The sequence below is a fragment of the Cebus imitator genome, unplaced genomic scaffold (genome assembly GCF_001604975.1).
Source record: "Cebus imitator isolate Cc_AM_T3 unplaced genomic scaffold, Cebus_imitator-1.0 Scaffold88, whole genome shotgun sequence".
Taxonomy (NCBI): domain Eukaryota; kingdom Metazoa; phylum Chordata; class Mammalia; order Primates; family Cebidae; genus Cebus; species Cebus imitator.
The window spans coordinates 6,863,464-6,935,552 of NW_016107403.1; the positions used below are offsets into that span (position 1 = coordinate 6,863,464).

The following is a 72,089-nucleotide window of genomic DNA, read 5'->3' on the forward strand; positions in this document are numbered from 1 at the left end:
TGGGCAGGAGACACAAAGGTGTTTTTGCTGGGCATGTTTGGCAGGATCACACCCTCCATACCATAATCTAGACCCTTGGCTCTCTCCTCCCCCATGAACTTCGACTGAGGGGAGGAGCTGGGGACTAGAGGGCCAAGGAGTCTCCCTGGGGAGGTGAGGTTGCAGATGATCCGGGTAGGAAGAAAGAAGAGTTTCTCCCACGCATTTTAATCTCATGGCTGGTTAGAGGGGTGAGCACCCCGCTCCTGGGAGCCATTTTACTTTGAATACTTTATTTGCTTCTGGTTAGAAGAGTCTCCAGGAGTGTGGGCTCTCGTAAGAAGGCCCTGCTTCCCCTGTCTTACACAACCAGGTCTGCTTCTTGTCTGTGCTTTGCTATCATGACACTTTCACAATTTTTCTTCTCCATTACCTAAGGTACCTGATGAATATTCAACGTGTTTATGAAGTCCAAAGCACCAACTGTGTTGAAAATGAACAATTTTAATCAATGGTGAACCTACCATTTTATTTATTTTTTTAAAAAAAGGAAATTGCTGCATAGTGGAGCTTCACAAACAGTGCTTTATTTAGTCATAGGAGCCATGGTCTGGTACTAGGATGGGAGGACTTTATTGGCTGCTAATCTAATATCTAAGATTGTGTTTGTCTGCCCTTCTTCTTGCCATTTATGGTGAAAAATCTGCCGGAACGCCACAAGTGTTTTGTTTCTTGTTTCTAGTCCTGTTCCAATTTAATTTTCATGCAATGGGAGTCAGGTTTGGAAGATAATTACCAATTACCTTCTCCTACTTTTAACAATGCCCCTGCTTACTGTACAAAGTTGTGTCTGAATATTACTGCTTATTCTGAAAAACGCAATATGTAATTTTTAATGTCGTTTCAAGCTTTCTGAAGTTTCATCTGTTTCTGGGCATTGCTATTGGTTTACCTTAGAATGCAGAAAGAACTTACAAAGGAGACTTCAGGAGAAAATCATAATCTCCTCAATGAAATCATGTCACTAAGATGCTATTGTTAAGAGTGCGGGGTGTGAAGCAGAGGAAAGACCAGACAGTGACTTAGAAACATGAGCATTTGGTGTCAAAGGCATTACTGTCTTGAAGCCTTCTGTCCTATGGGATGAATGGAAACATGTCAGTCATTGAGAGTTTTATATTAATCTCCTGTACCATCTAATTTGCTTGATTCAAAATTAGGTATGATTGCAACAGTTGCATGTACTCTTCTGGCACTAGGGCCAACAATAACCTTCATTATATCTTCTGGCGAAGGCCACATTTGCTCTCAAATTTCTTAGAAAAGCTCATCACTGCTTCACTGCCCTTTTTTTTTTTTTTTTTTTTTTTTTTGTCCCAGGCAAAATTATGCATTACGTGAACACACTCTTCATGCTTTTCCTGGTCTGTCTTGCTCCCTTGCCCCAGGCCAGTTGCTAGAGACTTGTGCTCCCACAGGGGGCATCTGATGAGTGAGTTCACATTCGTTGTTGGTGGCCTGCAGATGCTGTTACTCCTGGAATTATTCTAGGGGGACTCCATGCCTAATAGGAAGCCTCACCCAAACAAGAACCCATCTCCAAAGGTGGATTTTCCAGCCCTGGGGAAGATGAGTGTAGAAGAAATTGTTTTGAGCAGTACTGTTTTTCTATGGCCATGCAGGTTCTGCCTATTTCACTTGTAACAAAGCTGGCCATGGGTATGAGAATGACATCCTTTGGAGTTTTAATGCACAGTTCCTGGGACTTAAAGATGGGAATTTTCTTTATTGTACTTTAAGTTCTGGGGTACATGTGCAGAACATGCAGGTTTGTTACATAGGTATACACGTGCCATGGTGGTTGGCTGCATCCATCACCCTGTTATCTACATTAGGTATTTCTCTTAATGCTATCCCTTCCCTAGCCCCCCACCCCCTGGCAGTCCCCGGTGTGTGATGTTCCCCTCCCTGTGTCCATATGTTCTCAGTGTTCAACTCCCACTTATAAGTAAGAACATGCAGTATTTGGTTTTCTGTTCTTGTGTTAGTTTCTTGAGAATGATGGTTTCCAGCTTCATCCATGTCCCTACAAAGGACATGAACTCATCCTTTTTTATGGCTGCATAGTATTCCATGGTGTATATGTGCCACATTTTCTTTATCCAATCTGTCATTGATGGGCATTTGGGTTGGTTCCAAGTCTTTGCTATTGTGAACAGTGCTGCAATAAACATACGTGTGCATGTGTCTTTATAATAGAATGATTTATAATTCTTTGGGTATATACCCAGTAATGGGATTGCTGGGTCAAATGATATTTCTAGTTCTACATCCTTGAGGAATCGCCACACTGTCTTCCACAATAGCTGAACCAATTTACACTCAAAGATGGGAATTTTCTATGGAAGCAGTACCTCAAAGGGTTTCTTTGTTGGGATTTTCAAGACCCAAATGTAATGGAAGAATCTTTTCACTACAGATGATCCTTGAGTTATGATGGGGGCTACATCCCAATAAACCCATTGTAAGTTGAAAAATATCATAAGTAGAAAATGTGTTTTCAATGTAGAACCATCCTAAGTTGGGAACCATCTGTATTTTGGTGGGTATTTGTGGTGCCAAACGTTGGGGACTTTGTGCTATGCTAATTAGACCATCTTGCTGACATGCCTAATAGGGTAAGGACTCAACGTGGGATTGAATGTGAGCTTCCCTGAGGGGTAGACAGTCCAGATATCACCTCTCTGAGGCAGGTCCTCAGAAGTCTGGGGCTTCTGCTCCTCTCTGAGCCTCAGTTTCCTGAGTATGGACTTCAAGGAGTTTGAGAGAACTTCGGGGCTGTTTGTTTCTACTCAATTGAATTTTTTCCTACGTTATATGCCAGAATTGGCCCTCTTGGGTTCTAATGACCCAGGAGACACTTTAATGACATTTGGATTTTCCTGTTTCCTGGGGAGCTTTCTTCCTTAATCCTGGGGACACTCAAAGTATAAGCCAGCCTAGGAAAATATGGGTTGAAAGAAGTTCTTGGGGCCAGGCACAGTGGCTCATGCCTATAATCCCAGCATTTTGGGAGGCCAAGTTGGATCATTTGAGGTCAGGAGTTTGAGAGCAGCCTGGCCAACATGGTGAATTCCTGCCTCTACTAAAAATACAAAAATTAGCCAGGCATGGTGATGGGCACCTGTAGTCCCAGCTGCTCAGGAAGCTGAGGCAGGAGAATCACTGGAACCCAGGAGGCAGAGGTTGCAGTGAGCCGTGATTGTGCTACTGCACTCCAGCCTGGTGACAGTGAGACCCGTCTCAAAAAAAAGTTTCTGGGGATACTGCTGGTGGGATAGCTATCCAGTGTGTTCAGCCCAGGGACTGTTAATGCCAACCTGCTTCATCTGGAGCTGTTTCAGAGACACTTAGCCCCTCTCAGTTCCTTCATCTTCCTAAATGACTTTCCCTGAGCACCTCACATCAGCCTCACTATTGTGGTGTCCCTACTCTTGCCTTCAGGTCTCTGAATGGGCACTATAGACTGGGCATGAGCTTTCACAAAATGCTGGCTAATTTTATACAAACATCTACCCTGGGAACCACTTGTTCAGCAGTCTGATTCCAGAATCTTTTCTTCTTCCACTGGAGTCTTCTTAGAAATGGGTCCCAATCTTTCAGACCTAGATGTGGGCATTTTTTTACTCCAATCCTATTCCTGGACTGTTTTGAGTAGAAACAATACTAGGATGTGAGTCTATCCTTTGATTTGCTCATAATACTCTTTTCCTTCCAAGAATGTCCACTCTCCCTAAAATGATCACAGCAGCCCCTCAAGGTACCTTTTGGGTCCTTCTCTTCCATGAAACTGCTTAATGTTTCTCCCTCCCAACTCAAAGCTCTTTTTCCCCAATCCTTTTGGCAATGAATCATGTGCATACTTTGTGACATACTCCAATAATCACTTTATGGTGAGCATAATATCCACTTCACTTACTCAGCTTTGCTCATTTTGATGTATGGCAGACATCTCTGTCTGCATGATGAGTCTCTGGAATATTAACTATATTCTGCACAACGGCTTTGGTTTGGGCAGATGCTTTTATCTATCACCCGTGTCGATCTGCTTTCCATGAAAGAAATTTGGCTAACCTTCAGAGAGTGGATTTACTGACCTCCATTGGAAGCCAATGGAAGTGACATCATTAATGAATTTTTTTAAAGCAAAAATGGAAGATAATTAAATGCAGCACAGTAGTTGTAAAACAGATTTCATTGTGTTATACATCACTTCATAAAGTAAGCATAGTTTCCATTCTTCCACATTTTTTGCAGCATTTTACCACAGAATAATGACTCCCTAACAACTCAGCTGAAAAATATTTAGATCTACTTGCTCTAAGAATAAGGTCAACGTTAAACATTCTCAGATGAAAAGCTTGCTGGATGAAATAGTGCACCATCAGAATAAAGCATGCAATATATTTACAGTCAGATGAAACAAGCGTGTCCATAAATCTACCAGAAAGATCATCTCTTTTTTAGGAAATACATGTATTGCTTAGCCAGTACCAGTAAGTTAACGTGTGTGAATAATTTGGGGTATTCTGGACTTCTTGAATCTCATACAGCCAAATCAACCAGAAGGTTTCCCCTCCGGGTTGATAGTGTTGAAGCTTCCATTTGGCATCTGGAAGCTTCCCTAATTTTTCTAGATAGGGCTCTGTAGTGGGTGGGGACACAGGGCAGCACCCAATAACCCTGATTCTATGATGTATTGACTTGTCTAAGAAAAAATAGGTCAATCATTCAAATTAATCTGGGAGGCTAATTCTAAAATCGGATTTTGTTTATGAGAATTGCTAGATTTGGGGCTAGGTTGTTAACCTAATTTCCAAAAGCAAAACTCTTACTGGAGTGAAAACCACGTTAGCTCATCCTATTGTGTTTATACATTTCATGGTAAAATGATTGTCTCACCAGGTTTCATATTAAGAGGAGGATTAGAGCTGTATCATTCAGTATTTTCTTTTGTCTATTCTAAAATATTTATCAATTCATGGACTTAGGGATTTTTTCCATTCCAGGACTTCATTTGCAGAGAACCTTTAGAAAAAACAGGTCACTTGCAGTAATACAGAAGGACTAAACTGTGGTTCTGGAGACCCGGGTTCTCTTTGCTGTTCAACCAGTGTAGTCTTTTGTGTGTGCTGTTAACAATGATTTCTGACTCACTGAAATGTATGAATGACTTCATGTTTGTGAAGAGCTAAGTATCCTGATATATTAATCTTTTTAAGCAGATAATTTCAGGTAGAAATAATACAGCTTGTCCTTTGTTAGGTCTCACTAAGGGGAAAAGAAAATCAACCACAAGAGCCTTGACTTCCCCAACAAGAAGGGTCTCTGTTTATACAAATGGCATGGTTTCTTTTCCGGTTATTGGGTCACAGGTGGCTTGCCATTTGCTTTCAGTTTGCAAATCAAGTACATCTTGGGTTTCCTTTTCTTTAAACAAGTAAATATAAATTACGTTAAAGTGGGAGAAGGTTCACAGGATGAGAACATCAATTCAGCTCACAGCAGGTGTGAGTCTAAAGTGCCTCTTTGCAGGAAAGAAAGGCACCACCAGCTGTCCATTTGCTCTCTGGGGAAGGGACCAGGCACTGGAAAGGCTGCCTTGGGAGAAGTGACTCAACAAAATCATTTGTAGGCCGGATGTAGCTTTGTTTCCTCTTTCTAATGGGGCATATTTATTGCCATCTCAGTTACACCTAATTCAATTAATAGAAAAAAATATATGAAAGGACTTCCAGAAACTAAAATGGCTAACTGTAAGTAGGATGTTCAATTACTTAGACTCCATCAAACAAACCCAGTACTGGCAGGGCTGTTCTCTCCCCAGTACTTACCAGAGAGGGAGAAGAGCTAATGCACAGCCACGCTCTTCCTCCTCTCACGAAATAACATTTACCTTGAGGTCATGCTACAGATGAAGAGCAAAATGAAAGACTGAATATGGTCAATACTAATTAAAATGGGGGGAGATACTGAAAAAGTCTAAAATTGGCTACAAATAATGAGATACATTGGATTCTTCCTCATTAACAAGATTTAGAATAGACTGGGAAGTTTCTATTTGGAACTGTGAACTGTGATGGGTGTGGTCCAACAGAAAAAACACTGCAGAGTCATGGATAATGAAATACAACTGGGAAGTTAAGGAAGGCACGCTATGCCCAACCTGTGGCCCATAGGAAGCCTAACACAAATTTTTAAGCTTTCTTAAAACATTGTTTTTTTTTGCAGTTTTATTTTTTTAAGGTCATCAACTATGGTTAGTGTTAGCGTATTTTACATGTGGCCCAAGAAAATTCTTCCACTGTGGCCCAGGGAACCCAAAATACTGGACACCCCTGCCTAGGGGAACTCGTTCTGTCTACCGGGTTAGTAATCCTAATTGCATTTCACCTGCAGTCCAAAGGTTATTTTAGACGATAGAATTGCTAGAACCCCAAACCCAAAGAAAGAATTGTTGAAGTGGTTGGGAGGAGGTCATTTCTAAGATACATTTCAAGGAGAAATATACGTTTAAGAGAAGTTGCTGGCAGTTATTGGGTGCAAGTGTTTTTCTTCGAGGGGGAAGGAGTGGTTGGCAAAGGAACAGGAATCTGTGTGTACATTTTCTGCTCCTGTTTCCTTAACCAACATCCTCAGGGCAACTCTGGCACCTTGGGGTGGGGTAACTGCTCTCTACTGCCCCTGCTTTAGCTGCCTTAATCTTGTCTACATGGCATTTGCTGCATGAACAGACGTTTGTCTTACAGGGATGAAACTGGACTTGCAAGAGTTTGCTGTAGGTGTTCAAGTTCGGAAGATACTCAGAAATGAGCACTGAGAGGGTGGATCAGTATTGACATTAAAAAGAAAAAAATCTGATATGTTCATTTATCCTAAAGTAGAGAGGCCCAGTTTCTAGCCTCTCAAGCCATAAGGAAGTAATCAAAATTAGAATAGAGGGAAATCATTTCTTATTTGAAAGGCTCATGTACATTTCAGAGAAGCAATTTCTCTAGCTAGACTTAGACTCTTATGGTCTTGTTTATTACTGTAAACAAGCAAGTTCACTTTATCATTTACTCTTTATTGTGTTGCTTGAAGTACCTATGTAATGCAAGTATGTACTGTACTAATATACCTATATTTCCAAATAACATTATGTGGTGTAGCCCACAGTCTCTGCAGAAGCATCATGAATAACCTGTGCCTTTATACTTTACAATCCATTATTGGTTGCTGTTAAAAGTATGATAACATAAAGAAAAAACTAAGTATGAATACACTTTTCCAAACACACACATACACAGCTTACAATGGAATCCCAATGGAAACAAGTCAAGTGACAACATCTGATGTGGGATCTATAAAATGTAGACTCTGCAATAAAAAGCCAAAGGCACGTAAAAATATATTTTAACTTTAAAAATAACTTAGTTACAGTAATACTTCGCCTGTGTCTTACCAACAAGTAGCTGACAGTCAAAATTTGCAATATAGATATAATATATAGGGATATATAAGAACTACAAGAAAATCCCCAAAACCCATAAAGTTCAAATGTGAAAACAGAAAAGTTTTTAACACTGGAGAATTCGCTATGGTGAGCCCAAGCAATATATAGAAAAGAGTCTAGAAAAAAGGCTTAGGTGTTAAATAAATTTTGACTTCCTTTTTGCTCAGAAGATGTAGGAGTGCTGTAAAGTTCCTTAATGTGACTCGCCCAGCCCTTCATAGCTAGTGCCAATCCTGGCCAAGCCAGATTTCTTGTGTGTCTGCAAACAATACATGAGCCGAATATCACCAATGCCTGCTGAAAGTGGGCTCTGATTTGCCAACACAGGTTTTGCTTTGTTATTTTTTTCCTAAATTGTTTTTGCAAACAGAGCATAACAGGTAGAAAAATACTTTGTAAGAATATTATTTTAGAAAACCCATCACAAAACTGCAGATACAGCTCCGGAAGCCCTTCTCTTCAACTGCGGTTTATTTTTTGTACCTTTTACCCCAGAGGAAAAAAGTTGGCATCCTATTACTTATTTTTATCCATGACATTCAGCACCTCATCCAAAAGTGAGGGCCCAAGATCAAGCTGCAGGGAGAGGAGGGAACCTGTAAGGTCAGAGAGGGACTCTTCTGACTTAGTCTTTCCCTTGATGAGCTCACAGGGGGCAGGATGGTCAAACATGTCCTCGGCCGGCCAGTCGGGGTACTGTTCGGACAGGCTCGAGGAGTGGCTGTCCCTGCCCTGGCTGGACTGAGAGGCAGAACCGCTGGAGCCCCATGAGGTGTCTCCCTGGTGGACTGTCCCGTTCTCCAACAGGCTGCTTTTCTCCTGAGCTTTTTCCTCCATGACGGGCTCACAGCTAAGCCTGGGCAGCTTTGCTGGCCCAAAGGACTCCTGTTTGGAATTAAATGTCACTGGTGACAACAAGGGCAACATGAGAGCTTGGGACCCTCCAATTGTTGGGAGGGAGATGGCATTTTTGAGCACTGGGGAGGGTGTTTCTGTGAACACAGAGTCTGAGGTGCTATTGGCCCGGAAGAACTCGTTATGCCCAGGGAACTGTCCCAGGTGTGCTTTCTCCTGGTTTCCAGGTAAAAGCTCATAGTTCCCTTGAAGAAAGGAAATATCTCCAAAGACGTCGTGCTGGCCCTCTTTGCCGATGTGGATGGTGTGGCGAAAGTCTCCAAGCGGTGGACTGATCATATCAGGAGACAGAATGTCCCTCAGTTTAAATTTCTTTCCTTTCTTGTTATTGGCTGCTTTCAGGTAAATTGGGGTCTTGGCTGGCATTTTGGAATTTGAGGATGTCTATTTTGCAAGCAGGGAAAAAGGGCCACTTTCTTCTCAGATGGTATATATTTCTGAAATATCCTTTTTGATAGGAACTGTCACATCATTTTTCTCAAGTGGCTTCAGAAGTCACTATGAATTGAGATGGGGTCAAAGAGAACCTTCCAGAGGCTACGGCCAAGTGAGACTTCCTAGAGAGCCAGTTACATCATCCAGTCTTCACCACCACCAGGAAAAACCTGGAGAAGAAACCAAAGCAGGTTATAATCTGAAGACCCTAGGGCCTCCCTTTTTTACAAGAACCTGTAAATAATGGCAGGACCGGTTCCAGCTAAACCCAAACTTACCTTATTGTTTCCCCTCAATAACTGGATAAAAATTTTCATCTTAGTCTTATTTAAGGAGAAAGAAAACGACTTAAAAATCCCAAATCTTTGACACCAGTACCGTTTAGATATGGCCATGAACACGTCTAAGGTTTTAGTCCTTTTCCTTTATTCTAAGAATTCCTGTAAGCATAGAATCAGTGATTTCAGCTCCCTAAATATAGCTGGGTTTGTTTTAAAATACATTTTCCTTTTGCTTTGATGTGTACACTGGCAAGATTAATGATATTTCATTGTTGGATTCCATATGTACATAAGTTAATGCAATAAAATGAACAGTCCTACAAGGAAAGGTGCTGGAATTATTTAGTAAGTGACAACTATTATATGCTACCATCCTGCAAAATCTTAGTGGAATACATTCTTACAGATAAGAAAATAGAGATTCAGGATAAGCGCTTCCCCCAGAAAGTCACCTTTTCTCAATAACATATAGCCAATAATCAAGAGAGCTAGAGTTGGAATCAGGTTGTGGCAGAGAGTACTGGGCTGTCGAGGATGTTGGGATTTGAAGGCATCCTGAGATGGGAGGAAAAGAACAAAACTGCTTGTGAGTAACCCCCAACATGGGCACCGAGGAAGGAGAGGTATGCAGACCCCAGGCACAATTATTGCCTGAAGTATAGCTTATTGCTTACTTATATCTAGCTTATATATATAATCATAACGGATTGTAGTTGGAGCTGTACAGACATTTAGTGCTATTTATATAATCCTTATATATAACCATATAGTACTTTGTAGTAGGAAGAATGCCTATAGCAGTCACAGAGCAGAAGCAAGTACATGGGAAAAACAGCCAGACCAGAACCAATGACCCAGGACGTAGCGCCCCTGCCTGAAAGGGCAGACGCTATATGGCAGGTCAGGGCCTAGACGGCAGTGCTCAGTACCTGCAGCATTGCCGGCTTGGAGCAAGAGTTATTCCTCCTGAAAAGTAGTTGCAGTACCTTGCATCCAGTTCTTGTGGAAAGTAGGCCTCAGGCCTGAGATCCCACAAACAACTGAGGGAGAAGAACCCCTCTGGTGTAATTGTACCACGGCAGCTGTATACCCTGTCAGCTTTTCTCACTACTGTGCTGGCTAATCATCCTCCTATAAAATACCTTAGAGGAGCACACTCTCAGCTCCCACTGCATTGGTTTACAGCATCCTTCTATAGGAATCCTTTGAAGTCTCCAGCCCCCAGATAAGAGGTGTTGTGCATGGCACTTGTTGCACACAGCTCACCTCCTTGCCTTGGTGACCTAAGGGGGGTGGACCCCCCTTTTTTGTGCACAGCCCCCACTACTGCACATGGCCCACCTCTCTGACTAGGTGACCTAATGGGGTGATCCCCTCGTTTGCTACTCACATGATTACGTATGCATGTATGCCCTATCATCCTAGATGATCTCACTCACTCTGTGGCTAGAACCTGTGACTGGCTTCTAACCAAGGGAGTATGGGAAAGGTGATAGGTCACTCCCTGATTAGGTTACATTATAGCAGATTCCATCTGACAAGGGAAAGATTCCCTTTGCTGGCTGTGGAGAGGTGAGCAGTTACAATATGAAGGGCCTATGGAGATTAAATCTGCCAACAATGTTAGGGAGCTTGGAAGTGGATCTTTCCCCAGTTGAGCCTCTGATGAGACCACCACCCTGGCCCACACTGAATCACAACTCAGTGGGATCCTGGAACTCAGCCCTGCCCAGATTCCTGACCCACAGAACCTGTGAGATGGTAAATGTTGTTGTAAACGCTCAAGTTTATGGTGGTTTGTTACCACTGTGGAAAGCTAACACATCCTCCCTGCACATACTATATGATAAGATTAGGAGGGATGAACTGTAAGAAGGCACTGGGGATGTCAGGTCCTTTTACCCATGAGATGTTTTTATCTTTTGAAAATAATCCTTTACCTCTGATGCTGACATAGAGAAACTAAACCCTTCCCCACGGCAGGAACTCCCCAAATGGCTCTGCCATGACCTCTTCCCTCAGGAGCCTCTCCCCCTGGCTGCAGAGACTGCAAATAAATACTCCAAAGGCTTGGGTGGGTTAGCTGATGTTTTGAAGGGAGTCACATTTGCTTTGTAGCAGCTGGAGGCTGTCTGCATCTGCCCCATATTTCTTTCCTTTCAGCAAGAGTTTTAAATTCATTTACCAGTGGCAGGTGACAAGGACTGTGCTCCACTGCCCACTGGCTTGGTAACAGCTAACTCAGTTTGGGAAGCAGCTAGCTCAGTGTGTCAGCATTCTGGCCAGCAACCCAGGGCTAAGAAGGCTGAAAACAATAATCTGGAGAGTGCCAGCCTCATTCTGGCTCTGGGTGTGGGGAGGCCGCAGAAAAGTGTGAGGAGGTTTATACTCATGCAGAGTAGGCTGACCTTGGGGCTGCCAACAGTGACATGATCATGGGTCCTGACACTCTCTCTCATGGTTTTCTAATTTAGGTCTTGTCTTGGTAACTAAAGTTGAAGCCCAGGTTCTTCCTGCGTAAACATCAGAACTTCCTTCCTGTATGAGTGTACAATGCCTAGTCCTGGCCTAGGGCCCCTGCTGTTCAGAGGTGGCCTTCCTGCCCTCTGGTCACAATGTGGCTGGCTGACTGCCTGCAGAAGCAGCTGGGTGGCGTGAGGAACAGTTGCCCACAGGAGTGGTGTCCTCAGCGCACATGGCCAGGAAGGCAGCTGCCATGGAAAGATAGTGTGTCCACCACAACTCACGGCATGCCAGGGCTGCCTGGGGTCAGCTGATGGATGCAGGGTTATGCAAGGCCAGGTCCCAGAGTAGGGTGTTGCAATTATTTAAAAAAAAGAAAAATGTTAATCACTTAAGGCCTGGAATTTGCAGTCAGCCTGGGCAACACAGCAAGACCCCGTCTCTATGAAAAAAAAATTTAGCTGGGCATGGGGGCTCCCGCTGATAGTCCAGCTACTCAGGAGGCTGAGACAGGAACATCATCTGGGCAGCCGAGTTTCTACAAAAACTTTTTTCTAAAAAGACTAGCTAAGTGTGGTAGCGCACACCTGTAGCTACTTGGGAGGCTAAGGTGGGAGGATTGGTTGAGTCCAGGCATTCAAGGGCTTCCCTATGTACCAAGCGCTGTTCCAGCCCTTGACATGGACTACCTGAAGGAGCCATGAGGCTATTACTATCCTCATTTTACAAATAGAATACTACTGCAGAGCTGATGTCCAGCCACTCTGCCAAGGCTGCATGGCTATCAAGCACGAAGCCAGGTGGCTGGGCTCAGAGCTTTGAGGTCTTGACATGACATTTGATGAGCACCCTCCCTGGGAATTCTTTCTGCTCTCAAATTATGAAAGGGGTGCATCCCAAAGCCTGTTTAAAACACAAACGTGTGGCAATGTGCTGGGCTGATGAGGATTAGAAACAGGCCCCACACATCCACTGATAGTCGAAATAGGAACAGGTCCAAACTCAGGCAGTTGGGCAGTATCTATCAAAACTAAATCATATGCCCTTTGACCTTAGATTGCACTTACAGGGATTTACCCAATCGTATATATGAGAAATAACAAGGCTGTTGAAACCAGCACAGTTTATAACAGTTAAGAGATGGAAACAACCTAATTGTCTACCTATAGAGGACTGGTTCAAAAAATTAAAGTGCATCCATACAAATTAATACTATTCAGATCTAACAAAGGATGAAGAAGCATTTAATATGCTCATTCGAGAAGAGCCCTTAATATGCTCATCCGAGAAGAGCCCAAGGATGTATATCATATCAAAGGAAAAAAAGGTGCAAAAGTGTATATCTGTACTGGCTTATCTATAAAATATTTCTGGAAACACATAAGAAATGTATAATAGTGACTGCCCACAGAGAGGGGAAGTGGATGGACGGGGGAACAGGGTGGAAAAGAAATTTTTCACTATATATCCTTTTATGATTTTGGATTTTCAAACCATGTGAATGAAATGCATCATGTGAATGAATGCATACGTAGGGCTCAGATCATGCTTTCTTGGAAAGTCAATTTTGAACATGGCTGTTAGGTCCTGAAAAGCCTTCTGAATCTATGAGTTACTGATCATAACACAAACATCAGGAAAATGTGTCCAAAGGCAGCATCTGCGATGGCAGTGTGCAGATATATGAAGACTTCACAAAAGGCCTGAACTGCGTCTCCCTGAGCTTGGCTATGGGACAGATCACTTTTTCCTTCTGTGATCAGGTCTTCACCAAAAAGGCAGCATGGATCTCTACTTTGCAAAAGGGAAGAAATTTCAGAAGAGAAACTTTTGTAGTTGGAAGGGAAAGAGAAAATTCAACAGGCGGGAGAGCACAAGGATGCAGGAGGAGCTCCAGCCAGGGCATGAGTGAGGAGGGAAGTACAGGCAAGTGGAGTCGCCTGGGCCCGTGAGGACAGCTCCTTGAGCAGGGGTGACTAGTGACACACACACATAACCTCTCATGATAGAATGGCCCTACATGCCATGATATGAAATCCTATCCCCCTTCATCATTTTAAGACGACACCTGGGTTCTATGAGACCGGTGGTAGATGACCAATGCATCAGAACAGTCAGCGTGAGTCAGGGGAACCCCAGGGCTTTGTGTTCTGCCCAGAAGGAAGAAGAACCTGCTTGGAGGAAGGGATGTTAGGAAGAAAGAAAAGGAAGAGCTAAACAGGAAGCACTTACAGGCCGGAAGCGAACCACCAGATACAACTAGGGAATGACCCCTCCTGGGTGTTCCACAACCCAGATGAGAGAATTGTAGCTTTATGTTTCTCAGCAGTCAAGACTCTAACACTGGTATTAACCTGTGGGCACTGAACCAACCGAGGGTGCTAGGCACTCTCACTTGGGCCTCTCTTTTCCTCATCTTGAACCCCTTTCTTGAAACCAAGGGCTCACTTTGTCACCCCAGCTGGAGTGCAGTGGCATGATCACAGCTCAATGCAGCATTGAACCTTTGGGATCAAGCCATCCTCCTGCGCCAGCATCCTGAGTAGCCTGGACTACAAGTGTACAACACTATTCCCAGTTAATTAAAAAAACTTTTTAGGGACAGGGTCCTGCTATGTTGCCCAGGCTGCTTTTGAACCTCAAGTGATCCTCCTGCCTCAGCCTCCTGAGTAGCTAGAATTACAGATGAGTCACACCATGCCTGGCTCTCTAGTTTTCTTGCATTTCTTTCCCAAGTCTTAAAAGACAAATAGAAAAGTTCTTATACATAGCCCTTTCTCAAAAACCTTCCCTTGACCCTGAAATTTGAACTTTCCATGAACGTTCCTGGTTTCTTTTTAGTTCCACAAACTTTCTCCTAGTTCTTGGATCGTGGTTTGCTCCTCTTTCCCCTCTTAGATGACGCTGGAGATACTATTCGTCTCTGAAATTAGTTTCCTTTAAAAACAAATGTTCTAGTTCCTAAGGCAATAGAGAGAAAAGATTCAACAAAAGGGTCCAGCTTGCCAGTCAGCCTCTTGACCCTCTATCAAGGTCAGAGAGAACATGTGGCAGGCAGACAGGTGGGCACAGTGCTGCCGAGAATGGACATGCTTCCTTACAGGTTTTGTGAGAAATCCAAGGGCTTCAATACACAGAAGGACCTGACAGGAAGCTACAGCCATCGTTTTGATAAGGAAGGGAGTCAGGCTGTATGAGGCTAGATAATTCTAGTTTCTTGTGACTGACTGAAGCGCAAATGACAGTGATAATAATAGAAATAATCACAGCAGTAATAAGTAATTAAGAAAAAAAAAAAAACTGAAGCACTGCTTTGCTTCATTTCTTCCCATCCTTTTGGCAAACAGAATGATGCTGAAAATGCCAAAATGGGGCAGCAGCCAGGAGGAGCGGAAAATCAAGGGGTTATTAAAAAAATGACAGAAAACTCAGTTCCTGAATTACTCAGAGTTGATGCATTGGCAACTCACAGGACTCTGAAAAGAACAAAGGAGTTGGAATATTTTAAAAATTCCATTTAAAGATAGAAATGTTTGGTCTGCCTAATTGTTTTTAAATGAATTCTTAGACGAGAGAAAGGGTAAAAAAAATCATTTGCATCCTGCAAAACAGGTTGCAGTGTTAATTTAAAACACGCACGTATAAAAACGGGAAGGTGGGGTGAAGGGTGCTACTGTCCCCGGGGACCTGCAGCTCTGTTCTTTTCTCCTCCTTGCAGGAAGTGAGCCTGCATCCGACTTCCCATTTCTGGCTTAGTTGTCACATCCTTCAAGGACATTCCAGCTTGTGATCACTTTTCGCTTTGCCTCAGCACAGTCGCATCCATGCAGCCAGACATAGCACCACTGCACCATCTGAGCCCTATGCCAGAGTATCCAGTGACGATGCCTGCATGTTGGAACCAACAGTCCTAGGGGAGGAGGATGACTCGGCCAAGTACCCTCCACCACCTCCCTACCCCCAACCGTCTGTGGGCTATGTCTCTCTGCAGCCAACCAGGAGAAGATAATCATTCCACTGTGCCAAGCACCCGGAACTTGACACTGGGCTCCACATTTAGAAGGGATAAAGGCTACCTGGAACATGTCCCTGCATGCTCAGAGCGGCGCAAATGGGAGGAGGTGAAGGAGCTTGATTGGCACGTGAGAAGAGGCTGAAGGAATAGAGCAGCTTAAAGAAAACTCATAGAAAGGGAAAACTAATCTTAAGGGATCTGAAGGATTCATTTGATTGTAATGAAAAAGGAATTAACTTGTTCTGGGAGACCCTAGAGCTACCAAGCAGAAACTACAAAAAAAAACAGATTTTGGCTTCTCCAAATAAGAACTCAGGTTTCTCAAAAGATGGAATGGGCTGGCGTGAGGAGGGGACAGCAAGCATGGCCATGGGATGAGGATCTCACAGAGGAGAAGGTGGTCACTCTGCGCCTCCCCAACAGTGTATGAAGGGAGGTGTTCACATTTCCTATATAGAAACCGATCACTGACAATTTCCTTATGGTCCCAAGTCACTTTCCCATAGAAAAACAAATAGAGACTTTCCCTCGAAGAGGCATTGTTTGAACATGGCAGTCTTCTTACTAACACAGAAATGGCCAGCCAATCTTTGGGATCAGAAACACTAAAATATTACTAAAATGTGGGCACTCATATAAATCCTTTTACAAACCTCTGTAGGAGTGCTTCTCCAAATCAAATAATTTTGAAATTCAAGGGGATAATAACCCACAGTATTAGATTTTCATTTAAGTTCAATGCTCAATTTCTAAGACAGAAATCAGTGTAACCAGAAGCACCCAGTAACCAGCATCCTAAAGAAGATGCTTTTCATATTTTCAGTCTGTCTAACTCCACCCATTTGAGAAGATAAGAAGATGCCTTTTCTATTTTTAGATTCTTATCCTCTCCCCATATCATCTAAACTGAGGACATAGCTCTAAGCTTCAAGACTATGAAACTCTTAGCTGGCTTCCCAGCTGCTGAGCTCTGTCATGCAAATGAATTTAGCCTGAATGAGCAGGCGGTATTTTACAGACCCACTCAGAAAGTCTGATACATCTCACCTTCCATTATAAAGGAACTTCACGTTTGTGGTTCAGCTACAGCTTGAATTTACTATTCTTTTACAAGCCTAATTATATAAAGACCCACAAATACTATATGGGAGACTCAGTGCTAATTTGTGTACATATCTCACTTTTATAGGATCTAATTTGAAAGATCTTTTAGAAGCAACATTGGAAGACAGAAGGCCCACTTCACATAGTACCAAGTCTGCACTTTTGAAAAGAGGCCATTAGGGCCTTTTTCCCTATAAAAATGAGTTACTGGGGAAGACTCAATGTGGACATTGATCTCTGGCAGTTACAACAAGGCAGGAGGAGGGCAAGTCCTCTCATGCCTGGTTATTTATCAAAACCAGTTTTACATGACACTGAGCCTGAGCTGGTCAGAAGCACCCAGGCAGGCACTCTGGTGTTGTGGATGTGAATCTCTGATAAGGCCATTGCTGTGAATTGCTCATATGCTTCCTTAACTAATGGATCTGACTTGGTCTGTGATGCTGCAAGGTCAGTATCAATACAGGAAGAGAACTTGAAGTTTTCAGCAATATTCAGCCAGGATATTCATTCTCATCTCTGTTCAAAAGCAAGGAACTTGCTTAGTTGCTCACAAAGTAACTGTTAAGCCAGCAATTATTCTAAGCAGTTCTCCAGTTCTGGTAATGGTCATTTCAAATGTTCCCAATTACTAAGCTGACAACGTCCAGAAATTCAGATTATGATCACTTGACCCATGCTACTCTGGAGAGCAAAGTTCCTAGTCATTTGCCTTTATGCCACATTCTCAAATGGAGGGCCCTTGAATATTCTAGTTCTCTGATGGGGTAAAGGGACAAGTACAGGATTTTCATGCTGTTCTGCCACCCTGCTAGGGCCCTCTACAATGATCCATGTTCCTTGGATGGGGTGAAACATGGCTTTTCTGTATCATACCAGCACTGGCTATATTTGCAATCTGGTGGTCATCATTCTACTCTCGATCTACTTCCACTGCAAACATCCCTGTGTTATTTGTATACATGTTAGTACACATTTATTTGTTGAATGCATGATTTCCCTCTAGGCTGAAAGCTCTTCTGTGAGCATGAGCTTATTCATCTTTTGCCTCCCACAACACATGGCCCACAGTGAACTTCAAATTCACAAGTGTTAAATCCATAACCCCTGCAAGACCTTCCATCATGAGAGCCAGGTTGATTTGCTCTTAGAGGCCAAACCCTAGAGCAAATCTACAGAGGGTCTCTGGAAAGTGACAAATCTGAAATGCTTTGTTCTCAAAAGACTAATAGCTAGCACGAGTGCTTTCTGTGGGCCAGGCGTGTAATAACTGCTTCCTAAGAGGTATGCTCAATGTCTGTGGCCAATCACCCAAAATGTGGAGGAGCTAGGATTCCAGCCATACCTGCATTCTTTAACCACTGCCGACATGAAGACTGTGTATCTTGAGGTCTGATAGCACCAAGAGCTCAACATTGATGAGAAGTGGGGATGCTAACCTGACCTTGTCAGAAACCAAGAACGAACAGAAAGGGTCCTAGGCACTGGTCCCTCCATCTCTAACTCACTAGGACTTTTCAGTATTTTTGCTATTGTCAAAAATAATCCCAAATGGGGTTTGACTTTGTGGTAAAAGTCAAAAGATTAGAATTGCAAAGTAACAAAGTCTCCGTGATCCTCGAGGAGAAAAAACAAACATCCTGTTCTTAGAAAATAGTGTTAAATGTTGTTCATTCTTTTCCCAGAAGTAGATCACTGCATGCGACCATGAACAATCCCACAGCTTTCACTGGGGACAATAGCTCCCTAGCTTCCTAACAAACACCTCATTTCCCTCCTAACCTGAAACTGAGAACCTTGTGTTCCCGACATGGAGAGCTCTCCCACCTTCTTACCATCAGCCTTTATTCACAACATCCTCTGAGACCTGCTCCAGACTCACTTCCTTCCTGAAGGAAGTCTACTCGAATGCACCTCACATAATCCAGCCTTGCTTCTGCTTTGCTTAGGGGTTTTCTTAAGGGTTGTGGACGGCCTGTATTACGTGATTTGTTATTTTCCTGTTTTCTGGTTTTGTGGTTTTAATGCCAGATATTTCCAGGTGGGTGGTGAGCTCAGAATAAGGTAAGCAAAAGGGCTATAAATGAGCGCTACTGTTGAGAAAACTCTCCTCTTTATGCTGAATCGCTTACAGAGCCTTCTCTTGAGCTGGGGACACAGAAGGCTCTCAAATTTTACTGAATAAACTCTTCTGACCATCCCTTAAGTCAAGGGTCTACAAGCTACAGTAGGTGGGCCAAATCCGGCCCCCTGCCTGTTTTTATAGATAAAGTTTTATTAGAACACACCTATGCCTATTCATTTATGTATTGTCTACAGCTCAGTGGGGTTCTCAACTGGGGGTGATTTTTGGTCCCTAGGTGATATTTCGCAATGTCTGGGAGTACTGTGGATTTTCATCACTGGGGGTGGTATGCTCCTGGCATCTAGTGGGTAGAAGCCAGGAATGCTGCTAAAGAATTATCTGGCTTCAAATCTCAGTAGTGTCGAAGTTGCAAAATCCCTGTAAAGGTGCTTTTGCTCTATCAGGTCAGAGTTGAGTAGTTTGTGACAGATACTGTATCTAGCTCTCAAAGCCCAAAATATTAACTGAGCCCTTACGGAAGAAGTTTGAACCCGTCTTAAATGTTGGCATTTCCATAGGGTTGGATGGCGGCTGCCCATCCCCTCCTCCTCAACAATGCCCCAGCAATCACGTACCACCTCTAGGGATAACTTCCAAATCAGTACCTTCAACCCACATGCAGCTACTTAAGTCTAGAACAGTGCTACTCAAAGTGGATTCATGCAGTCCATGATGAGATATAAGTATAGAAGTTAAAAGCAAGCTCTCTTTGACATTGCCATAACATCAAGCATGTGACCAGGTTTTTTTCTCACTGAACAGGCTACTGAAAAGTTTGGGAGCTGTATGTTGCTGAGCTTGCATGGGGGTTGTGTGTGGCCCAAGCTGCATATTCTTAATGCACAGTAGCATGTATAATGGATTGGAAATGGAAACAAAAAGACCGTGGCTCTTCCTTGAGAGTTTTGAGAAGCACTGGCCTTTTCCTTCCCCTACATTCCAGACTTCTTTACTTTTCTTCTCTCAGATACTCATAAACCTTGTCCCAGATGTGATTTCCCCATCTTTCTTCTTCCTGCCTGCCCTAGGCATCTGCCTCCCACACTGTGTTTTCTTGGTAAATGGTAGAAGTTACTCAATTCCAAAACCTAGTTATTATCCCAACCCTTCTACCTGCCTCCCTCTCTACATCAAGTCCTGTAGTCCTGTCAGTCTGTCTGGACTGTCTCTCCTTATTCAACTCTGCTCCATCAGATCTTTCTCCTGCACAAGGACATTTACCCCTCACCTGCTTCCCTCCCTCCCTCCCTCCCCTATCCCTCCACCTTATCTTCCAATCTACACCACAGTGAGTTACGTAGAATCCTCCTGTAACCCCTATCACTCTTTGCTTTAAACCCCTTTCAAGGGTTTTAAGGGCAGGCCTTCCCCTACAGCCTGGAGATAAGATAAAATAGCTGTGAAACTCACCTCAGCAATCTGGGGGGCCTGCCCACACTTGCAGCTGGATCTCCTGCCAGTTCCCCATAGCCTCCTAAGGTCCCATAGTATCTTGTGTACACCTCAAACCTACCAACTATCACACTGGATTGTTATCACTACTTATTTAACTCTTCCCCCAACAGGCTGTCATCTGGGAGAAAGAAGGAGATCTTATTCATAGCAGGTACTAAAAAAAAGTTGTTGAATGGATAAACAAATGAAAAAGATTGAAAGAGACTGCTGTGCCTCTTCCTCTTCAACCCTGCCTGCTCTGCTGAAAATGCAAGACGGAATCTTTTTATGACTTTTACAGAACAAAAAACATGCAACAAGAGGCTGTCTCCTCTCTTCTGTGGCAAAGGCTATCTTTCATTTTTCTATGTGTAAAGCATTTTACCCTTCCCGTATCCATGTAGGGTAATAATTTAACAGTGTATCAATTCAGGCTGGAATAATTCTACAGGACCATACGGATCTTTGGGATTAAGGCAAATATTTGTGGACATCCTGGACTCCTATCCCTGAATGCAATGTGTAAATAGTGTCTTAGAGAGGTAAGACTCAAGGAAAGTTTGACAATACAGTCCCCTGAATTCAAACTCATTTGCTCTACTTAAAGAATGAGGCCCTGGAGAAACAAACTTGCTCTCCTCTCTTTTCAAAAGATGTGTTAAGGGAGAACTTGGCTCATTTGGCCTAAAATGTACAAGGGAGCCTCAAGAAACTATAATGGACAGCTGACAGAAAAGGGTCATTTGGAAGATCAATGTGTGACTAGCACAGATCAGATACGTAGAGGGGGAAAAAAAGCTATCAAAACATTTGCCAAACCAAACGAAACACCAATTGTATGAGCCAACCGAACAGCTATCTCACTGCTGTTCCTGGCCTTAGTGGGGAAAGAACTGGGCCAAAACTATGAGCCAGCCCTGTAAGAAGCCCCAATATACTGGGTGCCAGTTACCTTCATGTAAACTGGAGATAATCATCCCAAACTTTATAATAACCACAGGTTATCAGAGTGGAGTGTGAAATCTACAGTGCTATGGAAACATGGGCATTATCTTTTCCCCAAATGAGAAACCAGATTACTGAAATATAGGGTGGAGGGGAAACTAATCCAATTGCCCAAATAACCACTTTTGTTTTCTCCTTAAATTTTGCCTGTTATCACTCATCAATAAAATTGTTGCAGATAAAGCTAAAATGCTTCCTATCTATCCTGAGAACAGCCTCCACAATTGGAAGGGATTCCTATCACCAGTTTGATCAGAGGTTAATTACCCTGTCAATGGGGCATAGGGCTGGGGCTATCTTCTCATTCACATGTACATGCATCTGTTATCTCCCCTTGTGGCTCTTCCAGCCTTGGGAACAAATGAGAAGTCCCCGAGTAAGGAAAATTACAACTGCTATATAAGTTAGATAAAAGTGGTATTTTAATACCAACTTGGGATATCTTATAGTAGCCCCCGACCTTAAGACATAAATACAATCTAACATTTTTTTCTCCTAAATTCTCTGGTGACCTACTTACTTTACCTTATGCATGATTTTAAGGGGAAAATCCTTTCACTTCCATTTAAAGTTCACTCTAAGTTCATTTGGTTTTACCTTTTATGGAAAAGAAAGCTGAGACCAAAGAGGACTTTTACCTTCTCTTATTCAACTTCAATTTTGTTTCTACCTTAAGGTTTAAAAAAAAAAAAAAAGAGTAAATGGAATGAACCTCAAAGTGGCAGACCTGGAAGTGATGGGATCTGGAGGGTGTAGGGTTATCTGGAGGGTGCAGGGTTAGGGAGTGGGCACAGCTAACCCTGTCAAAGGGAAACGGAAGGCTAGGGTGGAGCAGTAATCATCGGAAAGGACTTCATACTGCCTGGGAGTCCAGATTTCCAGGCTTGCTGAGTAAGGAACAGCCTAAGGTCCTAAAAATCAATCACTTATCTCCTTCTGATCATGAAACCATTTACGAGAACCTCTGAAGAAACGACAGGGAGTAATTAATACGCACACATGCATGCTTGCAAATGAAATTTGATTTTCCAAAAAGAAGAGACAATTACTTGGTAACTACTATCATATCTATCTTCAGTAAACGTCTGGGTTTTGAACACTTAGGCGATATATGCTCAGTAGGCACTGATAAAAAGTCCACTGGGACCTCACTCTGCTTACATACATGACACAGCTGATAGATGGGTCGATTACTTGTCATAGGCCGATTTTAGCCAAGACTTAAAGGAATATTATTGATAGGGCAAGTGACTTTGAAGACACAGGAGATGCACTTATCAAATCTATAGATTAACAGGAGACCCACAATTACCTGAACCCAGAGCTGGGGCCGGATGAAACCCACAGGAATGAACTGAATGATAAATAGAAAGTCCTGCTTTGGTGTTAAAATTATTATATATTAATATAATTATTATGTAATCGTATTTGCATAGAATGGAGCAGGCTCTGGCTGGTGGTGCTTATAAACTGGACCGCAAGCCTACTGTGAGCTGACAGCACGAGGTGGCTGAAAAGTCACAGCCATGTGAAGGTCTCTGGACAGGCCCCGCCAGAATTGGTGATGTGTAAGAGAAGAGAAAAAACAAAAGGACATATTGTTATTTTCTTTAAATATTTGATAAGTAGGGCCAATCTCTCCTTTTAACCAAAGAAATTATGTTATTATCTGCTTATATATCAGGCTCTTTTCCTTGGCTTAAAAAAGTTTGGCAGAGAGCTGGGCCAAGGAGGAAGATTCATACTCTGTGTCACTTAAGCACTTAAGGCCTCGGTTTTATCATGTCAGAATGAGACTGGGGCTGAGATAAGGTCCCTTCCATCTATGAAATGGAAGGGCTCTGTGATTCTATTTGCAGAAACATCTAGCTTCTAGGAAGTTTCCAAAAAAGAAAAAAAAAGTAATAGACTACCCTCAGAATCAGAATACTTTTTACCAGCGAATACAATTTTCATCCTCCTTTCCCATCCCTCCTATTAAATTAAGGGTCTTGAGCAATGCTATCGACTCCCTTTGGGAGCTCCAGTCTCCCCATCTGTGAAGTGGAAACAGCAATGGTAGGAGTCTTCTTGGGTGACAATGAGCATAAAGTGCTTGGCAAAGCACCTGGCAGGCAATGAGCCCAATGGAAGGGGCAGTGTTCATTTTTTATTACTCCAAAAAGCTAGAGCCGCATAAGGAAGATAAGCTGGAAGATCATGGTGGGATTCCTTCCAACCTTATTCCTTTCGGACCTTGGGATCTGGCTGCCTAAACTGATTGTTTTAAATAAAGTGTGAAAAGCTCCCAAATGTTCTGGATCCAATAGTCTAATTCCCCATTCTGAGAAAAAGGAATTTGAAAGAAGTCCTTGCTTTACTACCTGCACCGCCCTGAGAGACCTCTCCCTGAAGCTCGCCCCACAGGCTGGTAAGTAAAGCGACACTGTCCCTGGGTGAGCCCATGGGGAATACAAAACAAAGCCCCATCACCAGCATAAACTTACACTAAACTTTATAGAAGGCCAAAAATCAACACTCTTTTTGAAGACATTTCATTCTGAAGCCAACTGAGAGCAAGAGAACAGGCTCCAGTTTGATGCTGTGACATGTACATGTGCCTCTCACCAGTTCAACACATGAGAAGCTGGCTTTAGAAAGCCTTCCACAGCTGGGCACAGTGGCTCACACCTGTAATCCCAGCACTTTGGGAGGCCAAGGTGGATGATCACCTGAGGTCAAGAGATCTACACCAGCCTGGCCAACATGGTGAACCCCCCCCCCACCCCGCCCCCATCTCTACTAAAAATACAAAAATTAGCTGGGCATGGTGGCAGGCACCTGTAATCCCAGCTACTCGGGAGGCTGAGGCAGAACTGCTTGAACCCAGGAGGCAGAGGTTGCAGTGAGCTGAGATTGTGCCACTGTACTCCATCACCCTGGGCAACAAAGTGAGACTCCGTCTTAAAAAAAAAAAAAAAAAAAAAAAAGCCTTCCACGTGTCTTCCTGGCCCCTGGCTGGTCCCTCATGTATTCAACAACAAATATCTATGGAGGGCCTACTAAGTGCCAGGCACTAGTCTAGAAATTGAGGCCACGGCAATGATGCAGTCCCCTGTGGAGAGACTGACACAAATATAACAAATAAATAAATGTCTTACATTTATTTATTTGTTAACAGCTGGCGAGAGGTCTAGGCAGCACTAGGAAATACAAGGACCCTCACTCCGTGCTCTAAGTGGACACATGGGTGCCAAGTTGCCTCAGTCACCCCTGAGGCGTGAGAAAGTGTTGGTGGGGGTTGCCAACCTCTCTGCTGAGATCTTGAGATGGTTCTAGCAGGGGCTTGACCTATTTCCACAGGGCCCTCAGATGATCTCTATCACCAGAACCAAATGACTGGGGGTGACTCCCCTTGCATGCTCTATAGCCTGGGAAGGAATAACTTTACTACAGCAGGACTTAAATAAGTTATTGTGATGGTTAATACTGTCAACTTGATTGAAGAATGCAAAGTATTGTTCCTCGGTGTGTCTGCAAGGGTGTTGCCAAAGGAAATTAACATTTGAGTCGGTGAACTGGGAGACACGGACCCATCCTCAATCTGGCTGGGCACCAACTAATCAGCTGCCAGCGTGGCTGGGATAAAGGCAGACAGAGGAACATGGAAGGACAAGACTGGCTAAGTGTTCTGGCCTCCATCTTTCTCCCGTGCTGGAGGCTTCCTGCTCTCACATAGTAGACTCCAAGTTCTTCAGCTTTTGGACTCCTGGACCTACAGCAGTGGTTTGTTAGGGGGCTCCCAGCCCTTTGGCCACCGACTGAAGGCTGCACTGTTGGCTTCCCTACTTTTGAGGTTTCGGGACTCGGACTAATTTCCTTGCTCCTCAGCTTGCAGGTGATCTATTATGGGATTTCACCTTATGATCATGTGAGTCAACATTCCTTAATAAACTCCCCTTTATATATACATCTATCCTATTAGTCCTGTCTCTCTAGAGAACCCTGACTAACATAGCGAGGTAAGTGACAAAGATTTCTGGTTTGACAACTGAGAAGATATGCTACAGGAAGAATCAGATAGTATAACCAGGCTATACTGCCCACTTTGTCATTAAGTCCTATTGCAGAAAAGATGAATGATAAACTGGATTCAGTCCCTACCCTCAAGGAGCCAGTAGTCTAATTAGGGAGTCACTTGTTTCAATAAAGAACACAGATGGAGCTGGAGGCCATCATCCTTAGCAAACTTATGCAGGAGCAGAAAACCGAATACCACGTGTGCTCACTTATAAGTTGGAGCTAAATGAGAACAAACAGATACAAAGAGGGAAACAACAGACACTGGGGCCTACTTGAGGGGGAAGGGTGGGAGGAGGAAGAGGAGCAGAAAGAGTAATGATCAGGTACCATGCTTAGTTCCTGGGTGATGAAATAATCTGTACACCAAAACCCCATGACATGAGTCTACCTATACAACAAACTTGCACATGTAGCCCTGAACCTAAAAGTTTTTTAAAAAGACAATTTAAATGCAGTAAATGTTAACAACAGAGACCCTATGGAAATGCCTCTGATACAAGAACTTCCCATCCCCACCCTCCCACTCTGCCATTTCTTCACAGGTGATGGGACGGAGCCTGCCCAGAGAAGGGGAAGGATTTGTTTTGTGACTAGCCGGTCAGCCAAGGGCTTAGAGCCTCATCTCCCGCTATGTTAAAATCAATGTTTTAAGTCTGAACTGACCCTTGGCAAAACAAAAGTTTAAAAAAAATAAATAAAAAGGTAAGGAAATCAAACACATTCTGAATGGCAAAGCCACGTTTCACCAAAAATGCCTCTAATTGTTTTAAAAACTCTGTGTAGCCTAAATGATTATGACGTATTTGGACAGAAAAGCTTTTTCAACCAAACTCACAACAGTGATCTATCATTGGCAAGATGTGTCTACAAAGAGGACCTTCAGGTTGTTACTACAACATGACGGATTCCCGAATGTGGAAACTGTCTAAACAGAGGCCTGACTTTGAAGTTCCCTGCCTGCCTTTCACGCTTGCTCAGGCTGCTCTGCCAGAGATCTGCTCCGGTCTGGTTTTCAACCCAGAGTCTCACATTATTAGTAGTAAGATAGCTGAGCTAATAGGTGCCACTGATCCTGGCTCACTGATTCTAGAGCTAGAGATTATCTGAGATCATCTCCTGACAAATGGTGGCATTTTACGGATGAGAACAAGAAAACCTCAAGAGGTCAAAGTTATACAATTTGGGTCAGAGCTAAGACCAGAATCTGTATTTTTTTTTAATCTCTACTCACACACACACACACACACACACCCCTTTTGATTGCCCTCACTTAATTCTCCATTAGTTTTATCAGTGTTTTCCAGGATCTCCTGGTTCGTTCTCATGGCTCTCTTCCTGTAACGCCTGTGGTTCTCTAAAATGTCCCTGGGTTCCTCCAGCTCTTTAGGGCATATTGCAGTTATGTAGCTTCTGTTCTGTGTTTCCCAGAGTGTGTTTCCTGCCAGCCTAGTCCTGCAGCTGCTCAGTGGGCAAAACTATTTGAGAAACTCCAGACACTACCTCCCTGTGAAGATTCACTGTATACACGGGCTTTTTAAATGCTCTGAAAAGTCCTGCAGAAAGAGACTTTCATCAAAGTGGGGTCCCACAGAATATTTTTCTGATGCCATTCATGGCTCCAGGTACACTCTAGGTGGTGCCCTGTTATCTGATTGCAGGTGTGGGATCTCTGCAACATGGTTTAACAAAGGGCCAAAGGCCAGAAGGCTAATAACTTTATCTAACATGGAAATAAAACCCAATTCACTGAAAATCCTTTTTAAAGAGTTTTAAATTTGGGATTCTAGAATTCTATAAATTCATGATTTAGGCAAGCAGTAAGGAGTACGCAAACACTACTTTGGAACTCATCATCTTCCACACAGTTTACTTGGCCATTTAGAAATAGTAATCTTTTAAATATCAATATCATGCTTTGTATTATAAAACTGTATGGTTAAAATTTGGAAACTGCGTTTCTAACAAAAGTATTGTCGAATTCAGTCCATCATCATGTGATTCTGATGAAACTTGGCACTGAAGTGTATTGAGGCCAACGAAAGCTTTTTTGTTGTTGTTGTCAAATAAACATACCTGACTATTGCTTTAGAACTACATGGCTACTTATTCTGGCTTGTGGGGTATTGTTTTGTTTTGTAGCCTTTGAGGGGTGGGGACAGGAGATTTCAAAAGGAACTGGACAGCTCCAACGTTGTAACCCTCGGCTTTGAGGCAACCTGAGTTATTTCGGGCTGTCCTTTCCAGAACCCTGTTTCAGTCTGAGAAGTCCTTGGAGCTGACCCCCACAGCTAGTCACAAACCCACAGCATCAAAGCAGCGGAGGCCAGGCAGGCCCTCTGGGTTTTCCAGGACATCTCTCGAGGTTTCAAAGGCTTTCTTGTTCTACCTTTCTTATCTAGCAGGGCCCAGGGCACATGCAGAACTGTAACAAGGCTTGACTTCTGCCATGGACAGAACCCTAGAGCCTTTCTGTCAGCCTTACGTGTAGCTCCCCTTCTGCTGAGTTCTTGCAGCAACATCATTGGCAAACATGGACTAAAGCACCCACTGAGTGCCAGGACTGAAGGCCCAGGTAGTGCAGTTCCTGCCTTCAAGGAGGGAATTGTCCAGACGTGGCTACTGGACCCTGCAACCCCTGACTTCCCAGAACTTTGAAGCAAGCACATGGTCTACACTAGAGCTCCACTACATCCCCAGCCCCCAGAATTCTTGTCCCTGGCTGTGGCTTGGCTTGCTTTCTCACTAGAGAGCCCCACATTCAGTAAATCTCTTCGTTTATGGCATAAATTAAACTGCTTTATGTTAACTGTAGGAGAAAGCTGTTGCCATATATGTGGGCTTGAACCATCTTTAATAATAAAATAATTTACATAGTATTCCCCAAGGCTGGCAATTACTGTCATCTTCAACTGTGAGATACAGGGTGATATGAAATTATGTCCTTGCCAGAGGCCAAAAGTCGCAACAAAAATCAGATTTCACAACTTCTCTGCCCCTCCTCCCTGCTTGTGGGGGTGTGGGATTTAGTATAAGGTGAAAGAGACCTGAGTTCAAACCCTGCTTCTGCTATTGAGCTGTGTAATCTTGACCATGTCACTAAACCTTTCTGAGCCTGTATTCTCATCTGAAGAACAGCAATATAATAGTCTGCTTTATCCTCAAAACATATTTCCAAGACCCTTAGTTGATGCCTGAAACCTTGGACAGTACTGAACCCTATACTATTTATACGCGCACACACACACACACACACACACACACCTGTGATAAAGTTTAATTTGTACAGTAGGCACAGTAAAAGACTAATAATAAAATAGAACAATTATAACAATGTAATAAAAATTATGTGACTATGGTCTCTTTCTCTCTCTCGAAATATCTTATTTTCAGACTGTGGTTGACTGTGGGTAACTGACACCCAGAAAGGAAAACCACGGATAAGAGGGGACCACTGTAGTTATCTATCTTAAAGAATAGTTATGAATATTAAATGACGGAACCAGTATTAAGTACCTAGGGAAACAAGAGCAACACTGAAAACCTCAACCTTTTATTGTGCCTAGTCTGGGTCAGGCACTGTTCCGAGTACGTCATCTTTTTTTAACTCCTTTAATTGTCAGGGTAATGGTATTATCCCCATTTTACAATGGATAAACTGAGGTACAGGCTAAGTAACTTGCCCAAAATCACACAGGTGTTAAGTGGCAGAACTAGGACACGTGCCCAGGCAGTCTGACTCAGGGAGGCTTCAGAAGTTCAAAGTGTTTTTTTTTCCCCATCCCCTTAACCCAAAGAGCTGCTGACTTTCACATAGGACTAGCCACTTATGCCTGCACATATTGTGTTGATAAACTGCACATGCATGTTTAGGTGTTTTGCTTATTGCAACGTTGGGTAAGTTATACAACTGGTCTGTCCTCAGTCTCTACACCAGTAAAATGGGGATACAAATAGTTCTTTCATAAGATGATTGGTAGAAACAAATAATCAAGACGAAGGGCTAAGAAGAGTGCTTGACACGTAGGACAGGTTCCACTTAGGAAGTGCTTATAACATCCAAAGTAATGAACGATGTAATATATGAGGAGAATTCTTGGTCTTCTCTGCCTGGCGAGACATACAGATTTTGTGGCTGGCTGAATCCAGTACTTTAAAATGGCTATACTTGTTCTCTGGCAAATATACTGCATTTAAAAATAGATTCATTCAATCAATGAAAAGAAAAACAGGTTCAAAGAATTCTGGTAAAAAATGAGACTGGGCCTAGATAAAATCAGACTGAAGGAAAGAATCTTCATAATAATAATACAACCAGAGTAGTCTTCTTGGAGGTCTCTAGGTTATGAATTATATTCCACCCACTGGATAAATGTTACAGGTAATGGGCAAAGAATCTGTGAAAAATCTATGGCCTGGTTAAAAAAAATATTTGGGTGACACAGGTTAAAGCAATTTTATCCCCAACACTGTTGAATACCAGAAACTTTGTAAGTGAAAAATCACAGCTTTTGTGAGCATGCTGGACATAAAACAAAATACCACATTAAAGGAAAGGCTGGAGCACAGAAAGGGCAAATGAACTCATGTGAGCTCTTTTGCAATCACTGTTACAGCTTTGTATTATTCATCTTGCACCACACTTAAATGTACACTAAAAAGCAGAAAGTGTGCCACACTTATTACTCTAGCTGCTTTTACTTGTTACATAGAGATATGCGAGACAATTTCACTGCTCAGATGGAGGGAAAGAGGAGCTCATCTTATTTCAAGCCCGTAGCTGCTGCCGCAGCCTCAGCACCATGTTCTAATCATTGAATTCATCATGTAAATCTCTAGCAGATGATACCACTGGAAAACAGAAACTGCCTTGGATCCAGAAACGCTTCCAAATTTTTCCTTTAAAGTTCTTATCCGTGAGCCCAGAGACGGGTTGTTTTATTCAATGGGTGAGGCCCACTGGGAAAGCAGCATTCTTCGGGAGACTTCGTGAAGAACTTTCAACCATTCCTTGACTATATAAATGACCTTTATCATTTATTTCACGTTAAAGTGCTAAATATTTCACAACTACTCCAACTTATTTCTGAGTGTCTAAATCTATTCTGAAAAGGATATGCATCACACACATACCTGTGTAGCTTATTAACTACCAATAAGAGCTTAAACAAATTGCAGGGGGTATGAAAGAATAGACTTCTGGAACTGTCCAGAAAGGAAGAAAAGGTACATTTCCTGGTTTTAAGATGAAAGATCTTGTATAAGTTAGAACATTACAGGAGCCTTTTAAATTGTCTTAGGGACAAGACCCTTAGGGCATCATCAGTGGTTCCTGGCGAGTCTTTTTTCTCCCTGTGATGTTAAGGGGAAGTCCCTAAGACTGGCTTTGCTATTAAAATACAGACATCTGCTGCTCTTCTAATTTTGTTCCGTTTAAAAGGCAGTACTCCCAAGAAACTCCTAGATATTGTGAAAACTAAGATCTGGGGGATGGGGACGGAATCTTTGTCTCCCTAACGCATTTATCAGTTCCCTCCCTAGAGCCCCCCTACACCCTCAGCACACACCGGCAGCCCACTCTTCCAAATACTCCCGGGCTGGAAAGATTCATGTTGCAATACCCTCCTCACAATCCTATTCCCGCTCTCATTTTAATTCGCTCCCCCCTCCCCCCCACCTTTTTTTTTTTAACAAAATGTAATTACTTGACTGTCAGCCTGGGCTGCACTCTGGGGCTTTTACTCCTTTCAACACAGCTGCGCTCCCGGCTTTGAAGCTGCTGTCCATGCAGCTTGTCCCAGCCACAGCCTGGCTCTCGGTAATGTAACATTCAAGTGCGTATTTATTTTTAAACTGACCTCTCCTAGACTGTACAGTATGAAGGAGATCCTGCCAAAAAAATATGCTACTTTCTATTTATAAGATGAAACACATGCCTCCCAAAGTCGAGAGGGGGATAGAGCATAATAATTCATAAAGAAAAAATGGCCAGAGTCATTCGTCCTCACATGTCTGATATTTGTCTGTGTCAAGGCACTTAGTTTCAAGGAGAAAGGTCGGGGGAACCCCACAACCCTGTAAACGTTTCAGCTGTCACGGTCAAAAGACAAAAAACAAAAAAAGTCAATAGCCAGATCTGCAGTTGTCGCCCCACTAACAATGCTCTCCGTTAAGAAAGGAGAGGGTACCAGGGGAGCGATGCCACAGCAGAGCTGTGCGATGTACCCATGTGCGGCCCTGGTACCAATCCACGACGCGAGGGGCGCGGTAGCGAAGTGAGGCTTGTTCTCCTATGGAAAATTCTACAAGCGCCCAGAATGGCTCAGTCAGTAGCTCAGAGGGTGCAATGCGGTCGCGCAGCCCCACCCTTAAAAGTGGTGGGCGCAAATGGAGGAGCTCTACGTTCCGGCCTGGCCGCCCGACCCCCTCCTGGCTTGCTTTACGTCCCCTTCGGTCCTTTGAACACGAGATGGGAAAGCGATGCCCTCAGTATCCTGGCTCTCTGCTGGTTTCCCAGCCTAACACCAGCGCACGCCGGAAAGCAGTCGCGGGCGGGACAGACTCACAGACAGGTACAGAGGAAGGAGCCCTGGGCTCTCCCGACTCACCGGCCGCTGCCGAGGATCTCAACCGCTGCCCCGAGCCCCCCGCGGGCACACGCAGAACCAGCCTGCCGGTGCGTGCAGAACCAGCTAGGTCTGCCGGCGCGGCGCCTGCTCACCGCATTCTCCGCTCCGAGACGGCGTGAAGGCTCCCCAGGCCCGCGGCCCGGTCTTCGGGCTGGCCCCGCGCCGCAGCCCCCGGGCCGCGAGAGAAGGTGCGCGCGACTGAGCGCTAGGCGGCCGGACGCGAGGACTGAACCTGCGGAGGGCGGGGCGGCGCGGGGCGGGGCCGGCGGCGCGGGGCCGGACAGGGGCGGGGCGGGGCGGGGCGGAGGGCGCGGGCGGCGGGGCCGACCCTCCCGGACGCGGTACCTGTGCCCTGGCCCGGGGCCAACAGGCGGTCGGGCGCGCGCAGGGGGGTCAACGGCGGACCCTCGGAGGACAATGGGCGCCCATTGTTACCTCCCCAGCGCCATCTCCAAGTAGGCGACTTCCCTCAGAGAAGAACCCGCGTTCGGCTCCCTTAGCACAAAGAAAGGTCGCCACACGCTCGGTTTAAAGAGGGACCCCGAGGTGCTGCCGCCCGGGTGCACGGGGACAATAGGACTCCGCCCGCACCCCGGACTCCCGCAGTAAACCTCGTGCGCCCACCTCTCCTGATCCCAACAGGCAGACCTAGCTGTGCGAGGTTCCGGCGTGGGGGGCGGTGACCCGCAGGGAAGCGAAGCCACCTGAGCGCGCCGCCCCGGCCCGGCCGCAGCTCCCCAGGTCCCTCGCAGCCCGGGCTCGGGTGAGCGCGGAGGGGGAGGGTCGCGTTCTGTCAGTTTCCAGCTCGCTCCCCTCGGAGCTGCAGCCAAAACCCGGAGAGTGGACTTAGCGCCCTGGAGATGCCTGGGCTACCAGCTAAGCAGCCGGACACGCGACGAACTGCAGACGCTACAGGTTCTCCAGTCCAGGGGGAGGCGTGTCTTCTCCCTCGGGGTCTTTTAAAGGGATTTGCCTAAAGTAGGGGCAAGCTGTTGGCGGCTGCCCCAGACTCGCGACGAGGCGCAAGTGGTGCAGCTGCCGGCCCGGGAGCGTAAAATTCCGCCCGGGGCGGCACCTGCGCCCGCCGGTCACCCTGACGCCGCCGCCTGGCGCGCCCCTCCCCTCCGCGGGGGCCTGAGCTCGAACCGGGTTAATGAATGCTAATTTTCTTAATCGGTCTCCGTCTCCTCCTCCTCTGAGAGTCATCGGCCTGTGGAAGGAGTAGGCGACAGGAAAGGGCAGTGTTTTCCGGCTGGGAGGTCCCAGCCCGCAGGATCAGCCTGGGGAAGGGGCTGGGACCCTGGGGAGTCAGACGCTCGGGGTCTGGCCTATGCCCCGAGACTCCCAGGTTGGATGGAAATCCTGGCACAACGCGAAGAACCTCCCAGGCACCTTGACTTTGCCGAGAGATACCAACTTCAGGTCATCACCGCAGTGCCCTGGGTCTATCTGAAACCTTAGAGGGTGCACCTTAAGCCGACGTTGTAAAACCAGGCTGACGTTAAGGTGAAGTGAAAAGGAAACGGACACAACTGTTCTGGAAGCAAAATACTTGGGTGGAGAGTTAAAAGCCTCAAAGAAAAATAATAGTTGGCAGGTCAAATGGCCATGAGGTTAGAAGTCAAATACGAAACTCGGCTGAAGTGATGCTAGAAGTTTGACAAGCAAAACAGTCCGTGAAGATAAGAGACCCAGAATTGTTTCCCTTCTTCAAAAGACAACTGGTCAAAAGTTTCCTTTGGCAGATACCTGGATTCTACCTTAGATTCCTGAGCATTTTACTTGGGGCTCATATTTCAAAATATATGTTCCATTTGGCACTAATGTATATATTTTATATATTAATTTATTGGAAAATTTTTAATGTTTCTGGCCTACTTAGAAAATGGTTTTTAAAATAAATATTTATGCATAGTTTTCATTACATATAGTATTTTATAAGTCCAAATAATGTGTGTGTATATATTTATAAAATACCACATGAAAAATTCCTTTTGAACACATAAAGACATTCCTTACACGTCTTATATGTAACTTTTTTTCACGTGATCTATTGTTAGCTGCTGTTAAAAGCACTTTATTTCCACATGGCCCAATAAATAACTTCTTTTATAGTTTGTGCAAATATAGGGTGGCAGGTTGTTTGAGGTGGCAGTTTTATTCCAAAACCCTAATTTTACTTTTCTACATTATTCCTTGCCTTTCTGAGGTTTTCTCTCCCTCTGCAGTTTTGAAATGAGACTTCACTGCTGGGCTCTAAACAGTTATCTAGGATCTGCTCATTCAAGGGCCTGGTGGTTTGATTTATCCTGGTTCCTTTGATGCCCTATGTTATTTCTTCTCTCTCTCTCTTTTTGACATTGAGCCTTACTCTGTCGGCCAGGCTGGAGTGCAGTGGCACGATCTGGGCTCAGCGAAACCTCTGCCGCCTGGGTTCAAGCAATTCTCTTGCCTCAGCCTCCTGAGTAGCGCCTGCCACCCCACCTGGCTAATTTTTGTATTTTTTTAGTAGAGACGGGCTTCCGCCATCTTGGCCAGCCTGGTCTTGAACTCATGGCCTCGTGATCCACCTGCCTCGGCCTCCCAAAGTGCTGGATTACAGGTGTGAGCCACTGTGCCTGGCTTCTTTCTTTCTTTTCAGGGTGTCCAACTCCTGGCCTCAAGTGATCCTTCTGTCTCAGCCTCCTGAAGTGCTGGGATTACAGGCATGAGCCACCACGCCCTGTGCCTTATGTTATTTCTTTGTGTTGAACATCTTCAGTGAGTAAACCATGCCCTCATATAGTGAATTGTTCTTTCAAATGAGTTCATTTCCTGTGCTAACTACCATCGCTTGTAGAGTTGATGGATATAGGTTTCAATATGTTATGGGACTCTATTACTGGAAGAGAGGAAAAAGCTGCACTTCAGGAAGATTTAAGGGTTTTGAGATTCTGCTGTGCATTTTGGAAAGGTTTAGCCTTAAACATTTGGTGGTAACCTTAGAAGCCTAGTTGACACTAATATCTGTAGAACACCTGTCAGGCCCAACAGTGGGCTGTTTTTCTATTAGTCCCTACTTGGGAGAAAAGCCAAGTAGTATTGGCAGTGACCTTGCTGTCCAGAAACCTGTGATCTACCTAAGTGCAGAGAGCACCTTGCCAGTGTACACAAGCATGTGCTGACCACATTCTAGTTTCTTGCTACAAAGTACAGTCCCAGGACCAGCAGCATCAAGCCTCACTCCAGGGCTATCGAATTGGAATCTTCAGTCTAATGAAACGTGGATAGTTTGCGTGCACATTTAATGTTTCAAAAAGGACTGGCCATGAGTGCTTGGTGGTCCTGCACCTTTTAAAGTTACAAACTGATTTGAAAATCTCATGGCATTCATGAACACCCTTGGAAAAACATACAGAATGATCCACAAAATTTTTTTTGTATACAATTTCAGAGTTCCTGTAAAGATCTATCTATGGCAAGGAAGTCCTAGGTTAAGACCCTCTCAGTCACAAAGAAGACTGACTCAATGTCAGCTGGAGGAGTTAACAGAGGATTCTTATAGGGAACAGAGCTTAAATTAAACCTGGGGGAGTTTGATAGGAAGAGGAGTAAGGAAGAGCATTTCAAGCTGTTGAAATGTAAAAGCCAATGGTCCTGAGAGGGGAAACAGAGAATGTCCATTTTTGTGTGTGTTCATGTGAAACTCAATGAGGAGACTGTAGTTTGATAGCAGGCTTTCCTTGCAATTCTCATAGCTTGAACATCCAGAAAATGACATGGGGCTTTCACGTAAGATCCCATTTTGTTCCACTTTGCTCAACTCTCACCCTGTCCAAGCCACATTGGCCTTCAGGCTATTCCAGGGACTCCCAACAACAAAGCCTGGCCCACTCTGTCTGCCTGGGGCATTTCCCCAAATCAGTAAAAGGCTCATTAAGATCTTTATTCAAATGAGACGTCAAGGGAGAGGTTTTTCTCTAAAAAAGTAGTCCCTCCCACATTCCCTTTCCCTAAACGAAACAGGAAGAACAATTGCTTCACTACCTGCCATTATATTTATTTATAAATTCATTTATGGTCTATTTCCTTTAACATATGAACTTTATTTGCTGCTGTATCTCCTGTACGTAGAACAGGGCCTGGCATACAGTAGGTACTCAATAAGTGTTTATTGAATAAATGACCTTTTAACTATAACCAGTAATGAGTATAAAAGTCATGTTTACAAACTCTATAGCTGCAGAAATCGTAATATATCAAACATTCTTGGAATATACCACACGTTTGCTGAGACTGAATTTTCAACCACTTCTCTTTAGTCTAATAGAACAAGAAATACTAAACACATGGAACATTTTAACTTTGAAAATTCAAACATTTTAAAGTAAGGCTTACAAAAAATGTCTGTATGGTCCATGTATAATGCATAACTATTTTTCTTCTGGCAAAGCTGAAACACACTCGTGTACTTAGCTGGGGTTTTCCTCCAAAATCCAGGCTGAATTCTTGTGTGTATGGTCTCGATTATCCCTCTAAGTTAGATTTAAGGAAAACGTAGGAGAAGCTGGAAGGTTAGAACATTTTGAATGAGAATTTCCTTAAAGCTTGAGTATTCCCCTCCTTGCTACCCAATTAAAATTTCACCAGTCCTGGAAATATGTCAGCCTGTGCTAATGAACTTGATTGACTAATTGCCAAGGCTAAGGAATTTTCTAACCAGTGATTTCCTTGTAAATAAAGAAATTTAGATCACATCTTGGTTGGAAGACTTCAGCTTTCCCTAATTGAATGCAGCAGGAAATGGTATACTATGAGATATAGTATGAGAGGCTATATTTGCATGGGGACTACAGGCCTAAGATACAGTTCTAAGCAGGTTACACAGTTACTCACCATAATCACTGAATACGATTTTGGCATTTGTATTGGCTCCTGAACTTGGGACAGCACCAATTTAATTTGTGCATAAGACCTGCAAATATAGATGCATACTTGATTCTGATTGTTAATGCAAACCAGTGACTAATAAATAGCATTACTGTATATTTATATAGTCTTCTATGCTCCTAAAAACACTTTCTCATTTCATCCTCATTTTAGGTCGTTTTGTTCATGCTGGGTAGGTAAGGCATTTATGCCTTACCTTACACTTATTTCCAGAAGGGATTTGAGGCAACTTAGAAGGCTTTTGTATATAATGAGTCATTCCTTTTTTCCAGCTTTACTGAGGTATAATTGATTGAGTCATGCCTATTGTACTCTTCGTTATGTGCTCTTTTCCCACATACCTGTATGTCTCCTTCCTTATCTTTCTTCCCATGTTGCTTAAATCTGAACTCCCAGATGCCTGCCTTCCAAGACATCTTTTTTTTTTTTTTTTTTGAGACAGAGTCTTGCTCTGTTGCCAGGCGCCAGGCTGTAGTACAGTGGCACGATCTTGGCTTACTGCAACCTCCGTCTCCTGGGTTCAAGCAATTCTCCTGCCTCGGCCTCCCAAGTAGCTGGGACTATAGGCGCATGCCACCATGCCCAGCTAATTTTTGTATTTTAGTAGAGATGGGGTTTCACCAGGTTGGCCAGAGTGGTCTCGATCTCTTGACCTCGTGATCTGTCCGCCTCAGCCTCCCAAAGTGCTGGGATTACAGGTGTGAGCCACTGCGCCCGGCAAGACATCTTATATAAAGTATCAACCATGGCCTTCTTCATCCCATTACCCTCTTTATTTTTCTTCATGGTACTTAACACCGGACATGTTGATTGTATATTTATTTGTTTATTGCCTCTCCGCTCCCCATACCACCAGAATATAAACTCCACAAGGGCAGAAATATTACCTATTTTATTCATGGCTGTATCCCAACCCCTTGGTCAGTGCTTGGCACATAATAGGGATTTAATAAGTATTTGTTGAATGAATAAATGAATGAAGCCACCGTGCTTAGTGCAGGCACCTGGCATGTGATAAATATTTGTTGAATTAAACAAAGCTTTAATCAATGAGCTAGCGAAAGGTCTGTGATTCATTCAAGGTTATGCCGATAGTAATAACTTGCTTTATCAAGATTCAAATCCCCACTAATTCTTTCTCCGCGCCTTCTTCATTTGTGTGCCTGGTAGACTGTTGTAATGTCAGAGTTTCTTTGTTCATCCTTTTTGGTACCTGACAAAAATTGAACATTATAAAGCTTTGATAGTGATTATAAATTGAGCAAGAAAAATGATTATTTCAATTAATGCTCTGGATTAGTGAGAAACAATAAAAGAGAGAGGTCTGCAATGATACTCCCCTCTCTCACTTCTCCTGCTTCCCTGCATGCATTCACACAAGATAGAAGAACACATACTCATATACCATCCCCCAAATACACACACATAACACACACCTACACCTACCAGTGTGCACCAAGGACGGATCATCTTCTGAGGGGTAATTACAGATCACTTATTTTGGACTCCCATAAAGAGAACCAGGAAGTGTGCAGTAGAGGACACCCAGGATTTTTCTTGCATTTCCTTCACAAAGAACAACTTGCAGGGATATTTATAAACCTCATCTGACAATTGTCTCCTCCTTCTTTTAGGGCCCCAAGGTGGCTTACACTTAGGGCCAGCATCCTTCCCTGTGGCTCATGCCTCTGATGTGCTGGGCTGTAGAGCATGCCTCTTCAACCTGGTACTGTGGATGCTCTGAAGGCCCCTTCTTGGCCATGCCTGATTTTCAGAAATGTTCTACTGGTCATTAACTCTATAGAAACAATGCTTGTGGTATTTTTCTCAACAGAGATAACAGATAGGTAGATGCGTGGCCTTGACAGTGCTTGGAGCTCCCTGACTATTGACTGAACAGGTTGGAGCCAGAGGGGAGGTGAGCCATTCCACCCACTTAACATGTATTTATTGGGTGTCTACTTTGTGCCAAGGAATTGGGCCAACAAGGCTGGCACTCTTCTTGGGCTGACCTATATTTCTCTTATTTTTCAAGGCTGTTGACTAGATGCGGAAACTATTGTTGTCAAAAGCCTCCATCTGAACACTCCAGAGACATCTAGATGTCCCTGACTGTAGTCAGGTCACTTGTCTGAGCATCAGGACATGCACCCATACAAGAGTCAACACTTGGTAATCCTGTGCTTTGCACCTCAGTCTGGAAATGCTGTTAGACTGACACAAGTGAACACTGAATGCCGAGCTGCTGCTTTCAGCGTGGTCATCTCTTCTGTTACTCTATATTAAAATCTTTGTGCCTAAGAGTGGTCTGGGTCTTCCTTTTTGGTTTGTAAAGTCTTATTTTTAAATTGTTTCTAATTATGGGCTTGCCTAGAAAACAAAGGCAGGAATTTTGCACGTTCATTCCATTATATTGTAGCCCTTAGAACCTGCTGCATAGATCTGTTTGCTAGTGAATATGACCTAACGCTCTTATTGTCATTCAGCTTATATTCATTGAACAACAGAGTGTAAGGCACTGTGACAGGTACTCTAAAAGGTACAAAGATTAATGTGCTTCCTACACCTAAGCAGGTTAAACTTGTACAGATGATAAAACAACCACACAAGTAACTATGATACCAGATAATATATCATAAATGTTATCAATTCCATGATCTTTTCCAAATGCCAAATAGGAACCCATATTCTGATATGTTATCTGACAATGGGACAATATGTATTGCACTTGGGATTATCTGGGATGTGTGGTCCACTAATGCTGATATTTCACTATACACTGGTGGTTTTGAAGTTTTCTCCCTTTCAAATGGAATTGTAAGCAAGACCTCAATGCTTATTACAGGTGAATGTGCCCCTGCTCTGGTTGAGCTATAGTGAATGAGGAGTCCTTCTCTGTCTTTCTACCCCCATTCTCTTGCCAAGGGGTTCTTGAAACTCCTTCTTGATTCTCATTGGCTCTCTTATGGGCTGAATATTTGTATTTCCATAAAGTTCATATGTTAAAATCCTAACCCCTGAGGTGATGGTATTAGGAGGATGGGTCTTCAGTAGGTGATTAGATTGGAGCTCTTATGATGGGATTGATGCCCTTATAAAAGAGATCCTAGAGAGTTCCCTTGCTGTTTATGCCAGGTGAGGACATAGCAAGAAAGGTTGCCTATGACGTAGTAAGCAGACCCTCATCTGACACGAATCTTAGCCTTGATCTTGGATTTCCCAGCCTCCAGAACTGTGAGAGATAAATGTTTTTTCTTTAAGCCACCCAATTTATGGTGTTTTTCTCACACTAGCTTAAACAAACTGAGACAGACTCCAAGAAACAGCTGAAACCACAGACAGATGATCAGTAAATAGAATACTTCTGGGTAGAGTATCTAGGATGGCCTGATTAACAGTGGGTGATTATTGGGCTTTCCACTGTACAGGGCTGGGGCTTGTGGTCTGAATGCACCTGTTTGTGTTACAGATCTTTATGACTCAAGTAAATGGCCTCCATAGAGGGTGTCAGTGAGGATCCAGGACTTGACTGGTGAGTTTCATGGCCATGTCGGTTTCAGGTAAAGTGAGGCTCATTTCCAGCCTCCTATGACCTCTTCTTCCTCAGTCCTCTTTCTTCCTTCCACTACAGGTGACTTCCCTCCATCCATTTTTCAGGCCAGAGCTCTGGCTCCTTTGGATATTTGTTTTTAGCAGTACTCATAGTGGAGCCTAACATTTCTTTCTTTAGCAATGGACCCCAGAAGCATACACCCCAGGCATTGCAATGTTGGATAAGTAGTGCCATCCTCAAGGAATGCTGTGTTTGCTTCCAAAGAGGGCTGGCTTGGGAGGCATGAACTCTAGAGCCATAGACCAATAAACTAGAACCCTAGCCCTTTGGCATAGCATTCTGGCTAATCAAAGTTTTATATCATCTTGTAGTAGAGTTAACAAGCTTCACACATTGCTTGGGAGGGAGGTTGCATTTGAGGATTATGATGGAGGAATGATGAAGTCTTAAATGCCATCCTCTTTTTAAATTGCTTTATTATTCCTTGACAGTGACCTGGTTAGCTATAAAGGAAGGCAAGGCTTATGGGAAACCCAAAGATGGAAGCCATACCCATATTTTCAAAAACGTGAGGGCTGTGCAGAAAATTCAATATAATTAGAAACTGTATTTTTGAGGGTTTTTCCTTTAAGTAAACTCTATTTTTTTTAGATCAGTTTTAGAGTCACAGCGAAATTAAGCAGAAGGAACAGAGTCTCTATAATCTTCCCACCCCCACATATGCAAACCCTCCCCTCTATAAAACCCCACACCAGGGTGGTACCTTTGTTACAACTGATGCACCTACATTAACACATCATTATCCCCCAAAGTCCCTCATTTCCATTGGGTCTCATTTGTTATGTCGTGCATTCTATGCATTTTGTCAAATGTAAAATGATATATATCCACCATTGTAGTATTATACAGAACAGTTCTAATGACCTGAAAATCCTCTGTGCTCCACCAATTCATTCCTCCTTTCCTCCCCCAATTCCACCCCAGTGGCCCTGACAATCACTCATTTCTTGACTGTCTCCATAGTTTTGACTTCTCCAGTATGTCATATAGTTGGAATCATACAGTATGTAACCTTTTCAGATTGGTTTCTTTTACTTAGTAATATGCATTTAAGGTTCCTCCATACCTTTTCATGGGTTGATAACCCATTTCTCTTTAGCAATGAATAATATTTCATTGTATGGAAGTACCACAATTTTTTATTTGTTTACTTATTGAATATTTGTTAAGTTCTTATTCTGAATGAAGTATTACACTGTATGCCATTGGGAGACATAATAATGTAAGACATTATTTCTCAGACAAGGCATTGTTCTGTCATTCAAGGAACTTATACTCCTCGGGCCGTTGTTAAGTGGCAGAGTGGAGAAATGGGGTCTCAAGGAAGGAGAGATTCCAGCTGGCTGAGTTTCATGCTTCCACAAAGGAAAATGCATCTGAAGAGAGATTAGGATGGGTAGGATTCCAACACTGCATGGACTGAAATGTGTCTCCCCCAGCAAATTCATACATTGAAGTCCTAACCACCAGTACCTTATAATGACTATATTTGGAGATACGGCCTTTAAAGAGGTTTAAGGTTAAATGAGGTCATATAGGTGGACCCTGATCCAATCTGACTGCTGTCCTTATAAGGAAAGGAGATTTGGACACACACAGAAAACCCAGGGGTATGTGTGAGCGGCACAGCGGGAAGATGGTTGTCTGCAAGCCAAGGAGAGAGGACTCCGGAGAAGCCAGTGCTGCTGGCATTTTGATCTTGGACTTCCAGTCTCCAGAACTATGAGGAAAGAAATTGCTGCTGTTTAAGCAATCTAAAAATATGTCTAGTGGTATTTCATTTTTTCTTTCTTTTTCCTAATTTTAGACTCATATCAAATAGTGGTATTTTGTTATGGCAGCCCTAGCAAACAAATAACACTGTGAAGACAAGAAGGAGAGCGATGCAACAGTGAGAAGGGCATGAAGGATGCTCTGAGGCTAGAACACACACCTGCGTTCAAGAGGGAGCCCAGGTTGGCTGGTAGTTTGAGCTGTTTCACCAGGCTCTTGTTGGCCTTGGGGATGCCGGCAGAAAGGTGTCTGTGAGGGTGCTGGGATGGAATGGACCCTAGGATTGCCCTTGTGAGTTCAGTCAGCCATGGGGGTGGTGGCTTCGTAATAGATGATGTTTGAATTTTTCAAGTCAATTAAAGTCAGTCTTTAAAATGCCTTGGCTTACTACTGTTTTATTCCTGTTAGTATACAATGGTTTCAGTAGGCTAAGTTTGCAACACTGAAGGACATATTTTGTTAGAGAAACCAGCTAAAAATATTTCAAGATGTTTCTTATCAGCAAGTGAGCTCCTTGCCATCCTTGGCTTTCCTTCTGTATTTCTGAACCTCAAAACTAAGTGGTATTTAAAATAGAAGTACAGCTGTATCTGATCAATTAAAAGAATATCAGTGCTTAATGTGATCTTAGAGGTCATCTAGCTCTGCCCTCTCATTTGACAGCAGAGGAAACAAAACTAAAGAAAGTTGGTGATTTTCTCAAGATCATCCAGTTAGTTAGCAGTAGAGGCACCTAGTGTAGACAGGCTGTTTTGCTAAATAATTTTGTTTCTATATAAAAAAGGAGGTTCATCCTTGCAAGGATTACAATGGGAAAGTGCTCTGAGTTATGTCTGCGGGAGGGTCATGGCATCCATATGAAAATCCGATGCTCTGGGGTCAGGCACCTGGGTTTGGAACCCTGATCTCCATCGGCTAGTCCTGAGACCTTGGGTCATTAAGCTCACTAGCCTGAGTTCTTATTTGTAAGAATGGTGGTAGTACAGGGTGGCTATCACAGAACCCACCTTGAGAGTGATGTGAAGAATAAGTGAAACAATTCTTACACACATGTGACTGACACATTATCAGGCCTCAAAACATATGCTCTTATCTATTCTTCCCACCACACAAGGATACCATATTTGTCTCTGTCCCTGGGCCCTGGCACAATTCCTGTCCCCATCTGTGTGTCACAAATATGTGTTGGATGAATGAAGCATCAGGAGTGACCCAGAGGGAAGGCTAGTACATGCCACTGGGAACAAAAAAAGGAAGCAGAATACAAGGTGATACACGGATAAGGGAGATCTGTAAATATTTAGATTCTTAGGCAAATGGAAAGATGTGAGAAGTGTTAAAGAGCAATAAAAGTAAAAGATGAATTCTCCACCTTCGGGGGGTGTGGTCACAGGGGTCAGACAACAGGTGTACTTGACATGCTTTGCAAAACATGAAGTGTAAAACAGGTATACAGGAGCCATCCATACCAGAAGCAAACACACCTTACTATAATTTCAAGAAGACAATGTTGTCTCAAGCATCTGGAGAGGCTTACACTGCTCAGATCTCAGGAAGCAGTGAGGTCAAGGGGGAAGAGACAGAGGACAGTCTCAGGTAGCTTCAACAAAAATAGACCTGACAATAAAAATGATGCAAGAAGTGTATTAAGTATGTCTGTTTATTCTGATGCTTAAACATCTAGCCAGCATTGAAAGGGACTGCGCCCTCCCAGGGTTTTGAAATTCCTAGAGATAGCAACTTGCCTGGGAGCCTATCTTTCATATGCAAACCAGCCACTCCAAAGCCCACACCTCTACCACCTCCTTTATCTAGCTGTCATATGCAGACCCACTATTCCCCTGCCCTAATCACCCTAGGCCAGGACAGGATACTAGATGACTAAAGACAGCCCCTATGCCCCAGATCTTGCTGAAATTATTCAAACTAGCCAATCCTAAACCTGCTTACTCTGCCTTGCCCTTCTCAACAAAGGCTCTTGTCCATGTTTCTCCCTCACTTGCTCTTTCTCTTGACTCTTCCTTCTCCATGTGGCCCTACCTAGGGTGCTATTCCTCCTGTTATTAGGGATCTGTAAGTATAAAAACTTCTTCCTTCATGATAGTCATTTAAAAACATGTCGTGGTAACTTATTGTTGTTTAAATTTGCAAATTTTTAATGATATATAATGTTGAACATGTCTTACCATACCTGATTAAAACAAATCCCAGATACTCTTATATTAATAAAAAGGAAACACCAGGGTTTCTAGCATCGTCTCCTCTATCCAGATGACAGCGCTCTCTTCTCTTTTTGGCCATGTTTTTCATTTTGATTTGGAAAGGACAATCTCTTCTGTGTTCCAAGAAGTTACTTTTTGCATTTCTCTCCTCTCTTTCTCATTTATTTTATGTAAAGCATTATTAGCTCCCACAACATTTTTGCTCTCTTATTTGATAATGGAGAACATGAGCTGAAGTCAAGTGGAGGGAACAAGTTGGTGGTTTCAACATCCCGTTTCTTGTAGGAACCCGAAGAGGAGCACCTCATAGCCTGAGCTGTCTCAACAACTCCGTGGCTCATGCTGGTAACTCAGATTTCTTGTTTAGTTTTTAAGTTTTACTCCCCACTCCTGACAAACTTTTAATATTTTTTAAAGCATTCAAACAACAGTGACGCACTATTATACACCTGTAAGAATGGCTAAAATCCAAAAATAACTGATAATACCCTTTGCTGGCAAGGATCAACAGAACTTTGTGGAACAATAGGAACTCTCATTCATTGCTGGTGTGAATTTAAAAATGGTAACAGACACTTTGGAAGACAGTTTGGCAGTTTCTTACAGAGTTAAACATAGTCTTACCATAGGACCCAGCAATCATGCTGATAAGTATTTACTTAACTGAGTTGAGAACTTATGTTTACACAAAAATCAGCATAAGAATTTTATAGCAGTTTTATTTACAACTGCCAAAAACTAGAAGTAAACTGCAGTAGGCGAATGGCTAAACAAAGTGTGGCACATCCGTACAATGGCATGAGCTGTCAAACCACAGAAAGACACAGATGAATCTTAAATGCATGTTGCTAAGTGAAAAAAGCCAGTCTTAAAAGGCTACATAATGGATAATTCCATTTAAGGGATATCCTGGAAAAGGCAAAACTCTTATAGAGATGGCAAATAGACCAGTAGTTTCCAGAAACACATGGTGAAAGGAGAAGTTGAACAGGTTAACCACTGGGGATTTTTTAAAGGGTGGTAAAACTGTTTTTTATGATATTGTGATAATGATAGATGCATGACACTGTGCACTTGTCAAAACCCATCGAACTTTACAGCATAAGTAACAGAAAATGTAAAACATATTTAGAAGGTTGGAGGATTCCAGGATGAAATGCAAAATTGACAAAATAATCTAACTGTATTACAAATTTATGAAACAAGCTTACTGAAGCGGATGTGACAAAAAGTGCTTATCTAAGTAAGTTTGGCAATGAATTGAGTATAAGATTAAAGGCAAAAAGAGCTCTATATAAGCACTCAAATTTATAAAGTTATTTCTATGTGGGCATGGCTTAATAATTATGGAAGTACTAGAGGACACTGGATTTAAACAATGAAATAAATGAATGGCTGATGGCAGAAGCCAGGTTCTTCATTATAGGAGGGAGAGGAAACAAGCAAGGGGAGAAGGCTAGAATTATCTACATGCTACTGGGTTGGGGTTGGGACATCAGTATCAATTAATATTTAGCTTAACATAGATACAGATAAAAATAAGGATTTATAGATCTATGTGTATAAACATGGGTTAATTTACACACATGTATATTATTTCTCTGTCAGCTGAACCTAGAAGCAAAAACAACTCTGCAATAAGGAAGCACGCCCAGGTCTTGGTTTCTTTTACCATTTTCCAATAAAAGAACCAAGCTCCTTGGAGACACGGACTTGAGGTTGGGGCAGGAAATATACAAGATGAGCCTGGAACAATTTGTGCCTCCTGAAAGTAAGAAAGAGTTCAACAAAACCCCACAATGACAGGGCTATGTTACAGGGACACAGGAGCCAACTGAACGTATTCTCCTGGAACAACTTGAGCAACAAAATAAAATAGGACTAAGCTGTAACCCAAAATGCAAAATAAATATCCATGAGACCATACTGATATGAATAAGTAATTGAATATATAAATCAATGGGGCACAATAGACAAATCTCCTAGGCAGAAAAATTTCAAATAACGTATGTAGATATTTTGCCATTAAAGAGTGGAGTATAAATTGCTGCTCCTTACTTGTGGGCTATACATTGTGACTTCCTTCCAAAGAGTATAATATAAAAATGTGAGGAGGTGCGGGTAGGGCAGAAGGGCTGTAATCCCAGTGCTTGTGGAGGAGAAGGTAGGAGGATCACTTGAGCCCAGGAGTTCAAGGTTGCAGTGAGCTATGATCACACCACTGTCCTCTTGGGTGACAGAGTGAACTCTATCTCTAAAATAATAATAAATAGTAATAGTAATATAAAATACAAATAAATGATGAAGGGAGTAACTTTACTGTGGAGAAAACTAACAAACACTACCCCAGGCAGGTAGTTAAGGTCAATATTAGCAGTTATAAATCTCGTTGATATTATGCAGTTTTGATATATGATGAGAATGACATTTTACCTCTGTGGTCTTCATCTCATAGATACATAACTCCAGCCTAATCATAAGAAAGCCAACATATAATTCCCAAGTGAGGGACATTCTAAAAATACGTGACCAGAAATGACAGGAGTACTCTTCAAAACTGTCAAGGTCATGAAAAACAAGGGAAGTCTTAACAGTCATGGCAAACAAAGGCCTAAAGAGATATGACAGCTAAATTTAATGAGGTATGTTGGATGGGATCCTGGAACAGAAAAAGAACATTAGCTAAAACTAAGGAAATCTTAATAAATTATAGACTTTAATCAAAAACTATATATCAATATTGGTTAATTATCATGAATAGACAATATTAATGTAAGAGGTTAATAATAAGTGAGAATGAGTATTGGGTAGATGGGAACTCTGCATTATCCTTATAATTTTTCTGTCAAGTCTAGAAATATTTAAAAATAAAAACTTTTTTAAAAAAAGTGCTGGGAAGAGGATATGCACTTATTTTGCTTAAAGCCGATTTATGTCTTTAATCATTTTGTAATTTATTTAGAAATTTAACTTTAAAAAAATTAATAAAATCATTACATTTTAACTCAGCATAAAGAGCTAAAATATCTTAAATAAATAATAAACAAAGTGCAGAAAGCTGGAAATAAATGATTAAACCAGTAAGAACGTGGGTTAGGACTAGATATTTTCTTCTATACTGATGATAAGGATTGATCATAGCACTGTTGTGGTTTGCATTACTGAAATGAAAATATGAAAGTTCATGACAAAGACAAACATTACATTCAGCTAGTCTATATTTCAAGATAGTTTTTGTATACAAAATACTGCTGGCCTTAAAACATGTTTGCAGATGAATGACTTTAGAGAATCCTGGTGAACCTGAATCCTTAGATATCAATAATTAGGTCAGTGGGTATCTCGAAACTTTGGCATAAGGTCCTGTTGACTTTGGCCCTGTCACTGACAAGCATATAGCTCTTGTGGGTGACTGATTCATAAATTCATATCATTTTCTAATGCCTGGTAGTTTACTTTGGAATCTTCTAGAAATTATGTAGACTCCAGTACCCACTGTCTCCAAGAAGATGGTCAGCAGGGATGTTATGAAACCTTCTCTGAAGGTCTCTGGTAGCCTGTAAATATCTTGTGGATGTGCATTATGGGAGAATGAGTAACTTCTCTGCAAAGGGGGTAGTTAAAGGGCTTTCTCTTGGTTTAAATACTGACTCTGGGACCACCACCACCCCCATACACAAATTCTGTGTTTCTGTTTCTTTAATATATACTTACAAAATGGTTGATATGTCAAGATGTGTACTGGAAAGTGTGGGCAACACAAACATGAATTAGACACAGATTTCTCTGATTTTCCTTCAAGGACCTGATGATTGAATAGGGGCAATAAAATTTGTATAAATAATGAGAAAAGGTACTGAGTTATCACTGGAGAATAATATTAGTGATAGGAGAATTATTCTATTTTCTTCTGCTGGCTAGTAAAACCTATGGGATCATATGAGGCCATTTATTTGTCAATTATATCTTTGGTTGAGGCTCTCATTATGTCTCACCTGGATCCTTTACATCTTCTCCCCAGATCCCATTAGTCACCAAGTAAAATAGATCGGACCACCTCTTGTGGCTTCTCATAGCCATAAGGATAAAATACAAAGTACTCAGCTGACTACAAAAATATTCTGTCATGCCCTAGCTGTGCCTACTTCTCTAACCTCATCTTCCACCATTCCCTGTGTATTACTCCATTTTCATGCTGTTAATAAAAATATATCTATACAGATTTATAAAGGAAAGACATTTAATTGACTCACAGTTTAGCGTGGCTTGGGGGGCCTCAGGAAACTTACAATCATGGCAGAAGGGGAAGCAAACATGTCCTTCTGCACATCGTGGCAGCAAGGAGAAGTGTTGAGCAAAAGGAGGGGGAAGCCCCTTATGAAGCCATCAGATCTCGTGGGAACTCATTCACTATCATGAGAACAGCATGACGTTAATTGCCCTCACGATTTGATTACCTCCTACTGGGTCCCTCCCACAACACATGGGGGATTATGGGAACTACAATCCAAGATGAGATTTGGTTGGGGACAGCCAAACCACATCACATGGCATCCCACACTGCCATGTTCTTTCACCTCACTTTGTACAGCGCTGCTTCCTCTTTCTAGAATGCCCTTCCTCTGCTCTCCATTTGACTATCTGCCACCTCCACATCCTCCAAGTCTCAACAGAAGCATCACTTTCTCTGTGAAGTGCTCTGGGGTCCTTGCCACTGGGCGATTTTCCCTCTTTGTCCATGACTGTCCAATTTCATGTCTCTTGGGATGTACACCCCAGCCCCTTCCTTCATATAGTATCGCTCATTCTTTAAGATTTCCCTTGGTCAGCCCACTTTTCCTTAGTCAGAGTTAATTATCCTCTGCTCTGGCCAGTCATTAATACTTTGTTTATTCCTTCATTATAGTATTGAGTTGCATCTGACTTGCGATAGTTGTTAGCATTTTTGTCTGGCATTTTCACGTGATCACAGACCATTTTAGAATAGGCACTTATCTTCATCTTTTATTTTCACACAATGCCTGGCACAAAACACCTGTTGATTAAGTTAATTGCCTTTTCTGTAGTTACTTAGTTACTTGCTATGTCTAATCAACTAGACATAGCATACCAGACACAGAGACTCCCCCAGCTAGCCTCATTTCTGAACATTCTAACAGGCAGGCTATGCCAGTCTGTATGGGACTTAATGAGCCTCCAGCACCCAAGAAATGGAATATACAGCATGTTTATTTCTTCTCCCTGGATATGTATTCTGCAATCATAACCAAACAGAAAGACTAAATCTGGATCAGAATCTGAAATGTAAAAAGGCTGCTTGTCAACCACACCATTGTTTTCTGTTGGAACTAGCAGGGCAGCCTCGGCTGCACATTCCTGGGACATGAATAATATCAGTTGTGATTACACTTCAGTATCTCATCCATTACCAGCCCTGTGAACACTGAATATAACCTAATTAGGAAATGTGAAGGGCCCTTTGCTAGGGATGAGTGCTGGGGCAGCAGAGGTCCACATGCCTTCCTGACACAGAGATTCACTGGGGTTGACACACAGGTTTGGATCCTGCAGGGCTCAAGGACAATTTTGCTGGCCTAGTCCACATTCCTTGTACAATCACCAGTAAGCCGAGAATGTGACACCTTGGATTCCATCCTATGCTACGCTCCTTTTTAAATGCATTGCAAAGGAGGTATGTCAAGACTGATAAGTCAGTCGATTTCAAATAGGTATTAAAGTATTAATGAAGTGATTAACTCTCTCTCTGCCTAACACATTTTTTTGTTTACTAGTTTCTACTGGCCTTGAATAGGAACTTCGAATTTGTTATTGACAATTGGCTTCTTATCTTTCACTGAATTCTTCTAAGCTTGTTTGTCTTTTCCTATACTGCTCTTAAAATGCTTTCAGAGGACTGCATTCTGTCTTCCAGAGTGCAGAGAGCAGAGCACTAAAGATGTCTGCAGGCTTAATTACAAAGGATGTAATTCTGTTCTTGATAGTAGAAGCTGCTGCATTCATTTATTTAATCCTATGTTCCTACATTCATCTGGTACTTGTTGAGTACCTGCTACAGTACAGATTTACCTCATGCCCGTGGTGCTCTGGCATCCAGGATTTATAGGGTAACTGGCAGGAGAAAAGAAAAGGCCTGTGGCCATGAGGCAGTGAGACGGAGTCACCTGCTCTGGGAGTCAGCATCCTGTCACTCACACAGAGCCCAGCCAACTGAGCTAACTGATAAGTCAACCTTAATTCTGCTCTAAAATATTTTTCATCAAACCACCCTCTGCTGAATCAATATACATTCCTATAAGCTGTATCTTGCTCTGGTAATGTGTGAGCTTCAATGTCATGGTCCAAGGTTTTGCTGCTGGGACACGTGGTCTCGGGATGATCACCAGAATCCTTCACTAGATGTTCTAGACCATCACTAGAATTTGCCACCTGTTTCCAAGTGTCCTATGTCCACCTCATTTTATAGAACTGGGCTTCCCTTGAGTTTTCATTCTGGGTCCCTAGTCTATTTCCCTGCAATTCTTATTGCTGGGTTCTTTCCCCAGCAAGTGGAGGCTGGCTTTGGTATAGATCTCCATGAAGTACTGGAATTCCAAATGGCACCCACTCAATTTTGTTCAACCAGCTCTGACCATGAGTGAGCCATTCTGCTACTTCTGCCTTCTAACCTGGAGTTTGTCTGCATTGCAATCTGGACATTGCTCAATTGCCTTACTTGCTATGCCCCACCTGCTTGTCTGAATTTCTGTTGTTACTCCAGTCCCCACCTGTCCTTGCAGCTTCATACCCGCTCCCACCCCTATTTACCTTGATGTCATGCGTTACTGAAAAATCTTGAAATTTGATAGGGAGGATAGTGGTAGAATTATTACTACTGTTGCCTTACTGTTTGGAATACTGAGGCTCAGAGGATTAAGTGACTTGGCCAGTAACATGTCTAATAAGTAGCAGACCCCTATCTCTAATAGTTTGCTCTTTGACCAAATCCACGCTGTTTGCTCTGAAAAGTCTTATGAGTAGTTTTGAAAATTAGATGCTTTACAAAGGTAAAAATATACAGGATATAAAGGTTTCATTGTTATTATGAGCAGCAAGAGGGCTTTCTCCAGTATGTAGCAATACATTTCTTCTGTTGCTAACCAGGTCTTTGAAACATAAAAGCTCCTGCCTCCTGCATCAGATGAAGCTTGCACGTGGGTGGGAAATTATGGGTGCCAGTATGAACAAGCCTAAAAGTTTATTTCTGGTTATTTAGAATAGGAGCCTCATTTCCAAACAGATAATGCTATAAATGGTGGTTAGATTCTTGGGCTAGCCCACAAAAGCAGTTTAACAAATAATGCAGCTGGAGTACATTTCTAATTAATAAGGTAGCTAAAATAATGTATATATTATGCTCTTGCAACATAATAATCAAGGCTCTGATCAATTAAGGAATTTCAAGTCCTGGTCTCTGCAGAACTGTCTCCTGACAGCAGTAGTGATTTCACTGCTCTTGGCTCCAGAGTGTTTAAGGATTGCTGGGAAATTTTCTTGAAGTTTCATAGCCCAGAGAGCTAGTTTGTTAGGTGGGAAGTTAGGAGTTTTAGGGGCGGGGGGAAAGTGTAGATGCGGAGTAGAAAAAGGGCAAGAGAGGAGGAATACTGGGGAAAATGGCGTAAACAGAGGAGTTGGAGGAAAGGAGAGAGAAAAAATTGGTAGGGTCACAGTCAGCTGAGGATGAGAAGTAAACTCTGACATGGAACTGGGAACTAATAAAGGGACTTAGACAATGTGGAGTTAGAAGAGTAGAAATTGAAAATGCAAGAGACAAAAGGTGAGTTTTGGCAGAAGATGATCTTGAATGACTTTGGATAGAGAAAGCTCAGTTTTAGAGAGATGTTTTAAATAAAATGCTATACTGGTAAAGTTTATGTAACTTTAATTAGGCATACATAATGAGCTGCCAGATTAGTCAGGGATTCTCACTGATAGGGAAGAGGGTGCAACCCAGGAAGAACATGAGACCTGAGGACCCATGGAAAAGATAGACTTACAGGGAAGCTAAGCACTCCTCCATGGCCAGTGAAATAGAAAAAAAGGCAATCCTGCAGAGAAGGAATGAATAGTTTTGGTGAAATATGTACCCTTATGTTTCTCTTTGCCCTCTTACAAGACTAGGATGGGGAAGAAGTCTTGACTAGAATAGGATGTAGTCTAAAGGACAGAAAAGCTAAGAATGGCAATTAAGGGAATGGCACTGACGTTTTCAAAGATATGGGAAGGGGTTTCTTTGTTGGTGGGTTTACATGAGGAAAAGCCTGGACAAGATTGGAAACAGAAGAATAGGAAAAAAGAATTGAAGTCTCTTTGCCAAGAATTTTAAAATGCTATCTTCATTGTGACCTAAGGCAAGTTCTGCAGATAATGCTCCTTTAGGTCAATGTTTCTCTCTTTTGTATTTGTAGAGGGATTTTTTTACTATATTTGTTCTGGAGAGATGAGTATGTATTGTTTGGCTGAAGGTCCATAGTGTTGTCCCAGACTGAACTACTCAGTCTCTGGGGAGACACTGTAATAAGCTATCTCATGGCTGTCCTAGCAGGGACTAGACGATTTGTTTTAGGATAAGACCAACCACCTTAAGTAGGGGAATAAAGTTTTCTAGAGGAAGGTAGAAGCTTGCAACATGATAGATTTAAGAATATTTTTTTCTTAGCCTGGGCAACATGGAGAGAACCCATCTCTACAGACAATACAAAAAGTATCTGGATGTGGCGGCATAAGCCTATAGTCCCAGCTACTTGGGAGGCTGAGGTGGGAGGATCACTTAGCCTGGGTGGTTGAGGCTGCAATAAGCTGAGATCGTGCCACTGTACTTCAGCCTGGGTGACAGAGCAAAACACTAAAAAAAAAGTTATTTTTATAGTTCTGAGGAAGGACAGGGGAGCAAGGATAGGAAAGTAGGGAACTCTTGAGAGCATCTATGCAAAGGATTTAACTTGCTAGTTGATTTTTTTCATAGATCCTGGGAACAGAGTCATTTTTAGGGTCATTAGTGATGATTAAGATTAACTGAATATTAAAATTTTAATATTAAAAATTATAATTACGTGTATCTCCAAATCCTGTTAAGTCCACAACAGCCTTGTGTTATTGACAGACTGGGATGAATGAAGAAATGTGGCAATAGAGGGAGGTGTCACCTTTTGCTGAGGTCAGCGTGGCAGCAGCAGAGTTCTATGGAGGGGATAGTACCCTGGAGGTCCGGGGGGGTGGACTAGTAATCAGGAGTCAGAGGCTCAAGGCAGAGCTGGGAGAAGCAAGCCGTGGTGCTGGACTACTTCAAAAGCACATGAATTGGAATACACAAATCAAATCGAACAATGAAGACTTTTCTGCCTACTCTTCCATTAATATGTTGGAGAGGCAGATTTCTCAGGATCCCACATAGCTAAGTACATATTTGAGGCTGTCTCAGGAACTCTATGCATGGATTCGAGAAGGGCTGGAGATGCATGGAGAGGGTGAGAGCCAGGAGGGACCCATCAGAAGCCAGCGGGGAAGCCAAGCCAGAAAGTCATTCTACCTCATCAGTCACTATGGTGCAATGGAAAAATGCATATATAAAGATTTAGGATTTTGGCAGGATTAGGAATTGCTTTTTCCATTCCCCATTTACTGATACTATTTATTAAGTGTTGCTTCCTGTTAATTAAACTTCTATTAAAATAATCTTGTAGTGAGAGTGCTGGCAAGAGAAACACCTGATCTTTATTTCAGATATTACTAGGCAAGTTGGGGCTGTTGGCAGAATATTCCAGCAAAAGCAATATTTTATGAAACTAATTATCTAGGGAACTTGTGGAAGGGTTTGCTATGGCAGAGTTACACATAGATGAGGAATTTTTTAGTAGCTGTGGAGGTCTCAGAGAATTTATTTTTGAGATGGTATGGCTGCAGAAGTGGGAGTTAGCAGTTTGGGATGTGGGAAAAGAAAACAGCCTGAGATAGTGTTGTTACTGCAGAATTAAAACAAAGCTTTGGTAATGCCTCCAACCATATCATAGAATGAGTCTGGAGATTTGGTGAGGGGAAAGATTGGGAATTTGGCCTTCATTGTACTGCAATTTTGCTAATTATTTTAGATATAATGTCTAAAAGACGTTATGTCTAAAAGAATTAACCTAATTCAGATTAACCTAATTCAAGTCTTCATTAACCCTAATTACAATTTTAGTTTTTAAATAAAATTCACATTTTTTAGAGTGAAATAAACTATACAAAATTGATTTTCTTCACTGAAAAGAACAGCAATATTTTCCGTATTATTTCTAAACTACAAAACACTTATTTTTGTTGGTTTTTCAGATTTTGCTTATAAATCAAGCTGAGGTAGTAGATACAGTCATGGAAAAATACAGAAAAAACAGACAGGTGAACTGTCAGTATCCATTGCCTCTGATTCTGTCTTAACCATGAAGCAGAAGTAAAAACTAAATTTTTATGTTTTCTGTCTTAGCCTTATGTGTTACATCCTATAGTCGGCAGTTAATTGAATCATCTTCAAATATCATTTTCTAGTTTCATCTACATATCCCATCTCTGACTTCAGTTCATTCATTCATTAAGTTTTTGTTTTCAATATTAATTGCTTACCTACTTTATGCCAGTGTAGCCACTTGGAAATAAAGAAATACAACATCTTGTATGAATACATTTCTGTAATAGAAGTTAGCTTACATATGAGCGGTAAATAGAAGAATGATATAAGAATCTTGGAAAAGTAATGTTGGTTTATGTGTTTCCCATATGTTAACATTTTGTGCCACTAAGTAATAGGATTGAACACTTTAAAATGACTTTTCATGTCTTTTGCCCATTTTCTAATTGAGTTATTTTTAAACTATTGGGTTTTGAGAATCCTTTATATATTCTAGATTCTAGCACTTTTGTCATATATGTGATTTGCAAAGATATTATCCTTTCCTATACTTTGTCTTTTCATCCTCTCAACAGTCTTTTGCAAAGCAGACATTTTTAATTTTAATGAGGTCTAATTAATCACTTTTAAAATGAATTGTGCATTTGAAGTCAAGTCTGACAACTCTTTTCCTAGCTCTAGACCCCACAGATTTTCTCTTTTTTTAAACAAACTTTTACAGTTTTTTATTTGACATTTGAGTCTGTGATTCTTGATGAGTTAATTTTTGTATAAGGTCTGAGTTTATGTCAAGTATTAATTTTTTGTTCTTGGATGTTCAATTGCTCCAGTGCCATTTGTTGAAAAGGCTAACCTTCCTTCATTGACTTGTTTTTGCAACTTTGTCAAAAATCAGTTGGGTATATTTGTGTGAGTCTATTTCTGGGCTCTCCACTCTGTTGCATTGATCTATGTGTCCAACCCTCTGTCAATATCACACAGTCTTGATTACATTGCTTGAAATTGGGCAGACTGATTCCTCTCATTTTATTCTTTTTCAAAATTGTTTTAGCTCTTTTAGTTACTTTGCTTTTCCATATAATTTTGGAGCAATCTTGTCTACATCTAAAAAAAAAACTTGCTGGGATTTAAAAACTGTGTTAAAACCATTAATTAACTTGGGGAGAATTGACGTCTTTAGCACATTGCATCTTCCAGTCTATGAACACAGTGTATCTCTCCATTTATTTAGATATTCTTTGATTTATTTTATCAGCATTGTGTAGTTTCCAGCATACATGTGCTTTACAGGTTTTGTCATATTTACACCAAAGCATTCCAGTTTTTGAAAAATTGTAAAAAGTATTGTATTTTCAATTTCTGTGTTTCTAGACTTTCCCTTTCTTGGTTCTTTGGCTAAAAAAAGCAGGTGTTTTAGGGGTACCTTTTTGTCTGTACCTGTCAATTTTTCTAGGATTACTGGCTTCTTCAGTCTGATGTATACGAAGTAAAAAGAAAACCCGAGATAGACAATTCAAGATGGCCGAATAGGAACAGCTCTGGAGTGCAGCTCCCAGTGAGAACAACGCAGAGGGTGAGTGATCACCGCATTTCCAAACCACATTTTACTGCCCACAGACCAGGAGATTCCCGGCAGAAAACTGCCATGAGTCTCCAGCACAGCTGCTTCAGCCGGCGCAGCAGGTCTCCACACAAAAACTCACACAACTCTGGGCAGACGTTTCAACTGGTGCCTGGAACACCTGGGAGACAGAGTCACCCATTCAACTGAAAAAAAGGGGGCTGAAACAGGGAGCCAGGTGACCTGGCTTGGAGGGTCCCACCCCTACAAAGACCAGCATCTGAAAAGCTCTGGATCGAGAGTTTCACAGCAAGCACAGCTGGACCTGGGACAGGTCACAGCTGGCAGACTGTGACAAGGCTACCTCCTTGCTGGGCAGGGCATCTCTGAAAAAAGGCAGCAGTACATCAGGAACTTAAAAAGAAAGCCCCACTTTTCCAGGACAGAGCACCTGGGAAAAAAAGAGGTTATGAGTTTTGCTGTAGCAGACTTAAAGGAACCTGCCCAGCAGGTCTGAATGGAACAATAGAGCTTCCAGCTCAACATTTGAGCTCCTAGAAGGGACAGACTGCTTCCTCAAGCAGCTCATTGACCCCTGTATATACAAAGGGACAGCTCACAAAGGACAGCTCAGGCTGAAACCTGGCAGGTATCCTTCAGGGACAAAGATAACAGAAGAAGAAACTGGCAGCAACCCTTACTGTTCTGCAGCCACTTCAGGTGATCCCCATGCAAGCAGGATCTGGAGTGGACCACCAGCAGTCCTACAGCAGAGGGGCCTGACTGTTAGAAGGAAAACTAAAAAACAGAAAGAAATAACTTCTTCATCAACAAAAAGGACGTCACTCAGAGACCCAATCCGAAAGTCACCAACTACAAAGACAACAGTAGATAAATCCACAAAGATGGGAAGAAACCAGAGCAAAAAGGATGAAAACACCCAAACAGAATGCCTCTCCCCCTCCAAGGGATCACAACTCATCACCAGCAAGGGAACAAAGCTGGATGGAGAATGAATCTAATGAACTGACAGAAACAGGCTTCAGAAGGTGGGTAATAACAAACTTCTCTGAGCTAAAAGAACATCTTCTAACCCAATGCAAAGAAACTAAGAAACTCAAGAAAAGGATTGATGAAATGCTAACGAGAATAAACAGCTTAGAGAAGAATAAAAATGACTTGATGGAGCTTAAAAAGACAGCACAAGAACTTTGCAAAGCATACACAAGTTTCAATAGCTGAATCAAACAAGCAGAAGAAAGGATATCAGAGATTGAAGATCAACTCAATGAAATAAAACAAGAAGGCAAGATTAAAGAAAAAAGTGAAAAGAAATGAACAAAGCCTCCAAGAAATATGGGATTATGTGAAAAGACCTAATCTATGTTTGATAGGTGTACCTGAATGTGATGGACAGAATGAATCCAAGCTGGAAAACACTCATCAGTATATTATCCAGAATAACTTCCCCAACCTGGCAAGGCAGGCCAACATTCAAGTCCAGAAAATACAGAGAACACTACAAAGATATTCCTCAAGAAGAGCAATCCCAAGGCACAAAATCGTCAGATTCACCAGGGTAGAAATGAAGGAAAAAAATGCTAAGGGCAGCCAGAGAGCAAGGTCAGGTTACCCACAGAGGGAAGCCCATCAGACTCACAGCGGATCTCTTGGCAGAAACCCTACAAGCCAGAAGAGAGTGGGGCCAATATTCAACAACCTTAAAGAAAATAACTTTCAACCTAGAATTTCGTATCCAGCCAAATTAAGCTTCGTAAGTGGAGGATAAATAAAACTCTTTATGAACAAGCAATTGCTCAGAGATTTCATCACCACCAGGCCTGCCTTACAAGAGCTCCTGAAGAAGCACTAAACATAGAAAGGAACAACCAGCCGGGCGCGGTGGCTCACGCCTGTAATCCCAGCACTTTGGGAGGCCGAGGCGGGTGGATCACGAGGTCAAGAGATCGAGACCATCCTGGTCAACATGGTGAAACCCCGTCTCTACTAAAAATACAAAAAATTAGCTGGGCATGGTGGTGCGTGCCTGTAATCCCAGCTACTCAGGAGGCTGAGGCAGGAGAATTGCCTGAACCCAGGAGGCGGAGGTTGCGGTGAGCCGAGATCGCGCCATTGCACTCCAGCCTGGGTAACATGAGTGAAACTCTGTCTCAAAAAAAAAAAAAAAAAAAAAGAAAGGAACAACCAGTACTAGCCTCTCCAAAAATGTACCAAACGGTAAAGAGTATAGACATAATGAAGAAACTGCGTCAACTAATGGGCAAAACAACCAGCTGGCATCAAAATGACAGGATCAAATTCACACATAACAATATTAACCTTAAATGTAAATGGGCTAAATGCCCCAATCAAAAGACACAGACTGGGAAATCGGATAAAAAGTCAAAACCCATCTGTGTGCTGTATATCCAGGAAACCCAACTCAAATGCGAGGATACACACAGGCTCAAAAAAAAAGGGATGGAGGATGATTTACCAAGCAAACGGAGAGTGAAAAAAAAAAAAAAAAAAGCAGGAGTTGCAACCCTAGTCTCTGATAAAATAGACTTTAAACCAACAAAGATAAAAAGAGACAGAGAATGGCATTACATAATGGTAAAAGGATCAATGCAATGAGAAGAGCTAACGATCCAAAATATATACACACCCAATACAGGAGCCCCAGATACATGAAGCAAGTTATTAACAACCTACAAAGAGACTTAGACTCCCACACAATAATAGTGGGCGACTAACACTCCACTGTCAATATTAGACAGATCAATGACACAGAAAATTAACAAGGATATCCAGGAGTTGAACTCAGATCTGGACCAAGCAAACCTAATAGACATTTATAGAACTCTTCACCCCAAATCCACAGAATATATCTTCTCAGCACCACATCACACCTACTTTAAAATTGACTACATAATTGGAAGTAAATCACTCCTCAGCAAATGCAAAAGAATGGAAATCATAACAAACAGTCTCTCAGACCACAGTGCAATCAAATTAGAACTCAGGATTAAGAAACTAACTCAGAACCACACAACTTCATGGAAACTGAACAGCTAGCTCTTGAATGTTGACTGGATAAACAATGAAATGAAGGCAGAAATAAAGATGTTCTTCAAAACCAATGAGAACGAAGACACAATGTACCAGAGTCTCTGGGACACATTCAAAGCAGTGTCTATAGGGAAATATATAGCAATAAATGCCCACATACGAAGCAGGGAAAGATCTAAAATTGACACCCTATCATCAAAACTGAAAGAGCTAGAGGAGCAAGATCAAAAAAACTCAAAGACTAGGAGAAGACAAGAAATAACTAAGGTTAGAGCAGAACTGAAGGAGATAGAGACACAAAAAACCCTTCAAAAAATTAATAAATCCAGGAGCTGGTTTTTTGAAAGATCAACAAAATAGACAGACCCCTAGCCAGATTAATAAAAAAGAAAAGCAAGAAGAATCAAATAGATTCAATGAAAAACGATAAAGGGGATATCATCATTGATCCCACAACTACCATCAAAGATTACTACAAATAACTCTATGCAAATAAAACAGTAAACCTGAAAGAAATGGATAAATTCCTGGACACTTGCACCCTCCCAAGCCTAAACCATGAGGAAGTCGAAACCCTGTATAGACCAGTAACAAAAGCTGAAGTTGAGGCAGCAATTAATAGCCTACCAACCAAAAAAAAAGTCCAGGTCCAGATGGGTTCACAGCTAAATTCTACAAGACATGCAAAGAGGAGCTGGTACCACTCCTTCTGAAATTATTCCAAACACTCCAAAAAGAGGGAATCATTCCCAAATCATTTTATGAGACCAACATCATCCTGATACCAAAATCTGGCAGAGACTCAACAACAACAACAAAAAGAAAACTTCAGGCCAATATCCATGATGAACATAGACACAAAAATCTTCAATAAAATTCTGGCAAACCGATTGCAATAGCACATCAAAAAGCTTATCCATCAGGAAACAAGTAGGCTTCATCCCGGGGATGCAAGGCTGGTTCAATATAAGCAAGTTTATAAATGTAATCCACCACATAAACAGAACCAAAGACAAAAACCACATGATTATCTCAATAGACGCAGATAGGGCCTTTGAAAAAATTCAACAGCCCTTTATGCTAAAAACTCTCAATAAACTAGGTATTGAAAGAATGCATCTCAAAATACCAAGAGCTATTTATGACAAACCCATAGCCAATATCATACTGAATGGACAAAAACTGGAAGCATTTCCTTTGAAATCTGGCACTAGACAAGCATGCCCTCTCTCACCACTCCTATTCAATATAGTATTGGAAGTTCTAGCCAGAGCAATCAGGCAAGAAAAAGAAATAAAGTGTATTCAATTAGGAAAAGAGGAAGTCATACTGGCTCTATTTGCAGACAACATGATTGTATATTGAGAAGACCCTATTGTCTCAGCCCAACATCTCCTGAAACTGATAAGCAACTTCAGCAAAGTCTCAGGATACAAAATCAACGTGCAAAAATCACAAGCATTCCTATACACCAATAACAGACTTAAAGAGAGCCAAATCAAGAGGGAACTCCCATTCACAATTTCTACAAAGAGAATAAAATACCTAGGAATACAAGTGACAAGGATGTAAAGGACCTCTTCAAGGAGAACTATAAACTACTGCTCAAGGAAATAAGAGAAGACACAAACAGATGGAAAAGCATTCCATGGTCATGGTTAGGAACAATCAATATCATGAAAGTAATTTATAGATTCAACGCTATCCCCATCAAACTACCTATGACCCTCTTCACAGAACTGGAAAAAACACCTTAAATTTCATATGGAACCAAAAGAGAGCCCACATAGCCATGTCAATTCTAAGCAAAAAGAACAAAGCTGAAGGCGTTACACTACCTGACTTCAAACTATACTACAAGGCAACAGTAATCAAAACAGCATAGTACTGGTACCAAAACAGAGATATAGACCAATGGAACAGAACAGAGGTCTCGGAGGCAACACAACATATCTACAACCATCTGATCTTTGACAAACCAGACAATAACAAGCAATGGGGAAAGGATTGCCTGTTTAATAAATGGTGTTGGGAAAACTGGCTAGCCATGTGCATAAAGCAGAAACTGGACCCCTTCCTGACACCTTACACTAAAATTAACTCCAGATGGATTAAAGTCTTAAACATAAGACCTAACACCATAAAAACCCTAGAACCTAGGCAAAACTATTCAGGACATAGGCATAGGCAAGGACTTCATGACTAAAACACCAAAGCTTTGGCAACAAAATGCAAAATAGATAAATGGGGTCTAATTAAACTCCAGAGCTTCTTCATAGGAAAATAAACAATCATTAGAGTGAACTGGCAACCAACAGAATGGGAAAAATTTTTTACAATCTACCCATTCTACAAAGGGCTAATATCCAGAACCTACAAAGAACTAAAACAGATTTATAAGAAAAAAACAAATGAACCTATTCAAAAGTGGGTGAAGGATATGAACAGACACTTTTCAAAAGAAGATGTATATGAGGCCAACAAACATATGAAAAAATGCTCATCATCACTGATCATTAGAGAAATGCAAATCAAAAACACATTGAGATACCATCTCACACCAGTTAGAACGGCGATCATTAAAAAGTCTGGAGACAACAGATGCTGGAGAGGATGTGGAGAAACAGGAACACTTTTACATTGTTGGTGGAAGTGTAAATTAGTTCAACTATTGTGGAAGACAGTGTGGCAATTCCTCAAGGACCTAGAAATTGAAATTCCATTTGACCCAGCAATCCCATTACTGGGTGCATATCCAAAGGATTATAAATCATTCTATTATAAAGACACATGCACATATATGTACATTCTGGCATTGTTTACAATAGCAAAGACCTGGAACCAACCCAAATGCCCATCAATGATAGACTGGACAAAGAAAATGTGGCACAATTACACCATGGAATACTATGCAGCCATAAAAAATGATGAGTTTCTCTCCTCTGTAGGGACATGGATGAATCTGGAACCATCATTCTCAGCAAACTGACACAAAGACAGAAAATCAAACACCACATGTTCTCATTCATAGGCGGGTGTTGAATAATAACACATGGACACAGGGAGGGCAGCATCACACACTGGGGTCTGCTGGGGGGGACTAGGAGAGGGACAGTGTAGGATAGGGTGTTAGGGAGGGATCACATGGGGAGAAATACCAGATATAGGTGACGGGGATAGAGGCAGCAAACCACATTGCCATGTATGTACCTATGCAACAATCCTGCGTGTTCTGCATATGTACCCTAGAACCTAAAGTGCAATTTATATATATATTATATATATTTATGTAAATAAATATATATTATATATATATATATATATATATAATATATATATATAAATTGAAAACAAAACAAAACAAAACAAAAAAGAAAACCCAGGGAGCTTACCACTTGTCATTCTTTGGGTCTCAGTGTCCTTAGGTGTCTCCATAATTCCCATTATATTTTGTCCATAATTTTTGCATAACTCAGAGTTTTCAGCTGTATCTATGTTATATTATAGCAGAAATACCTGTATAGTAAGCCCAAAACCTGCCCTTCAAGAACTTACAGTTTGGAAGGCTCTACATTTCTCCTGCATCTAACCTAATATTACATGGTATATTAGCTGAAACAGAGGCACGTTTCTTGGTTGCTAAATATTTCCTCCACCTGTCTGTTGTTGTCCTTAAAGCTTCACTATTTCTATTGCATTCTTGTGAACTTTGTTATTTTTACCAATAAAATACAATTACTACAATGTCTCAGAAGTGTTCAAAAAATATGCCCATCCAGGGAAAGAAGGGAACAAAGAATAGATTTGGGGACTCCCTATCACACTTGGCCCTAAAGAGTAATTTCAGCTTCATAGATTTATTTTATACAGGTCCTGCATACTAACAATGTGTTCTGCCCTGTTTCAGATTTGTCAGTCAGTCAAGTAAATGGGCTTGCTGGTTTTTTTTCCAATAGAGCTTTTATCTTCATTGTTTTTCCTCATTTTATTTCTCAAAACTGAAATGCTATTTTCCTTCCTGTTAAGTGATTCATGTTCATGAAGTCTTTACATTAAAAACAAACCTCACCTTATCCAGCTGTTTCTGATTAAATTCACCTAGTTCTGACCATTCTTTTTTTTCCAGGTTTTCTAGAAATTTAGGTATCAGTTTGTGTTTTAGTAATTTACATTTGCTGAAAGGTTTTCAAAAACTGTGTATTGCCAATCACTGCATCTGTGTATAGCCAGTTCAGATTGTAAGTTCCACTTGGACACAGGCTGTCCTAGTTTTGCCTCTTCCCAGATCACCTATATCAGTTATTTTCCACAAGCTAGACACTGTAGTTCACATGCGGGAGTGCTTCCGAGTGAAACTGAATTTGAGGCATTTCAAAAAGTTACAGCATATCTAAATAGCAGAGAGGTCAAGAATGCTAGATGAATAAGATATAAATATTTAGTAGGTATTCTATTGCTGAATGAGTAAGAGTAAATGAATTCCTGCATACATGAAGACCACTGGGGCTTGGCAAATCCATTTTCAGTGGAAATTATTTTGGTGCATCAAATATTTATTAAGTACCTAATATGTACCTCCTGTCACTTTGCTAGACCCACAGATGCAAATGTAAAAAATTTTAAAAATTCAGCCTCTGGCCGCCAGGAAACTAGACACGGGGGAAAATATACACACACTCGCATGGATGATACAAGCCAAGAGTAGGATGCTGGGAGCACTCAGGGAGATTGCAGAGCTTGGCAGGATAGTTCCAGAAATGATTCCTGAGTAGGATGACACCAATCGAAGCTTAGTGTGTAAAAGTCAAGTAGGCGAAGAATAGGGTAGAGTGGGGAAAGGCATTTTAGGTCAAACGAAGGCCCAAGAGTGTTTTAGCATGATGAATGCAGTGAAGGACAAGTTGTTTAGTATTATTAAAGTATAAAGTGCAAAGTAGCAATCTGGGAGAGTTAGGACTAGAGAGGTAGGTGGAGACAAATCACAGATGGCCTGCTTTTCCCAAGAAGGAGCTCAGCCAGGCTTGGGAGAGTCACTGGATTACTACAGGCAGAGGAGAAAAGAAGAAAAGGTCAACTCTGTGTTAGAGCAATTCCTTTGGCAGCCAGGTGGAGGACTGATTTCCTCAGTAAATTAAAAGCAGGAAAAGAGTGTGATAATCTAGGCAGGAGATAACTGAGGCCTTGAACTGGGCTGTAATAATAGAAACACAGTGAAGGAATGGATTAAAGGATTATTTAGCAGGAAAAATTGGCAGACATGGTGGTGATAGAACATGGAAGATGAAAAAGAAAGACGAGCCTAGGTTGACTGCCAGATTCCTGCTTTGGGAGACTGGATAACTTCTGTGTCATCATATCATGGGGTGAAGATGGGGAAGAGAATGGATGATGTTGTAAAGATGACAGGTACAACTTGGTACTTGTTGAGTTGGAGGTACCTATGGGGGATATTCAAGTGAATGGAGAAATAGCATCAACTGGGGAAGGCTATTTGGGAAAGCCATGTCCTTAAGGGAAAGCCAGGTTTCAGTTAAGGTCAGGAAGGGAAGGGGGTGTCTGCAAAGAGAATCAAGATGTAGGATGGTTGGGATGTTATGGAAAGAAAGTTCCAGAGGACACAGTTGACAGCTATGAGGCAGGGATGGGGGAAGAGTGGTTGGAAAGAGGCAGGAGGCTGAGTCCCATAAAATCAGTGTATAAGATAGTCAGGGGCATCAGCAACATCATCATCAAGCAGCAACCTCAGTCTGGTGACTAAAGAAGGCACGGCTTTTGTCTTGACAGGATCAGCTGGCTTTAAGGATCTTTCATGGAATTTAGGATTTAGGCAGGACAGAGTCTGAGTTTGTCTTTGGGTGACTCCAGTCAAGCGTGGTTAGTATTGGTGGTGACTTTGGTATCTGTGATGTGGTCCACAGGCAGCAGTCCCCATGAACTCTATAAGCTGTGTGGTTAGTGAAAATCATACTGGCTTTGTGGACAGCTTCAAGACAGCTGTCTATATGACTTTATCTAAAAACATACATCAACTAGAAAGTTAAACAGAAGGTTCACATATAATTAATCATAAGATTTCAAATTTTCTTCTACATTGGTAATAGAGACAAAGTAAGAAAAAATAGACAGGTCAAGAAAACAAGTAAATGCTGAGAGCCACATAAATTAACTCCTGCTTTGTTACTCAGAAATGATTTTGAAGCCATTTGCAGAAGTAAAATGAGTTTCTAGAATAGATGCTTTTTCCTTATATAATCCAACTTCTAAAGCCCTCTGAAACCTGATTATTTTTACTGAATGCTGCTGATATGAATATTGTAGTTGAGCACTTGACTAAGAAGCTCAACAACAGATAAATGCTCTAAAATAGAAAGCCATTTTATCTATTTTACTGAACAAGTATGCACTTTTTATTCATCATTATTCCTTAAACAATATAGTAATACAACTATTTATATAGCACTTACACTGTACTAAGTATTGTAAGTAATCTAGAAATGATTAGAATTATATAGGAGGATGTGCATAGTTATATGCAAAAACTATGCCATTTTATTTATTTATTTATTCCATAAGTTATTGGGCTACAGGTGGTATTTGGTTACATGAGTAAGTTATTTTGTGGTGAGATTTGTGAGATTTTGGTGCACCCATCACCTGAGCATTATACACTGCACCATATTTGTAGTCTTCTATCCCTTGTCCCCCTCCCACTCTTCCCCACAAGTCCCCAAAGTCCATTGCATCATTCTTATACCTTGTGGCATGATAGCTTAGCTCTCACACATCAGTGAGAATATATGATGTTTGGTTTTCCATTCCTAAGTTACTTCACTTAGAATAATTGTCTCCAATCTCATCCAGGTCACTGCAAATGGTAATTCATTCCTTTTTACAGCTGCATAGTATTCCATTATGTGTATATATATATACCACAGTTTCTTTATCCACTTGTTGATTGATGGGCATTTGGGTTGGTTCCATGATTTTGCAATTGTGAATTGTGTTGCTATAAACATGCACATGCAAGTATCTTTTTCGAATAATGACTTCTCTTCCTCTGGGTAGATATCCAGTAGTGGAATTGCTAGATCAAATGGTAGTTCTACTTTTAGTTATTTAAGGAGTCTCTACACTGTTTTCCATAGTGGCTATACTAGTTTACATTCCCACCAGCAGTGTAGAAGTGTTCCCTGTTGACTGTATCCATGCCAGCATCTACTGTTTTTTGATTATGGCCATTCTTGCAGGAGTGAGGTGGTGTTACACTGTGGTTTTGATGTGCATTTCCCTGATTGTTAGTGATACTGAGCATTTTTTTCATAAATTTATTGACCATTTGTGTATCTTCTTTTGAGAATTGTCTATTCATGTCCTTAGCCCACTTTTTGATGAAATTGTTGTTTTTTTTTTTTCCTTAGTGATTTGAGTTTGTTGTAGATTCAGGATATTAGTCCTTTGTCAGATGCATAGATTGTGAAGATTTTCTCCCCCTCTGGGTTGTCTGTTTACTCTGCTGACTGTTACTTTTGCTGTGCATTAACCTTGTATACAGAAACTTTGCTGAATTCTTTTATCAGTTTTAGGAGCTTTCTAGAGTAGTCCTTAGGGTTTTCAAGGTAAACAATCACAGCATCACAAAACAGTGACAGTTTGAGCCCCTCTTTACTGATTTGGTTGCCCTGTATTTATTTTTTTGTCTGATTGCTCTGGCTATGACTTCCAGTACTATGTTGAAGAAGAGTGGTGAGAGAGGGCAACCTTGTCTTATTCCAGTTCTCAAAGAGAATGCTTTCAAGTTTTCCCCATTCAGTATTATGTTGGCTGTGAGCTTGTCATAGATGGCTTTTATTACATTAAAGTTATGTTTCTCGAATGCTAATTTTGCTGAGAATTTTAATCATAAAGCGATGCTCAATTTTCTCAACTGCTTTTTCTGCATCTGTTGAAATGATCATGTGATTTTTGTTTTTAATTCTGTTATGTGGTGTATCACATTTATTGACTTGTGTATGTTAATCCATCCCTACATCCCTGATATGAAACCCACTTGATGATGGTGGATTATCTTTATGATATATTGTTGGATTTGGTTAGCAAGTATTTTGTTAAGGATTTTAGCATCTGTGCTCATCAAGGATATTGGTCTGTAGTTTTCCTTTTTGTTTATGTCCTTTCCTGGATGCTGGATTCATAAAATGAATTAAGGAGGGTTCCTTCTTCCTCTGTCTTGTAGAATACTGTCAAATGGGTTGGTACCAATTCTTTTTTGGATATGCAGTAGAAGTCTGCTGTGAATCTGTCTAGTCCTGGATATTTTAAATTACCATTTCAATCTTGCTTCTTGTTATTGGTCTGTTCAGGGTATCTAATTCTTCCTGATTTAAGCTAGGAGGGTTGTATCTTTCCAGGAATTGATCCATCTCTTCTAGGTTTCTAGTTTACGTGCATAAAGATATTCATAGCAGACTTGAATGATCTTTTGTATTTCAGTGGTGTCAGTTGTAATATCTCCTGTTTTGTTTCTTAGTGAGGTTATTTGGATTTTCTCTCGCTTTTCTTGGTTAATCTTGCTAATGGTTTATCAATTTTATTTATTTTTCAAAGAACCAGCTTTTTGTTTCACTTATCTTTTGTATTTTTTTTGTTTCAATTTCATTTAGTTCTGCTATAATCTTGGTTATTTTCTTTCTTCTGCTGGGTTTGGGTTTGGTTTGTTCTTGTTTCTCTAGTTCCTTGAGGTATGATTCTACAGTGTAAGTTTGTGCTCTCTCAGTCTTTTTTATGTAGGCATTTAGGACTATGAACTTTCCTCTTACCACTGCCTTTGCTGCATCCCAGAGGTTTTGATAGACTGTCATTATTGTCGTTCAGTTCAAATAATTTTTTAATTTCCATCTTGATTTTGTTTTTGACCCAACGCTCACTTGGTAGCAGGTTATTTAATTTCCATGTATTTGCATGGTTTTGAAGGTTCCTTTTGGAGTGGATTTCCAGTTTTATTTCACCATGTTCTGAGAGAGTGCTTGATATAATTTCAATTTTCTTAAATTTATTGAGGCTCATTTTGTGGTCTATTTAAGAGAAAGTTCCATGTGCTGTTGAATAGAATATGTATTCTGCAGCTGTTGGATGAAATGTTCTGTATATATCTGTTAAGTCCATTTGTTCCAAGGTATAGTTTAAATCCATTGTTTCTTTGTTGACTTCGTGTCTTGATGATCTGTCTGGTGCTGTCAGTGGAGTATTGAAGTCCCCCACTATTATTGTGTTGCTGTCTATCTCATTTCTTAGGTCTATTACTAATTGTTTTATAAATTTGGGAGCTCCAGTGTTAGGTGCATATATGTTTAGGATTGTGATATTTTCCTCTTCAACAAGGTCTCTTACCATTATATAATGTCCCTCTTTGTCTCTTTTAACTGTTGTTGCTTTAAAGTTTGTTTTGTTGACTTTAAAGAATAGCTACCCTTGGTAACTTTTGGTTTCCATTTGTATGAAATGACTTTTTCCACCCCTTTACATTAAGTTTATATGAGTCCTTATGTTAGATGAGTCTCCTGAAGGCAGCAGATGTTGGTGAATTCTTATCCGTTCTGCAGTTCTATATCTTTTAACTGGAGCATTTAGGCCATTTACATTCAATATTTGTATTAAAATGTGAGGTATTGATTGTGCTGTCTATTGCCTGCATACTTTTTTTGTTTTTTGCTTTTGCTTTTGCTTTTTAACTTGTATTTTTGTTTTATAGGTCCTTTGTGATTTATGGTTTAAAGAAGTTCTGTTTTGATGTGTTTCCAGGATTTGTTTCAAGATTTATAGCTCCTTTGAGCAGTTTTTATAGTGGTGGCTTGGTAATGGCAAATTCTCTCAGCATTTGTCTGAAAAAAAAACTGTGTCTTTCCTTCATAGACGATGCTTACTTTTGCTAGATATAATATTCTTGGCTGATAATTGTTTTGTTTGAGAAGGCTGAAGACAAGGCTCTAATCCTTTCTAGCTTGTAGGATTTCTGCTGATAAATCTGCTGTTAATCTGACAGGTTTTCCTTTATAGGTTGCCTGGTACTTCTGTCTCACAGCTCTTAAGATTGTTTCCTTCACATTACTTTTGATAACCTGAAAACAATGTGCTTAGGTGAAGATCTTTTTGTGATGAATTTCCTGGGTGATCTTTGGGCTCCTTGCATTTGGATGTCTAGGTCTCTAGCAAGGCCAGGGAAGTGTTCCTCAATTATCCCCCCAAATATGTTTTCCAGGGTTTTAGAATTCTCTTCTTCCCCAGGAACCCTGATTATTCTTAGGTTTGGGTGTGTAACATAATCCCAGATGTCTTAGAGGCTTTGTTCACATTTTCTTGTTCTTTTTCCTTGTCTTTGTTTAATTGGGTTAATGTGAAGACCTTGTCTTCCTGCTCTCAATTTCTTTCATCTACTTGTTTAATTCTATTGCTGAGATTTTCCAGAGTATTTCGCATTTCTTGTCCAAAGTTTCCTGAATTTTTGATTATTTTTTCTTTCTTATATCTATTTCCTTAACTATTTCTCCCTTCACTTATATCATATTTTAGATTTCCTTGCATTGGGCTTGCCTTTCTCTGATGCCTCCATGATTACCTTAATAACTTATCTCCTGAACTCTTTTTCAGGTAAATCAGGGATTTCTTCTTGGTTTGGATTCACTGCCAGTGAGATAGTATGCTTTTTTAGGGATGTTGAATAACCTTCCTTTGTCATATTACCAGGGTTGGTTTTTTGGTTCCTTCTCATTTGAGTATGCTCTGTCAGAGGGAAGGTCTAGGGTTTTCAGGTTCTTTGGTCCCATAAGGTGTTCCCTTGGGACAAAAGGGGTGTTCTCCTCCTTTTCCTATGGATGTGGCTTCCTGTGAGCCGAATTGCAGTGATTGTTCTCTCTTCTGGGTCTAGCCACCCAGAGAGTCTACCTGGCTCTGGGCTTGTACTGGGGATTGTCTGCACAGACTCCTGTGATGTGAACTGTCTATGGGTCTCTCAGTGGTGGATGCCAGTGCCTGTTCTGGTGGAGGTGGTGGGGAGTGCAAAGGATTCTGTGAGCGTTCTTAGCTTTGGTGGTTTAATGTTCTATTTTTGTGCTGGTTGGCCTCCTGCCAGGAGATGGCACTTTCCCAAGAGCATCAGCTATGGTATTACGGGAAGGAACTGACAGTGGGTGGGGCCGTAGAACATTAATGTCTCAGCATTTTTTTCCCCGTCTTTCAGAGCCTTCAGTAATCTGGATTTATCCTTATCTGTCAAATGGGAATAATAACAGCTGCTGGTTGCACTTGGAGAGTGGAACAGGCATCCTGGTTTTACAGCCACTGTTTCCTACTCAGCATACCTTCCATGACTTCCACTGTCTATGAAGAAACTCCACACTCCTTAACTTGGTGTGTTCATTATGTTCTGGTCTCACTAACCTGGAGGCTAAGATGCCCACATTTTTTTTAATGTCCAATTATGATGATATGCTATTAGCAGGCAATCCAGGATACCCCTAGTTTCTCTGCCCCTTGGAGCCAAGACTATCCTCTCCCAATCTTAGGCCCATTCTTTAAATCCTCATTTTCTGTCTGTCTCTTTACAGGGTGTGATTCGTAGAGACAATGGCCCCAAAAGACATAGCCCTGCTTTCCCCTGGATTCACAGTTTTATCCAAGGGGTGTTTTGCCTTGCAATTCAGCTTCAATTTGGCCATGGAGTCTAACATTTCATGGTAATATGTGATATCTTCTGCCTGTCTGACATCTATTTCTTTAAACCCACATGTAAATATGGGACTCAGAACTGAAAAGAACCTTAGTAATTAATCATTGAGTCAAATTCCTGGCATTTTAAATAAAGAGATAGAAAAATCAAGTGTCTTCCTTACATGATAGTTACTTGGGAATAGAGTTAGTATTTATGATTTGTTTTCTTAATTTCCAGTTCAAAATGCTTCCCTAAGACCACCCAGTATCTTATAATTAAGTAATTGGTAACTTAAAAGGAACTTATAGGTAAATGAAAGATCTAGATTTGTATACTGAAGAATTATCCTTTCATTTATTTGTCTATTAAGATTTATTTTTTTCTCTGGGGTGCACCAAGATGCCTGAGGGGAGGCAACACTAGAATGCAGCTCCCAGCAAATGAGATGCAGAAGGCTAGAGGACTTCACAATTCCAAGCAAGGTGCTGGGTTTGTTTTGGTGGGACTGGTAGGACACCAAAAACAGCCCAGGGAAGTTGAGCCAAAGCAGGGTGAGAACAGCCCAGGGAGAGCAAAAAGAGACAGGGTGGGGCACCTCCCTACCTGGAACGTGCAAGCAACTTGGAGGGTTGGAGATTTCACCCCTTTGGTGCTCCAGTTTGGATCCTGTGCTTCCCTCATCCCTCCTGCAACCCACGGTCCATGAGAGCCCCGCCGGACTGAGGGGCACCATGGGTTGTCAATGCAAATCTGAGCAACAGCTTCCACCTGGTGC

The 72,089-nt window shown here is 41.7% G+C and overlaps 1 protein-coding gene across 3 annotated transcripts; it reads right to left on the reverse strand.

The window, feature by feature from the left end:
• Window positions 1-4,216: 4,216 nt before the first annotated feature.
• Window positions 4,217-33,303, reverse strand: CDC42EP3 (CDC42 effector protein 3). 3 transcript variants are annotated; one of them, XM_017534913.2, is made up of 2 exons: window positions 32,648-33,303; window positions 4,217-9,054 (listed from the first exon to the last, which is right to left on the reverse strand). In XM_017534913.2, the coding sequence occupies exon 2, from the start codon at window positions 8,813-8,815 to the stop codon at window positions 8,051-8,053; it is 765 nt and encodes a 254-aa protein (XP_017390402.1). In that variant the 5' UTR covers window positions 8,816-9,054; window positions 32,648-33,303; the 3' UTR covers window positions 4,217-8,050. The 3 variants fall into 3 exon arrangements, with proteins under 3 accessions (XP_017390402.1, XP_017390401.1, XP_037596688.1); XM_017534912.2 differs by having other exon boundaries at window positions 31,979-33,303; XM_037740760.1 differs by lacking the exon at window positions 32,648-33,303 and adding an exon at window positions 32,092-32,234.
• Between the last annotated feature and the right edge of the window lie 38,786 nt (window positions 33,304-72,089).

What these genes read in the sequence shown, in the direction of transcription:
- CDC42EP3 (XM_017534913.2), bottom strand. Translation starts at nt 8,815, where the DNA reads ATGCCAGCCAAGACCCCAATTTACCTGAAAGCAGCCAATAACAAGAAA.